At 54.9% G+C, this 69312-nt stretch overlaps 1 protein-coding gene across 6 annotated transcripts; it reads left to right on the top strand.

Moving 5' to 3' along the window:
* Positions 1-17407: 17407 nt before the first annotated feature.
* Positions 17408-67477, top strand: FOXP4 (forkhead box P4). 6 transcript variants are annotated; one of them, XM_058663336.1, is made up of 18 exons: positions 17410-17891; positions 34969-35068; positions 38273-38505; positions 50068-50163; positions 54807-54929; positions 55365-55451; positions 56723-56870; positions 57002-57215; positions 57403-57507; positions 58280-58367; positions 59124-59207; positions 59338-59509; positions 59641-59717; positions 60722-60823; positions 63980-64101; positions 64833-64899; positions 65304-65473; positions 65719-67477. In XM_058663336.1, the coding sequence occupies exons 3-18, from the start codon at positions 38290-38292 to the stop codon at positions 65864-65866; spliced, it is 2019 nt and encodes a 672-aa protein (XP_058519319.1). In that variant the 5' UTR covers positions 17410-17891; positions 34969-35068; positions 38273-38289; the 3' UTR covers positions 65867-67477. The 6 variants fall into 6 exon arrangements, with proteins under 6 accessions (XP_058519326.1, XP_058519319.1, XP_058519312.1 ...); XM_058663351.1 differs by lacking the exons at positions 17410-17891; positions 34969-35068; positions 38273-38505 and adding exons at positions 42866-42882; positions 43130-43320; positions 43469-43533; XM_058663343.1 differs by lacking the exon at positions 34969-35068 and having other exon boundaries at positions 17408-17891; positions 57005-57215.
* The last annotated feature ends 1835 nt before the right edge of the window (positions 67478-69312 follow it).

Here is a 69312-nt window from a genome sequence, read left to right as displayed (position 1 = left end):
CTGCCCTCCAGCAAGGCCTGCGCTCCCTGGGGGCCGCGGGGGAGGGGGCTGCTGCGGGTGGAGGTGTGTGAGAGGGGTGGGGGAAAGTGGCACAACGCAGTGCTGTGGGCCTGGCCAGTGCTGTGGGAAGGCCTTGCTTACCCAGGGGGTGCCAGGCTGGGAGACTGCCTGTACCCAGGGAGCTCAGGATGGTGCTGCTCCTGGCTTAGGAGGGAAACCAGGGGGTCTCTATAGGCCGGGGCGAGGTAGGGACAGTGCTTAGGGTATATAAGATAAAGTATGCAGAGCAACAATGAAGATGCCTCATGTCAGAGTGCCCAGGTTCGAGTCCCAGTGCTGCTGCCCTTCCAGCTTCCTGCTAATGTGCATCCACATGGAGTTCTCTACTCCAGGCTTCAGCCTGGCCCAGCCCCAGCTACTGTGGGCATTTGGGAAGTGAACCAACAGATGGAAGACCTTGGTCTTTCTCTAATAAGTAAAAATTTAAAACTGAAGTTAAAAAAAAATGTATAAACCCTTGTCAGGAGGCTTCCTGAGCACCTGCTAGGAGTGGGGTTGAAGGTGGGCACAATATGTAAGTTCACACTTGACTCTGCCTAGCAGTGAAAGCCACTTGGCTTTTCTGAGCCCATTCTTTCTCAGCTCCACGGTTAGGGTAGGGATGATAACAAAGGCTCCTTTGTAGAACCAAAGTGGAGCACACAGACCACATGTTCAAACACCTGGGATTGGAGTGATCCTTACTGTCTAGTTGGACATGCCGTTTGGGAGCAGGGTCTGGGTTTTCAAGAGGGCCTTGTGTGTTAATGCACAGGGTCCCTCCAGGGGTCTGGGCAGGGTCCTGTAAAACTGCCTTGAATCCCTGTGATGGAAAAATAGCTCAGCCCCGCCATCCCCACACACCTACCCTGCCTAGGCAGAGCAGGGCTGTTTACACCCTTCTCTGAGATCCCTCTCCAGCCACCTTCTCAGAGCCACAGCGCTTTCGCTTTCGCAGAAAACAAGCACCTAAGCCCCCTGCTCAGCTTCCTGGGAGACAGCTCGCAGGCAAGTTCATGGCTCCCACAGAGGTACAGCAACAGCGCTGCCTCCTCACCCACCTCTCTAGGAGGGAGTCCTGGAGAGCTGGCTGCTTGTCCGGGCCTACAGGCAGAATTTCCTCCTAAGCAGAACTCCTCCCTGAAGCACTGAAAAGAGCACCAGCTTTCCTGTATGGAGGACTTCCACCGCCTGGCGGTCTCTGACAAATCACTAGACCTCTCAGAGCCTCGGCATCCTCGTCAATAAAATGCCATGTTACTGCCTACCAATGTGTGGTGTTCCCTGTAAGGATCCCTGAGGCCATGGGACAGGTTTCTGCACCTGCACTTCCAGCTCAGCATGCCTGTGTCTCACTCTAGTCCACCTGCACCCTACCCCACTATACCCATACCTCCACCCAATTACATCTGCAGCTCCACCCCGTTATACCTGTACCTCACTCCAGTACACCTTCACCCCCACCTATTACACTTTCGCCCTATCCTGGTACACCTGCTCCTCCCTCCTAGTACATCTTTACCTCCACCCCATTAAACTTTCACCTTCATCCAGTACACCTGTAGCCCCCCCTCCGAAATTTACCAAGGATGTGCACCTGGGAAAAGGAAGGTGAGGGCAGAGGACAAGGATTTCTCTGGAAACGGATCCATGAATCTGAAGTCCCGACTCCTCACCCACCAGCTGAGCAGAAGGTGGCAAGCCTCTTCCAGGTTCCACCTGAGAAGCAGCCAATAGACCTGGTGAGGGCTTGGAGAGACTCCAGACACCAAAGTACTATGCGAACACTGAGTGTGGGTCTTTCCGTTTTTATTTTATGGAAGGAATCCTTTTGCATCCTCATCGCTAACAGGTGCAAGCTACCTAGGAAGCTCCTTGTTCAACTGCCTGTTCTCAGGGAGCCTAGCCTCCGGCTGTCTGGCTCCTACAACCGGCCCATCTGTTTGGGAGGATCTAGAGGCAGCTGGGAGGGCTCCCCCCGAACCCCCCCCCCCCACCACCACCATCACCATCCAGCTCCTTCCAAATTGGTGGAGTGAAAGAACCCTGTTCAGTGGCTGCCTCGAGCCGTGATGTCTGTCTGCCCTGGTCGAGAGGGTAGGTATCAGAGAGGCCCCCCGCGGAGGCAGGGGAGAGCAAGATTCTGAGAGCTAGATCCCAGAACTCCCATGGGTGAGAGACCAGAAACCTGAACACCCCCTCCCCACCTCCTAAAGCCACCGTTCGGAAAAATAAACTATTTCCTGCAACCATCTCCGAAACAAAGTCTGTGAGTGCGCTATGACACATGTTACATAAATAGAAGCCACAGAGGGGAAAAGCCTGTTTTCTCTTTCATTATTTATCACTCTCTAACCATCTCCAGCTGGGTGAGTAAACAGGCGCATTGGCCCATAATGAGGAACAGGCTGCTGCTGTGGGGCTGCCGAGGGGGTGTGTGCAATGAGAGTGCGTGCGCGTCTGTCTAGCCGTCTGTCTGCCCCTGAAAGGAGAGGGGACAGAAGCTTATGGGGGGTGGGAAATCCAGCTCCAGCGGGTGTGGGGGTAGCCACTGGGTGCCATGCTGGGGTGGCACAGAGCAGCCAGACTACCAGCTCCTCCCAGCGAGGCGAGGTTGGGGGATCAGACATGTGAGCTGGAGGGAGGAGACAGAGCAGCGGAGGGGAGGCCCTGTGTGGGTGGGAGGGGATGTGAGCCCCAGAGCGAGAGAGAGAGAGAGAGAGAGAGAGAGAGAGAGAGAGAGAGCGAGCGAGCGAGAGAGAGAGAAAGGTTGCAAACGTGCTGTGGCTCTGGGCCTGACCTTGGCAGGGTGGCCTCCAAGTGTGGCCACTGCGGAGCAGGTCAGAGGATAGAGGGATAGAGGCAGGGGCAATGGAAAGGGCTATGTGTAAGACTAGGCGCCCAAGGGAGAATGTGACTGTGAGACTGTGGGAGTGCATCCTCCCGGAGGTCCAGAGAGCTACTGGGGATTTCCTGATCATGGGAATGTGTGTGTGTGTATAAACCTGTGTGAGAGTGTGAATGTGGCAGGTGTGTGTGAAATGGTCCTGGATGGTATTAGAGGTTTGCTGATGTCCTAACACCCAGCGACTCAGAACATGATCTTACTTGGAAATAAGGCCCCTGCAGAAGTAATTGGTTGAGATGGGATTGCGTAGAGTAGGGTTGCCCCTCATGCATTAGATGGCGCAGGTAAAGACAAAATAGTGTGTACCATGACCGGGGCAGAAACTAGAGAAGTGCACCCACAAGTCAGGGAACACCTGGAACTGCCAGGAGTCAGTGAAAGGAAAGGAGAGATCTTGTCCTGCCAGTAGAAGAAGGGGTCTTGACTTTGGACTTTCAGCTTGCAAAACTCAGACAATAAACTTGACTTGTTCTCGGCTGCCTAGCATAGGTACTCAGGGCAGGTCCAGGAAACAAATTTCAATGTATGAGAACATGTATGTACAAACGTGTTGTAGTGCCCTGAAAATGTGCAAGTGTGAGATTCCAGGAGTGGAGATGGGTGTGAATTTGAAGCTGTGTAGCCATCTCTGTGTGCTCAGCATCATCCTGTGTGTCTACACATCATCCTGGGGAGATCCCAGCATCCATCCGTCAGCTGTGGCTGCTTCTGTCCATTTCCAGAACCCCTTCCTGGCCTCAGGCAGCCCTGAAGGAGGCCTGTCCACATCCTGGCCATCAGGACAGCAGAATGCTCACCAGGGACCCAGATGGCCAGAGGCAGTGAAATGAAACATCTATCAGTCTCCTTGTTTGTGGTCCTGAGCACTCCTTAAAAAAAAAAAAAAAAAAAAAAAAAAAAAGGTAAAAAGATTATTTATTTGAATGGCAAGGGAGGAGTTAGGAGGGAGAGAGAAATTCTCATCTAGCAGTTCACTCCCCAAATGGTTACAACAGCCTGGACTGGGCCAGGCTGAAAGCCAGGAGCCAGAAATAACATGCAGGTCTCCTATGTGAAGTGCTTGAATCAAGGTCCACAGCTCCCCACAGGTGCATTAGTAGGGAGACACATTGGAAGCAGAGTAGCCAGGACTCAAAGCTACACTCTGATCTAGGGAGCAGGTGTCTCAAGCAGCAGCAGCTTAATGCACTGTGCCATGAGCCAACCCTGGGCATTCCTCTACGGTCTTATCTGAAGCCCGACTTCTTTCCAGCTTAGGTTCCTGTGCTGACGACACCTGCTCTGCACCATGCATTCGAAGGGAGACAGGCAGCATTGCATTCCTGAGCACCTGTGTGGACCAGCACCAGCCCTATAGAGTCCTCACGGCACAGGAGACCCCACCTCCTACACTGTGGTCAGCCCAGTTTCTTCTCTCTCAACATTGTTCAATGACTCAACAAAGGGAAGCCCTGGTGTGACAGCTCGGACAGGCACCTCTCTGTGAACCTAGTTTCCCATCAGAAAAGGGCACACTCACCTTGCACTGCCTGCTTCACAGGGATGTTGCCAGGGGGCCGAAGGACACACAAATATCTGGTGAAGCAATCCTTATAAATTGCCCTTGCCCCACTGCACCACCTTGCAGCAGGCACGTCACAAAGGTAGTTCATATGTGTCAATGTCATCTCCCGTCAGAGTGGCCTTCCATTTCCTTTTCCTGTCTTCTAGTTTCATTCCTGCTCAGGTTTGAATGTCCCCTGAAGACCCATGTATTAAAAGTTTGATCCCCCCAGATCTTATGTTAATGGATTAATGGATCAAGGGCAGAAATGTAATCCAATTGTGATATCTGAAGGTGGGCTTTGAGGATGTGATTAGACTGGATTAAGTCATTGCGGTGGAGCCCCATGATCAAATCGTGGAGACTTTAAGCCTCATCCACAGGTACACAGGCGAAAAGTAGGCTCCCTGTCTTGACTTCCAGGCTGGTCATGTGATCTTACGCATATGTTCCACCATGGCAATCCTTTAGCCTCCAGACCCCAAAACCAGAAAGTCCTGCTCCATTGTGGACAAAGAACTTCCAAAGCTATGGGGCAGAATAAACCTCCTTCCTTCATAAGCAGCCTGTTTCAAGCACTAAGTTATAGTGTCAGAAAGCTGCCTAGCATATTATATTTCTCTAATGGTTGATTTAACTCAGATATTAGAATTGTGGCCTGGAGACCAAGTCCTGTGTGTTTTAGATGAACATTTCCTATTGATATCACAGTGGGGAACATTCAGCTTTGAACCCCAATGAAGCACAATTTTCTCCCCTAAAATTTCACTCTTATAACAGACCTGCATGACAAAAACATTGTTCTCAATTTTTTTCCAATTGTAATTTTATCAATGAAAATGTTGTGCAGATTCATTTTTCTCATTACCCTGATCCCTGTGCAATATTCTTTTTGCCTCTTGGCCTGAAAAACCTATAATATTTACCATCTGTCCTTTTATAGAGAAGCTTGCCAGTCCCTGCCTCTGCCACTCAACTCTGCCATCACAGCATACAAACAGCCACAGATGACACACAAACAAATGAATATGTCTGTGTCCTGACACACCCTTGTTTACAGAAACCCGTGGTGGGCAGGATCTGGCCAACTTGCCAAACCCTTCTGAAGCAGGACACTGCGAGCATGGGCCACTTGGGTTGGTTTGGAGAGGAACAAGTCAACCCTTAGTTGGGAGCCGCTAAGCCAGTGTGTGCTAGAACCATTCGTCAGTTGGCCTGGGCAGCACACACGTGAGTCAGGAATAGTGGGCTCCCTCCAAAGACTGAGAGCATGAAGCCCTCCCTAAGAAAGGCAACATGGAGAATCCAGGGGCATCAACTTAATTGCCTGAATTACGCCTCATCTCCAGCAAGCTCTTCTCGGCTTTTTCAGTTTTAGGAGCCAACTTACTCCCATTGTTATCTAAGCCCATTTGAAGCAGATTTTGTGATGTTCACACGATACCACAGCACAAAAGAAGAGTGTCTAATCCAGCCTGAGGCATTCAGGGAAGACTTCCAAGAGGAGGTGTTATTGGAGCCGGGTCTTAGAAAAAGAAGGTACTCCAAGCAGCAGGTGTGGCATGAGCGGAAGCTCATATATGCCATGAGTCCATGAGGGCAGGAGTGGTCAGGGATGGAATCAGAGGTTCAAAAAAAAAAAAAAAGTCACTTTGTTCCTTGTGTACCAGGCCAAGGTGCTTAAGTTAGGAATGGTCTTGAGCAGGGCATGGCAGGTTCAGGTTGGTGCTTTAGATAGAACCTCTTGGCCACTGTGGGGGATGCATTGGAGTGAGGTTGGGGAAAAGTGTCAGGCTGGAAGAGCAAAGCCCATTGGGAGGTTGCCTGTATGCAGCAGGTAGAAAGTGATGAAGAGTTCTAGCCAACGGCACTGAGGGTGATAGGGAGGGAACACTTCTGGCAATGCTATGGAAACCATATGCACAGAACATGGGCATGAAGAGGAAGACACAGGGACGATCAAGGGACAAGTCCACTTCCAGGGCAACTGAATGGACCCTGGTACCACCAAAAGGATGAGAATGCAGAAAGAGGGGTGTGCCCTGCAGAAAGAAGATGATTCAGGTGCAAGGCAGGTTGCATATGCACTGCTGGAGGCCCCCAGTCATGGGCACAGGTTCAAGGTCCAAGTCAGAGTGAGATCTGGGAGCCTCCAGCTCACAGGTGGGGGAGCTAAAGCAGACAGGCATGCCCATGAGGGTAGAGAGCTTGAGAGTAAAGAGTGCTGACAGAAACCTGAAGGGCAGTAAGGCACAAGCAGGGACAGTGAATGATGCGATGACCTCACCCAGGCACATGGCAGGGAAAAATCAAGGAGACAGGAAGGCGGAGTGTAGCGGGCACTGGCACCCTGCCAGTGTCTCTCACCATTGGCATCTAAGTCTCAAGGCCACCCCCGCCAACACCTGCTCTTTGTCTAAGGCTGGTTTTCTGGCTGTGTGAACACCCTTGGCTCCAGGCCAGAACAAGCCAGAAGTACTACAGAGAGAGTCCCTGGGTCCGGAAGCAGGTCTCAAGCAGCGATAAGGGGGCACTAGTAGAGAGGATTCCCCCTTTCCCATCCTGGGAGGTAACGCACACAATGTCACACCTGCCAGCGTCCTCTGGTGGGATGGTGTTCTTGTTCATACTGGTAAGAAATAAGCAATCATGCATCAATTTGAAAACTTGTGGAACCCAATAAATTTTTTTTGTCCCTTTTTTTCCCCAATGAACTCTTGGAAGCAACCTCATGTTTCTCAGATCACCTTCCAAAGAAAGTGTCTATACTTGAACCCTTGTCTCAGCACCTGCTTCTGGGCACCCCTGAACTACACAAAGGTGCACCGTGAACCCAAAGAAGTGGTAGATGTTCAAGATGATCAAGCCATCTCTGCCTGCCAGGTGCCCACCCTCACAGTCATAAAAAAGGCAGGTCAGCTGCTCCCTTGGTTCCCAGGTGGTCAGCAGAGGACTTCTACCTTCAACGTCAAGCGAGCCTATGCTGTCCTCTTTCCTCCTGCTTGTGCAGAATGCAAAGCCCCAGGCTCGAGCCTGAGCCCTCTTGCACCCTTAGCTCAGTCTGTTTTTCCAGCACTCCCAGTGACCTTGACTTCCTTTCCTTTGTCACATCGGCAGTCCTGAAGGTGTTCATGCCCATAATGCAGGGACTGGCCCTGACTTCTGGCTATGGCCCAGAGAGAGGCAGTGAGGGCCAATTGGCCTGGGAATCCTCTCCACCTCCAGTCATCGCTCTCTTGACCCACCCTGCCCCTCACCTCCTACCTCTCAAAGCAGGAAGCCAGGAGAATGACTTCGAACCAGACTTCTTGAGGGGGGAATGGAAGCCATATGGCAGTTCCCTGAAGACATCTGGTGTGTAACAAACCAGTCTGCGGACTCAGGCAATCCCTTTGCCTAATTGGGGAACCATGTGAGATGATCAGTTTTACAGGTGCTTCAAAATATCGATGAAAATTTAATGGGAAGGTAAATTTATTTTGGTGCAAAATTTTTTTGTGGAATTTTTGAAATCCGTGCATGCAGCAAGATGCAGTGGGTGGGGGGGATCCTTTAAAAGCTTAAAGAAGAGTCTGGCATTGTGGTGCAGCAAATTAAGCTACTGCCTGTGATGCTGGCATCCCATAGGACTGCCAGTTTGAGTCCACACTGCCCACTTCCAACCCAGCTCCCTGTTAGCATGCTTGGGAAAGCAGCTGAGTGCTTGGGCCCCTGTGACCCACACGAAAGAACCAGATGAACTTCCAGGCTCCTGGTCATGGCCTAGTCCAGCCCTGGCTATTGCAACCATTAAGGGAATGAACTAGAAGATGGAAGAGCTCACTGTCTCTTCCTCTCTCTCTGCAGTCCTGACTTTAAAATAAATAAATAAATGCAAATTTTAAAAAACCATTGTGCATGGATTTTAAAATTTGTATCAGAATAAAGTTATATAATTGTTTCCACAAACTTTTTTTAAGATTTATTTTATTTTTATTGAAAGTCAGATATACAGAGAAGAGAGACAAAGAAGAAGATGTTCCATCTGTTGATCCACCCCCCGAGTGGCCGCAGCCAGAGCCTCTTCCAGGGCTCCCACACGAATGCAGGGTCCCAAAGCTTTGGGCCATTCTTGACTGCCCTCCCAGGCCACAAGCAGGGAGTTGGAAAGCAGGACTTCTAGGATTAGAACCAGCATCCATATGGGATCCTGGCATGTGCAAGGTGAAGACTTTAGCCACCAGGCTACTGCTCTGCACCCTCCACAAACTTTCTTTTAAAGAAAAATATTATTTCTATTTGGAAAGTAGACTTATAGAAAAGGAGAAACAGAGAGATCTTCTATCTGCTAGTTCACTTCCCAAATGGCCACAATGACCAGAACTGAGCTAATCTGAAACCAGGAACCAGGAGCTTCTTCTGGGTCTCCCATGTGGGTGCTGGGGCCTAAGGTCTTTTGCCATCTTTTGCTGTTTTTCTAGCAGGGAACTGGATCAGAAGTGGAGCACTAAGGACTTGAACTGGCACCCCTACAGCCTGAGGTATAGCATCTTTTTTTTTTTTTTTTTTTTTAAGATTTATTCGTTTTATTACAGCCAGATATACAGAGAGGAGGAGAGACAGAGAGGAAGATCTTCCGTCCGATGATTCACTCCCCAAGTGAGCCGCAACGGGCCGTGCGCGCCGATCCGATGCCGGGAACCAGGAACCTCTTCCAGGTCTCCCACGCGGGTGCAGGGTCCCAATGCATTGGGCCGTCCTCTCCTGCTTTCCCAGGCCACAAGCAGGGAGCTGGATGGGAAGTGGAGCTGCTGGGATTAGAACCGGCGGCCCATATGGGATCCCGGGGCTTTCAAGGTGAGGACTTTAGCCGCTAGGCCACGGCCGCCGGGCCCTGAGGTATAGCATCTTATGCCACAGTGCTGACCCCTCCACAAACTTTTTGAACTCCTCACACCCTCGTAAAAAGTACCTGTTTGGCCAGCATTGCGGCATAATGACTTAAACTGCAGTCTGCAATGCCAGCATCCCATATGGGTGCTCATTCAAGTCTTGGTTGCCCAAACCAGCCCAGGTCATTTTGACCATTTGGATATGAACAGGCAGATGGAAGGCTCTCTCTGCAACTCTATCTTTCAAAAAAATGAAAAATCTTTTTTAAAAAGAACTAAAGAAAAAGCACCTGATGAACAGCAGGTGCTCAGTAGGTGGCGGTTATTCCCAGAGTGGCTACAGGCTTTGGCGTTTGGCTTTCCTCCTGTCACCTCAGCCACCAGTGCCCAGAAGCTGAAATCCCAAACCCCAGCCTGCCAGGTTCCACTGGGAAGCAATGCTTCCTGACTAAGCACAGACCTCTGAAAGTACCTGCAGCAGACAAGCAGAAGCTGAAGAAGGGAGCATAAATAGCCCTCTGGGAGAAAGAAATGGCTTGGTTCCCAGGGAGTGGAGGCACCACTTGGTTCCACTTTTTACCCAAGGACCCCTTCATCCCCTGTGCTTTCCTGGCAATTAGTGCAGACACAGCTATTGCCCACATTCTATACCCCCAGCAGATACCTGCAGGGTGCCAACTTGCCCTAAGACTTCAGGCTATTTTTATTTTCTGAAAGATTTATTTTATAGGGGTCAGCATGGTGGTATAGCAAATTAATTCTCTGTCTGCAGCACTGATACCAGCTGGGTGCTGATGCAGTCCAGTTGTTCCACTTCCAATCCATCTCCCTGCTAATGGGTAAGCAGCGGTACCCACATGGGAGACCTGGAGGAAGCCCCTGGCTCCTGGTTTCAGATTGGCTCAACTCTGGTCAATGCAGCCATTTAAGGAGTGAGCCAGCAAATGCAAGACCTTTCTCTCTGTGTTTCTACTTTCCTCTCTGTAAAATCTGTCTTCCAAATAAAAATAAATGAGTGTTTTAAATCACACACACATACAAATACATACACACACACACATATGTGTATATTTAAAAGGCAGAGTGACAGGGAGTTGTCAATTTGCTGGTTCACTTCCCAGATGTCTACTCCAGCTGGAGTTGGAGTATACGAAGCCAGGAGTTCAGAACTCCATTCAGAACTTCCACATGGGTTTCAGGGACCCAGGTACACTTGCAGGGAACTAAATCAGAGGCAGAGCAGCGGGGACTCTAACCAGTGCTCAGATAGGGAATGCTGGCCTCAAAAGCAGCTGCTTAGCCTGCTGCACCACAATGTTGATTCTTACTTAATCAAACCGAATCAAAAGCAAAAACAAAACCTTTGCTCTAGAATATCAAATCAAATCAGCATGCAATAGATGCATTTACCTGCTCATTTGCTATGCAAAAGATACCAAGCTGGGTGCAATTTTTGGCAAGTCCCTGGCCTCAAGTTGGAAAAATGAGACTTAAAAGGGCAACAGTTAGAGCCTGCACTATGGCGTAACAAGCTAAACCTCCATTTGTTGCGTAAGCTTCCATATGGGCCCCAGCTGCTCCACTTCCACTCCAGCTCCCTGCTAATGCACCTGAAAAAGCAGTAGAAGACAGTCCAAGTGCTTGGTCCCCTGCACCTTCATGGGACACCTGGAAGAAGTACCTGGATCCTGGTTTCAGACTGGCCTGGCTTCAAACCAGCCCAGTTAAGACCATCTGAGGAGTGAACCAGTGGATGGAAGATCTTTCTCTCTATATATATAGGTCTGCCTGTCAAATAAATAAATAAATCTTTGGGAGGGGTGGAAATAGTTAAAAGTTAAAGAATAATGCAATGTGTTACAAGTTACAAGGTGCTTAGGACATAAAAAGCTGGGCAAGGAAACATTGTAACATCAATGAGTCCAGTTCTAAAGAGAAAGGGAAAGAGGGCTGTGTGGCCTGGGGTGACCAAAGGATCCTAGCAGCAGTCACACAGCCTCTCCAGGACCTATGTAGAAAAGAACGCTCTAGAACCCTTACTTATTCCTATTGACCTTTCTCTCCATCCTGTAGATGAAGGACCCGAAGTCCAGCTCCTTGCTTCAGGATTTCAGAAGTGGAAGTGACAGAAATAGGATTTAAACCTGAGTCTTCACATGGGAAGGCAGATATGGACTCACGGTTAAAGAGTGAAAGGGCTGTTCTGGTTGGCTCCCTTCCTGCACCAAGGGGACTTACCACGTCCAAAGATGCTATGTTCTAATGAGTGGAAAGTTGCCCACTGCTCTCATGTTGTGATTCATTACCTGATCTTTAATGAACCATTTTAACCAGCCTCCAGGCCCTTGCCCACCATCCCTCAGAAAAGGCCTGAGTCAAACTGAGTTTCTGAAAGTGACTACAAGGGGCAGACAACGGCTTCGAGCATTTGCCAGGGCCAAAGCACCTAAGCCAGCCTGGTCTTCAGAGCCCAGCCCTGATAGTCCTGGGAGCTCTCCACAGCACCTGCATTCTCCAAGCTCCCCACATTAGTATGGTCCTCTACTAGGGGCAATATGGTAAGCTGTGGACAGAAGTTGTGGGGGGGAGCCTGAAGGGTGACTTGAAGGCTCCCACAGAGTTCATTAAGCTATCAACCCCTAATGAAACATTTCTTTGTTTAAGTCCTCATTTGTCTTGGAGTATGGGGCCTTGGCAGAGAAGGCAACGTGTGCCCCTCCTCCCTCCCTCCTGCATCTCCCACCGTGGGTCTCCCTGGGTCACCAAGACCAGGAAGCCCGGTGAGAAGATTCCAGAATGAAGGAGGCACTGGGCGAAGGGAAGCAACTTGCCTGAGCAGGAGGCAAGCCCACTGCAGGGGAAGCCATGTGGGCCACTCATCCAATATAGCCTCCCTGTGCCCCCAGGACAGCTGGGAAAGAGACAGAGGAGCACCAACTTGGACTTGGACTTGGCAGGGTGCTCTCCAGGAACCTGGGAAACAAGTGGCAAGAGAGACAAAGCAGAATGTGTAGCAGGGACACAATTGAGTTAAAACCAACCACCACCACCACCCTGGAGCACAGTGCACCTTGCATTCCTGCTGTTGAGATAGAGCAGAAATCCTGGCTGTAGCTTCCGGACACCAACCACTGCTGGCAAGGGAAGCACAGGGCAGGTGGAGCAGGTGGACGGTAGATGAGCAGCAATTTGCCTGCTTTTAATTTTTGAATATAAAGATATATAAAGCTTAGGGGCATGTACATCTCCATTAAATCTCAGTGCACACATCCATGTAACCAAATCACCCATTAAAACGAGACCCTTCCCAAAGCCTCCATCCGTGTCCCACCTGTACTAGGGACATCCTTGAGTTCCAACACCATCAATTAATTCAACTGACTTTAGAATCTCCAATCAGTGTGATCACACTGTTCTTCCCCTTTTATGTCTGGCCTTTCTGGCCAACAGCATGTCTGTGCAATTCCTCCCCTCTTGTTACATATGGCAATAGAGCCCTCATTCTCACTGCCAAGTTCTAGCCCACAGACGAGAATGTGATTTGTTTACCTGTTCCTCTCTTGAGAGCTATTGTGAACAGTTGGCATACATGAGTAGATGGCTCAGGTGTATGGCTTTAGTGAACACACAGAAGTCTATGTATGAGGAAACTCCAAAAAATTGGTGGAAAATGGAATTAGATGGTAAGCTTATATTGGCACCAAACATTCTAAAGTCTACACATTTGAGGGATAGTCCAGGGGTTCATAGAAAATGTACAATACAAACACTGGATTCCAAAACTTTTAGCACCAACATAAGCGTCTTTTTTTAATATGTTATTTATTTTTTTACTTTTCTGGAAAGTGAAAAAAAATCAGTGAGACAGGCTCTTCCATCCACTGATTGATTCCCCAAATGCCCACAACGGCCAGAGCCTGGCTAGACTGAAACCAGGAGCCCCAAACTCCATGCTGCCTTCCAGGGTGTGCATTGGCAGGAAGTGGAACTGGAAGCGAAATTGGAATTCCGAACATGGGTACTCTGCCCCAGTATGCCAGCCAGCAGCCTCTTCACTGCTGTGGCCCTCAGCTGCTCTTCAAACTCCATTTCTTCCTGGGCCCAGCAGCGTGGCCTAGTGGCTGGAGTCCTTACCTTGAACGCCCCGGGATCCCATATGGGCGCCGGTTCTGGTCCCGGCGGCTCCACTTCCCATCCAGCTCCCTGCTTGTGGCCTGGGAGGGCAGTCGAGGACGGCCCAGGGCCTTGGGACCCTGCACCCGCGTGGGAGACCCGGAGGAGGTTCCTGGTTCCCGGCTTCGGATCGGCGCGCACCAGCCGTTGCGGCTCACTTGGGGAGTGAATCATCGGAAGGAGGATCTTCCTCTCTGTCTCTCCTCCTCTCTGTATATCTGACTTTGTAATAAAAATAAATCTTTAAAAAAAAAAAACAAAAAAAAAAACAAAAAAAACTCCATTTCTTCCTGATGTTTTGAAGCACCCTTTACTTAGGAGAATTACAATTTTATGAGAATCAAGTTTTGTACCTTAATATTAAAAGTTTTTTTGAGGAAAAAAGTTAAGATCCAGGCAGGCATTTGGCCTGGAGGTTAAGATCCTGACAGCTCCCGTCAGAGGGTCTGCTATCTGTGTGTTTAGTGAAGATTTTTTTTTTTTAAAGACATGCCAATAGAAAGAGAAATCTTTCATTTGTTGTTTCACTTCTCACTTGCTGCTTCACTTCTCCAGTGGCCACAGGTCCAGGAACCTGGAACTCTATCCACATATCCCTCCTGGCTGGCAGTGGCCCAAGCACGTGGCCATCATCGCATGCCCTCCCAGGTACATAACAGGGAGCTGGATTGGAAGTAGAGCAGCTGGAACTAGACCTGGGCTGCAGGCAACGCAAGCAATGCAAGAGGCAACTTCATCCATTGTGCTGCAACCCCGGCCTCCAGTGTGTTTGGGTTTGAGTAAGTAAGGGTCCCACTTGCCACTGCAGCAATCTCATAATGCATATCCTACTGAAGGCACTCGGGGAGTGAGCCAACAGATCAGATCAGCTTTTACTCTGTCTTTTCCCCTAAAAAAAAAAAAAAAGAAAGAAATATGGAATACCTGAGCTCACCTGTATTGGCACTGTGGGAATAAGAAGATAAATGTTTCTGGGCACACAGTCCAACACCCCCACACCTGAACATCAGGCCAAGTGCTATTAGTCCACTTCATCCCCCACAAAAACAGCACACAAGTTGACCTGGGAAAGGGCATCCACTTATTATACAGCGGGAAGAGCTAGGAGCCAGTTCTTGCTGTACCACATCCCAGCTATGTGCCCTGGGGCAAGTGACCTGTAAAGTGGGGAGCAGAGCCACCTCTTGCAGGCAATGAGGCAGGCAGTTATTTAGTAAGGGTAACTCAGGGTTTCCAGCCTTCCCTCATTTCAGGGAGGGGCTTACAAGAAGGAACACGAACATTTTTGGAAGGCACAGGCTGGACATTCTATCCTGGCTCTTCCACACTGTCCTGCTGACCCCTGGAGGTGCCAGGCTCCCAGGCCCATCCCTTGTCCAGGTTAAACACCAGCAAGTGACAGAGCCTAAAGTTCTATGCAAGGCTACCTGACTCCAGGTCCCCTGCTCTGAGCCAAGGTCTTGCTTCCTGTCCGGAATCCCTGGAAGAAGCAAGGACCAGAAGGAGACTGTCCTGGTCATACCTGGTCCCTCAAAGAATCCCACTATGCCAAAGTCTCCTTTAAATATCCCAGGTCCCTAATTCTCACCCTACACCGCAGCAAGGGAGTGGAGATGCGTGGTCATCAGGTAGCTGGCCTGACCCCAGCAGCTTGGTCCAGGACTGTCCGCACACCCAGACCTTCATCCAACTTACTCTCCCCAGAACATGAATTGGATCATTCCTCCAAGGCCTGCCTTGCTTCCGACACATTCTCCTCCTCCTCCTCCTCCTCCTGATGGCCTGCAGTAGGCAGTGTTACACGAAGAACCCTGTGAGCCACTTGCCACTTCACTGTGTTCAACCCATGTGGCCCTGGCTGGATTCATGCTCCCTCATTTATTAGCTGTGGATACTTGGGCAAGTAACGTGCTTATTTTGTGCCTCAGTTTCCTCTTCTGCAAAATGCAGATCATAGAACTACCTATCCCATAGGGTTACTGTGCCAATTAAATGGGCCAGCCAATAAGCCTGGCATGGAGTCCTCCTCAAACACTAGCTGTTACTGTATGCCTCTTGCCACTGCTATTGCTACACAGAAAAGCACACTGTAATATCCAATAAGTGGCTCTTAAGAGTCCTCCCCCCCCCATTCCTTTTTTTTAAAGTATTTTTTGAAATAAATTATTTATTTTTATTGGAAAGTCAGAATTACAGAGAGAAGGAGAGACAGATTTCCCATACACTGTAGGTGGAACAACCAACCGAAGCCAGGAGCCAGGAGCTTCTTCTGGGTCCCCCATCTAGGTGCAGGGTCCCAAGGCTTTGGGCCATCTTCTACTGCTATCCCAGGTCACAAGTAGGGATCTAATGGGAACTGGAGCAGCTGGGACCTGAACCGGCACCCATGCGGAATCCCAGTGAATACAAGGTGAGGATTTAGCCACTAGGCTATCTGGTCCAGGGCCTGTCTCCCAACAATTTCAGACCTAGAAAGCAGAAAGGTTCCAAATTAGGACCTAGGCAGGTGTCAATAACAGTACAACTACTTCTGGCTGCTGCAACCTCAGAAAGGGCACTGGGGCCTCACGGACCCTTGTCGATTTCCATGAAGTAACTGGGGCCAGGAAAGAGCCCTGGGTTCAATCCCCAGCTCCTGCTCCTGGGAACTGGAACCCTGGGATGCCTCCGCGGTTAGGTCCCTGCCACCCACCTGGGAGACTTGGATTAAGCTCCAGTCTCCTGTTTTGGCCCCTTGGCTGGTACCCCAGGTAATGGAGGTCTCTTTCTGCCTTTCAAATAAATAAATTTAATTTATTCTGAAAGGCGGGGGAATTGCCTTCCTGCCCTTATTTGCACGTCAGGGCCCCTCCCTTGGTTAGGGAGTCCCGGTATCTCCGGGCGGGGGGTGGAGGAGCGCTCTTTGGAGAGCCGCGCTGCTCGGCCGGCCCAGCTCAGCACTCCCAGACCGACGGGGCGGAGGATCTAGTCAGATTTCTCCGGCCGGCCGGGCGTCAGCTACTACTAGAGCCCGCCCCGCCCCCTTGGATACAGGGCCTTTCCCCCTCCCGACCCAGACACACACACCAGCGCCGCCGCCCCTCCAATCCCCGGAGCAGAAGCAGTATTCCGAGACGCCGAATTCTGTTTACAATCTCATTTGTCCGAATAATTGCTTCAACTTTGCACTTCGCCGGGTCCGCGTGGATCCGGGCATGGGCCCCTTCTTCTCTGGTTCCGGGAAAGTCCCCTTCAGAGGAGGAAGGTGGCCCGCTGAGGGAGGGTGGTTTGCAAATTCCCGCTCCCAGCCCAGTTCAGAAGGCCCACCCGCAGCCCCCAGGCCGTGGGAGCGCCGGGGAGGTAGGGTAGGCCCCTGCCCAACGGCGGCCGCGAGTTCGGACCCCCCCTCCGGCCCCCGGGCCACTCCCCGCGTCGTGCGCAGCCCGCCGAGAACCAGTGAACCGTGTGGGAGCAGGACGGGGCCGTTCCTCCAAGCTGCAGCGAGAGGCCAGCTTTTACAAAGCGCCCCCAACCCCCAGCCTGAGTCCGAGAACAAGGTGAAGCCCCGGGGTTCTCCCCGCCTGCCCTTCTCTTTCCGATCCGGAGCCCGGCGCCTTCTTCCCCTCCACCACCACGGCCCCACTCTTCTCTCCCCTAAAGTTCGGTCCACGTGGTCACCTCTGGCTCGCGGCAGGCGGCCTCGCCGGGTGAAAGCGCCTGCACCTGCTTTAGGCGAATTATGGTAGCGCTAGAAGTTGGTCGGCCCTCCCCGCGTCGCTCGCCGCTCCCTCCTCCTCCTCCCTCGCTCTCGGCGCGCTCCCTCCTTCCCCTCCGCCCGCCTCCCGCGTCCCCGCCCGCCCCGCCCGCGCGCCGCCCGCTCGCAGCCACTCGCAGCCCCGGCGCAGTCGCAGCCCCTCGGAGTCTGGAGCCGGCCACCCCTGCGGATCGGACGGTGCGGCCGGCGGCCGGGACGGAGCCCCCCACGGCCCGCGGAGAGGGCGCGGCGCAGGCGGTGGCGGCGGTGGCGGCGGCGGCGCGGCGGGGAGGAGCCCGGGGCCGGAACCAGGGCTGGGCCGGGGGCGGGGACGCCGGGGTCCTGGAGCCCAGGAGCCGGAGCGAGCTAGCGAGCGTCGCGGGAGGACCGGGAAGGAGGAGAAGCAGCACCCGGAGCGAGCCGAGCTGCTCACAAAGTGCGATGCCCCGGCGGGGCTGAAGCGCGCGGCGGCGGGGAGGACGCCCGAGAGCGGCGCGGCGCGGGCCGGCGCGGAGGGGCAGCCCCGGCGGGCGGCGGCGGCGGGCCCGGCTGCGCCCCGAGCGAGCCCCATGCCCGGCGCCGACTGACGGGCCGGAGCCCGCACGGAGCGACCGGGCGGGACAGGTAGGTGGCGGGTCGGGCCGGCACCGAGTGGGGGCTGGGCCGGAGCCCAGACCAACTCCCTCACTCGCGCGCACTCTCTCGCCTGCTTCTGGCTCACTTTGTGTTTGCAAACTGCCCGCCGCAGCCGCGCCGGGCGCCGGGAGGAGCCGGGCCCCGGCCGGCGCACTTTGTTCCAACTAGGGCCAGCCCCGGCGCACTGACCCCACGCAGCCGCGACACTCCGCCCCCCGGCCGGGCCCCCGCGGGCAGGAGCTCCGCAGGGAACAGGTGGGGGCCGCGGCGCGGCGATCGGGAAGGGGGGAGGGGGTAACCCGGAGGCCGGCGTAGTGGTGGTGGTGGGGGGGCGGTTGGAGGGAGCCACTGAAAGCCGGCCTCCCCCCAACTGCAGCGCCTCCGCCCCCTGCCTGGCCGCAGGGATGGGGTGTAGGAGGGCGCGACACCCCCTTGCCTCGAATCAGACAAAGACTGCTTCCCGGGCCGGACCGGCTGGGGCTGCGGAGGGAAGCGGGCTCCCCCCCCTCGCTGCCCAGCTCCAATCTGCGCGGGACACCCTGAGACGCACCACTAGCCGAGGGACCCAAGGCTTGCCCCGGGTTCCACCGAGGGCACCCCCCCTTGGAAGCGCCGGGAGCTTTCGTCCGCTTCTCCCCATTCTTCGCACGGCTCTGAGATCGAGTGGAAAAGTTCTTGGGGAGTTAGGAGCGTCTGGAAATGGTCCTTAGGACTTTGTGCGCCGCCAGAGAATGGGGCGGGGGGGGGCATTGGACTACTCGCCTCGTTTGGGGAGAGCTTCCACCCCACCTTGGAGGGGGTGGCCAGTGCCCGGAGGCCAGTGGGGAAGAATGTACCGGCGTAACCAAACTGGACCTCACCTTCCATCCCAGACCAGGGCCTCTGCTGTCCCCCACGGCGACCCCCATACTTTTCCCAGACCGATCCCTGCGACGCTCCCGCCTCGCGCGCCCGTCAACAGCAAACTTCCTTGAGTTGTGCCCGAGGAGAGAGCCTTTGGCGCTAGCATTCGGGGGTACCCCCGAATATCCTGGGCCATTGCATGTGTTAAATTTAATGATTTCGCGGGATGCGGATTCGGACAGAGGCCCCGATGGCGGCGAATCTGTCTTCTCCCGTCTAACTGGGGCCACCTGTGAACCGGCTGGCGCCCCAACCGCCACCGCCTTGGCTGGAGGGAAAGGATAGGGGTCTCAGAGCCGGAGCTTGGCCCGCACCTCCCGTCTCTGCCTCCCTCCTTTCCCGGTCTTTTGCCAGCGATCGCCAGGTGGATCCTTCCTCCGCTCTGTTGGCACCTGGGAGTTGGTATCCGGAGGTCAGTGCCCCGGCGCAGGCTCGCACGACCGCTGCCTTCAACACGAAGCTAGGGCAGGGGTGAGGGGACCCCCGAGGAGCAAACCTAGCCCTGAGGCAGCCCCTCAGGCAGTTTCGGTGGAAGCCCAGGTGTATTTTGGCCGATGCGGGTTTTCGTTTTCTTTCTTTTTTTTTTTAACGTGAACTTGAACATCTTCTTGTTTGTGTCCAAGTGCCCGCCTTGGCCCCCCGGGGACTGAACTGGACTGGGTCTGGAAGGAATTTGGGGTGGGGGGCGGTTTGTGGAGTAATGGCTGGGGTTTGCCCAGGTGCCCCGCAGGTGGTGAGTGCTGCTGGTGGCTGAGGAGGGTAGCATCCATTCCCATTGCCAGCCCTTTAGCTGACTGTCGGCAAAGGTTCTGCATCCAAGCAGCACTGGGTGCCCTAAGCTCCCCACGTTTAGCAGGTGAGCTTAGAGTTTGGCCTGGGGCCCTGCACCAGGATGCCCAAAGGGCTCACCTAGGACAACCTCTGTCCACCCCCTCAGGGAGGGCTGCAGGCTTACTTGCTTTTTTTTCTTTTTCTCTTTTTTTTCCTTTCAACTTGAGAAACTTTGTCTCCAGAGCTCTTTGTCGCCTGGTGGCAGGAGGGAGGAAGCCAGGACTGTACTGGGGGCCGGCTCCCCTGGCTGCCGACCTCCGAGTATCTACAGTCTGTGCTGGGGGGCTCCCCATCTGGTGTTGTTCCAGGCTCTTGGGCAACCAGGTGGAGGGGGAGGAGATGGTGCCGCTGCTGCTGCAGGGGGACCCCCTTTGGCCCCATACCAAGGCCCCCACCCCGTACCCTGCCACATCTAAGTCTTTCCTCATGGCCCCTCAGGGCCCGCTTTCTCCTGGTGCTGGCCTTGGCACCAAGTTGGGGAAACTTTCTCTCCTGGCACTAATGGTTGCCCCTCTCCCCCCACCCCAGCCTTCCCCTCCCCCCACCAGTGGGGCTTATGTCTTTCTCCCAGTCCTGGACAGGTTCCCTGGGATTGTGGGATTGGGGAACCCCTGAACCCTGGAAGAAAATGGCCAGATACCAAGGCTGGACAGTGGTGGAGACAGGGCCAACTGACTGGGCCTGCAGCTTTCTGTGTGGGTGCTTGTTAGGGCACCCCCTCACCTCCCCAGACACCCCATCCCCCTTCTGCCTTGGGCCAGAAACTTCCTTTCTGGCTTCAGGCAGGTAGGTCCCTTCTTGCCTGGAATGTGCACATCCTGCTGGGCCCCTACTCTAAACACGCTCTTCCTTGGTGGAGAGTGAGGGGAGGGAAGGGGAACATGGGGCACTTTCTTTTGATGCAGTAATTCCCTACACCTCTACTGAGCCCCCCATTCTGCCTGGGCAGGTTCCTAGGCTGGGTACTGGGGATGCCCAGGCCATGCAGGCTGGGGTGTGCTCCCTGGATCCCAGTTTGTTGGGGTTGGAGAGACCGCAAGACTTTCGCAGCAAAGAGAAGGGTGGGAGCTGGCTCTCAGTTTCAGACTAGAGGTATGAGTGGGGGAGGGGAGGGAAGAGGAGGAGAAGGGAGAGAAGAGGAGGAGAGGGGAGGGGAGGGGAGGAGAGGGGAGGGTCTCTTCCCCAGGGAGCTAGAAGCCTACCCTGCTGGTCCTATTCCCTCTGTCCCTGGACCTTAGCCCTGAAAGTTTCTTAGGGCCTCATCCCCAGTGCTAGCCCGGCACTTCCATCCCAAGCAGGTACAATGGCTTTGCTTCTTCTAATAGCTCCCACCATGTGAGAGAATTGTTTCTGCCACCCAGGGGCCCCTGGCAGTACTCCTTCTTTTCTCAGGTAGCACTGCTCCCGCTGGTCTCTCAGACTTTGGGGAAGCAGGTGTGATGTTTAACCGGACACTGAAGGCCTGCCAGCCGAGGGGAGAACACTGGGGCCCAGGGCAAGGAATCTGCGGGGGAGGGGCTCCCTAGCACAACAGTACTTCTGAGTAGAAAGGGCCTTGGAGCTTGGTGGTAGAGATGGTACTCAGGGGAGCTTAATTAAGCTCTTGGAACCTTAATTTTCTTGGGCTGTAAAGTAGGTCAGTACTTACTCCCCACTATCGAGAGGCTGGGAGCTGAAGGAGGGAACGAATGTGAAGTACCTTGCTTGATGCTTGGCTGGGGGAGTGCCAGTCTAGGGGTGACTTTTTGTGTGTGGTCATTTTTATTGTTGGTTGGCTAGCGTTGTCCCAGCTGGATGTTGGACTGTGTACTGCAAATACTGGACTCTTCACCTTCATTTTGTTGAGTTGGGGAAAAAGAAGCCCTGAGAGAGGAGGTGACTTGCCTATGATGACACTGTGATGACGCAGTAGCCGAGCTGGGACTGTAGCCGAGGCTCTGCCTCCCAGTGTAACCCTTAGGGCTCCAGTCACTGCTGCATGGAGGGGGTCCGGTTCCTCCCAGCCCTTTCCTCCTCCTCCTTCCCACAACCTGTGGAGGCTTCCTTCTCCTCCCTCTGGCATGAAGGCTCTATCTTGCCTTCCTCTGTGCTCTGTAAGGGAAGGTGTGGGCTCAGGAACCAGCCTTTCACAACCGGGAATGATCCTGGAGTGTCCCCCAGACCCTCCCAAAGTTGTCCGTGGAGACTAACATGGATCTGGGAGGAGGAAGCCGGAGCGAGCTCCCCCTCTCTTAAGAAGGAAGGTTTCTGGAGTTTGCAAGCTCTTAGCTACTTAGCTGTAGGGCAGGTGTAAGGCAGCAGGTCACCAGCCAGCCTGGGACCTCCTCCTGAATGGCTCATGTCTGAGAGGAAAAAACAAACTTCCCCGCAGCTTGAAGTACCGGCTCATCTTCAGCAGCAGGCGGCAGCTGCCGCCAGCGTTGCTTTGGGAAAGTGTGGAAACAGGCGCCCCACTCACAGCCACTTCTGCCATGCCGGGAAGCAAAGCAGGAACCCTCCCAGCTTTTTGGCATGCTCTGTGACTGTTCTGAGGATGGAGGGCTCGGTGAGGGAGAGAGAGCTCCTGGGTTCTTGCAGAGCCTTTACTGCAGACAGCAGCTCACATACATTAGAAGAAAGCAGTAGCAAAAGGTCCCTGTGTCCACAGAGTGTTGGGCTGTGGTGGCCACTGGGCCTCCGCCTGGCTGCTCTTGTCTGGTATACAGGATTACAATCTCCTGGCTCTTCTTCCAGCACAGGCCTGCTCACCTTTCTTTTTTTCTAGCCTGGTTAATAGTCCCACCTCCCTGGGCTGAATCCTCTACTCTCCCCCTCACTGCCCCACCCCACTTTCACCTTCTTCTCTCACCAAGCCTGAGGCTGGATGGGGTTAGTTGGTGGTGCAAGATGGCAATGGTATTTCCCACCCAGGGAGGTTCTGATGGCACCTGAACTGGTTGATGGGGGGAGGGGTCGGGGAACAGAATGGTGGATTTTCCTGGACTGTGCAAAGTCTGTAGAATCCAGACCTTCTGGCATTTGTTCAAGGGAGTCAGAGCTGATAGGAGTGGAAGTTATCCAGGATTCTGACTGGCAGGAAGGGAGGAAGGGCTGTGAAATGCTGGCCTAGGGAATGGAATTGTATCCATTCAGCACACGTGGAGGAGTACCTACTGTGTGCAGGGACGTGTAAGAGAAACCCAGGGAAGAGGTGATCTGAAAGATGCCTCCCTTGGTGGGCTCGGCAGTGTGGCCTAGTGGCTAAGGTCCTTGCCTTGGTCCCATATGGCCGCTGGTTCTAATCCCGGCAGCTCCACTTCCTCTCTATCTCTCCTCCTCTCAGTATATCTGACTTTGTAATAAAAATAAAATAAATCTTAAAAAAAAAAAAAAAGATGCCTCCCTTGCAGTTTGGAAAAATCTGAGCAGGTGCAGGAGTGCCTGTCTGCTGGTGGGTACTGGCTGGCTGTGGCAGGCTCTGGCCTGATGTCCGCTAGTAAGGTGGAATGTTGATACTGGCCTGAAGAGAGTCCTGAGCAGGACCTTGTGGCCTGAAGGCAAATTGAGGAGTGGGCAGCTGAGGCTGGAGGGCTGGAAGTAGTGAAGTGGGATTAGAGTTCTGGCTACCCGCTCCTAGGAGGAGGTTGGTTTCGTTTCATTTCATTTCGTTTTTCTTTTCTTTCTTTTCTTTTCTTTCTTTCCTCCTCCCTCCTCCCTCCCTACTTCCTTCCTTCCTTCTTTCCTTGATTTGCTTTTATTTGTATTGGAAAGTCAGATATACAGAGAGGAGGAGAGATAGGAAGATCTTCCATCTGTTGATTCACTCCTCAAGCGGCCAGAGCTGCCAGAGCAGAGCTGATCCGAAACCAGGAGCCCTGAGCCTCTTCTGGGTCTCCCACATGGGTGCAGGGCCTCAAGCCTTGGGTCCATTAGGAGGAGGTTTCTATACTTTTTTGAGTAGCTGGTGTTTCCAGGAGACCCAGACCTGGAGAAATTGGGCCAAGGGACGGTGGTAGTACATCCCCTGCTTCCCCCGCCCCTGCCCCTCCAAGGGTGGAAAGTTCTCCAGCACACGCAGCTCCTGTCCTGGAAGGAAAAAATGTGCTGGTGAGACTCTGAGCAAAAGAAGGAACCTCAGGTTGTCTGAAGGGCAGCAGCCGTAAGCACTCAGGCTGGATTCTGAAGGCTTTTGGCTCTCTAGAAGGGAGCTGCAGGTGCCTCTGAGAGGGGCTGTGTCCAGGGTACAGAGTCAGCCCCTCCTTTGGGAAGCCTCCAGGATCCTCACCTCCAACCCCTTCCCCGCCTGGCTACCCCTCCGCAGTTTAGCGTGCTTTGGGCTGATCTACCACCAAAGGAGTGTATAGCCACAGTGCTCCTGACAGTGGCTGTTGGTGGGGCAGCATGGAGATTTGAACTTGGGAATGTAGTGCCTCCTATTTGAGGTCCTCCCCTGGATGCGGAGAATAAATGCAGCACCAGGCAGCTCCAACTGGTGTCTGGGGTGCTAGGGCGGCGGCTCAGGCCTCCTGGCCTGTGTCTTTCAGAGTGGGCCACCCATGCTGTGTGCTATATTCCTGTGTGTTCAGGAAGATTCTGTGAGTCTGGGTGGTAAACAGGGTCTGGACCCTTCTTGGGTACACCATGAGGGGCCCCAGGAAGTGCCCAGTCATCACCTTCGTTTTAAAGATTTATTTTATTTTCATTGGAAAGTGAGATATATGGAGAGGAGGAGAAACAGGAAGATCTTCTGTCCATTGACTCACTCCCCAAGCGGCCGCAACGGCTGGAGCTGCCAGAAGCTGAGCCAATCTGAAGCCAGGAGTCAGGAGTTGAGCCTCCTCCAGGTCTCTCACTTGGGTGCAGGGTCCTAAGACTTTGGGCCATCCTCGACTGCTTTCCCAGTGAGCTGGATGGGAAGCAGGGCCGCTGAGATTAGAACCTGCGCCCATATGGGACCCCTGCCCATGCAAGAAGACTAACCGCTAGGCTACTGCACCGGTCCCCCAGCCATCAACTTCTTAAGCCAACTGGTCCTCTCTGGGTTTGCCTACAGACAATTGGGGGAGGGAGCACCTGTGGGCCCCTCTCATCACCCCCTCCTCTCCTTCCCGAAGCTGTGTGTTAGGAACCAGATGGAAGTGCCTTGGAGGGCCCCACACATTCCCTCTTTGTTCCAGCAGTGTCCCAAGCCTCCTGCCCAGTGGGTTTCACCCAAAAGGGGCACTGTGGAGCCCCAGGGCTGGGGACCTGGCAACCCCTGCCTGTCTCCTCTTTCCCAGTTAGGCACAGGAGCCTGATTAAAAGGGGTGCTGCCTATCCCCCTCCCACCTGATCCCCATCAGCGAGATTTCCCTTCATCAGAATCTCACATCCTCCAGAAATTAATTTGATGCCTCTTGTTATCAATTAATTGAATCTCGTAGGGAGAGAGAGAGAGCTCCATAAGGCAGGCAAGACAGGCTTTGGCTTGGCCCTGGTGCTTTGCCGTTACCCCTCCCCCTTCACACCGGGACAGCTTTCCCCTCCCCGCCATCTCTGTTCTCCTGCCTTGTTTTTAATTTTACATATTTCTTAAAACAAAACCACTGCTCTGAGACTCATACTTTTGGAGGCTGTGGGATGGAGGACCAAGGGAAATCCTCTGCCCTGCCTCCTCTCGTGATCTCTCTTCAAATAGACACAACCTCACCCTCAGAATTTGGCCCTGATCCTGACCTGGTATGCTGCAGGGGCTACTAGTGAGAAACTTGGGGAGAGTGGCGGTGGGGAGGGCACAGGTTGCACTCCAGTTGGAGGAAGCTGGCCACAGGACCAAGTGTGGGTGGGAGTTCTCCACTGGCTGTCTTAGTCTTTGCTCTGGTTCCACCTTTTCTAGAAGAGCTAGAGTTAAGAAGCAATGCCCCATACAGGGCTGACCCTTACAATGTAGGGCAGAGGGCACAGGTGTGTGGTACCTGCTGGCGAGTGCATACCCCACTTCCAGGGCAGGCATTTTCACAGGCATGTGGCAGTCCTGGGTTCTGTTCCCTGAATGTGAAAGCTGCGGTTTGGGAAGATGATTCTAGAAGGCTTTTCTCTTAGGAAATCTGGGAGGGAATCATGGCAGGTGGGAGGAGGTAGCCACCAGAGACACCCCAGAAGAGTTGTGCTTGTCCTCATCCTCACAGCGGCAGGTGGGGATCACTGTTACTGTCGCTTGAGAGACCCAGGCCCACACAGGTGATTGGATCCTGCCTCTGGGAAGGAAGTGCTGACTATGAGGGCCAAAGTCCCAAATGGACCGCCTTCACTGCATGACACACGCTGCCCGTTACTCTGGTGAACATCTTCAATGTGGCCACCGACTCTGAGCCGGCCTTTTTGCATGGCAAGGATGGACTGTGACGTGGTTACAGCCACTGCCCCTCTACCTCTTCCCTGGCCTCCCCGGGGACCAGCAGAGCCCTGAAGAGCATTTGTTAGGGTCACCCTCCCAGCCCCAGTGTTCTCCAAGGAAAACCTAGGAAGCCCTCCTCTGAAAGACGATAGGATAAGGTGCAATAAGAACTCTGAAGGCCTGTGAGGACCACCCTCCCCCCCCACCCAAATCAGATCCCCACTGTGCCACAGAGAACTGGTGCTATTGGGCAGCTGACCTGGGGGGAATACTGAAGCCTTGGGACTCCAGGAGCCTATTCCAGCTGAAGCCAAACCAACTCTGCCTGGTGAGCCCCCTCTGTGAAAACCATCAGTCTCCACTCCACCTTACTTTCTTTGTGCACTCTTTTTGCTGGGGGTGATAGCAACTTCCTGTCAAGGAGGGACGTGTGGAACAGGAGAGCCAGGGGAGGACCTTGCACCACTGCAGATTGTCCTGTGGCTGGGTTTTGGGCGCCTCTGAGTCATGCCCAAGAAGACCCGTTGGAATGCATTCCAGGGCCCAGGGAGGGCCAGGCCAATGGTCTATAGCAGCCTGGCTGGAGCTTTTTCTCTTGTGCCCATGGGAGTTCCTGATGCCAAGGGCACCCCTAGAACCAGGCTCCAGATGGTCATCCAGGCCCTGGGCAAGTTGCCCCTACCCCCTTCGCCGGCAGGCCCCCCACGGAAGACGTCACTATTTAATTAGCCATCTCTGATTAACCAAACTTGGCATTCGGCTTCTCTTGCCCTCATCTTTCCCAGCTCCGAATCAATGGCTTTGATATGCTAATTAGGGAGTAATTTAATTTCAAAAGGCCGCAATTAACAAGGGTGTTGTGGACATGCTGTAGTTAAGCGGAGTAATCTAATTTGCATTAGTAACAAGCAGGGACTAATTAGAAGCTTAATTAGACACTTAGATGGCTCTTATGTTTACTTTCTTAATGAGATGGAGTGGGATCTTTGGTTCCCGCTCGCTCTTTCCCCGTTGTGGTGAAGTCTTCCTTCTGGTAGGAAGGCGTGAGGAGGGACGCCCCTGTTCCAGGGCCTGGTAGAGGTGTTCTGGGGCCAAGGCAAGCCAAAGGTAAACTGGTGCGTAGTGGTGAGAGATGTGTGTGTTATATGAGGATTGCGGGGCGCATGCCTCTGGCCCGGCCGCCTCTAAGGCCAGGTGCAGGGGAAGAGCATTGGTTTGGAGGTCAGCAGGGCCACCTGGTTTGGGTTTGGCTCAGCCACTTTGCAGCCAAGTGACCTTGTCAAATCCCGGAGCAAATCCCTGGAGGTGTGATTCCTGCCTCTCTCAGTTCAGCACAGGCCTGTGGGAAGGGGATCTGAGGACTCTTAGAATCGAACAGGTTCGTGTCTGGTGTGCTGGAGCCCCTGGCAGGCTTTCCAGGGGCCTGCTCCCAGGCAGGTCACACCAACCTGCACTTGTTGTATAAGGGCAGAGTTTCTCAACCCTAACTACATTTGAGCTTCAGAACACTTGAGAAAGCTTTGCTTTTTTCACGTATCCAAGCCCAGGTCCAACTCCTTGTCAGATTTAGCAGATGAGCTACAATGGGGGCATTGTAGCATATATATATATATATATATATATTATATATATATGCATTGTAGTATGTGTGTGTGTGTGTATATATATATATATGCTTTAACATTCTCCCAGGTGAGTCTGTTGTGTTGGGCAACTTCAGAAAGTTTCTGGAAAGTAGAGTTAAAAGGCAAGTTTAACTTAAAATCCATGCACAGTTTACTTCTAATGTGCATTTCTTGAGCTTTTTGAAGGTGTGGATCTCAAAAATGTTTTGTGCTGTAATAAACTATTTTTAAGGTATTTTTTGCTTTATATTTGAAAGGCACATTACAGAGAGAGGAGAGACAAAGATCTTCCATCCCCTGCTTCAATCCCCAAAATGTTCTCCATGATCAGAGATGGGCAGATCCAAAGCTGGGAACCAGAAACTTCTGGTCTCCCACGAGGGTGCAGGGCCCCAAGTGTTTGGGCCATCCTCTATTACTTTACCAGGCCACCAGCAGGGAGCTGGATCCGAGAAGTGGAGCAGCTGGGACTTGAACTGGTACCTGTATCGGAAATTCAGTTTTCCAGGCTGCTGGCCCTATAGTAAACTTTTAAATTCAGTGTTTTTGTTTTGTTTCCCAACAGTGAACATGTTAGCAAAGTTTAATGAAGAGAATGCACTTGACAGACCAGGCAGGCATCTCAAATACAGAACTGAGAGCAAAAGCCTCCTTGTAGAAGCTATACTTACCTATCAGCATGCTTCTCGCCTGTGTGTCACTTTTTTCCTCTGTCCAGTCATGAGTCACCTAAGAGCAAGTAGTGTTTTATTCATCCACTGTTTGTCCAGGCCCTAGGACCCTGCGTGTTGAGAGTCAAGTGCAGGGAAAGGTCCCCAGGCCCAGCCATATGTCCAGTGTACTCACCCAGATTTGACTGAGTATGCCGAGTTGCCTTCTCAGTGTTCCCTGCGGGATCCAAGGACCATGCTGGAGAAAGCTGGGAAGAGTGGAGGGAAATGAGTAGGAAGGCCAGGGCATGTGGACCTTCCTGAGATGCAGGTGCACTGCTGTAGGTGAGGAAGACAGGTACCGGTTTTATAGACATCTGAGAATAAATGTATCAAAACCATCAATAATATGTTACACCTTTTAAACCTGTATCCTAGGCAAATGGTCAAAAACTGCACAGTATCCTCTTCCCAGAAAGGAATACCTGCAGAGTCATAGGAAAAAAAATTAGTAAGCAAATAAATAAGGTAATAGCCTAGATGTTATTCGAGGGGATAGGCTAAATAAGTTTTGGAACATGCAGCCCACCAAGCAACTGTATCACCATTAAATGCCGATGCTAAAATATTTGAAGTCATGTGGAAATGCTTGTGATAGTAAGTGGTGAGTGGAAAAGTCGGAACATTCAATCTGCACTCAGATTATGACCCCAGCCTCATTTTTTAAATGTTTACCAAATGAAAGCAAGAGGGGATTGACTGCAGGGAGAGATCACCAGAAGGCTAGAGCACTGCTTGCTAAGAGTGTAAGCACTCCTTGTATTTTTTTCCTCCTAAAATATTTTACTGAAATATTAATAACTTTTAAAATTAGAAAATGAAGTGGCGGGTATGGCACGATAACCCAGTGGCTAAAGTCCTCACCTAACATGTGCAGGACTCCATATGGGCACCAGTTCATGTTTGTCCTGACTGTTCCACTTCCCATCCAGCTCCCTGTTTGTGGCCTGGGAAAGCAGTTGAGGATGGCTCAAAGCCTTGGGACCCTGCACCTTCAGATTGGCTTAGCTCGGGCTGTTGTGGCCACATGGGGAGTGAACCAGCAGATGGAAGATCTTTCTCCTTCTCTCTGTGAATTTGACTTTCCAATAAAAGTGAATAAATCTTGAAAGAAAAGAAATTGAGGATTTTGGGGCCCAGCGCAATGGCTCAGTGGCTAAAATACTTGCCTTATAAGCACCAGATTTCCGTATGGGCACCGATTTATGTCCCAGCTGCTCTGCTTCAGTTCTGTTCTGCTTTTCCATTAAAAATAAATAAATAAATACGAAGTGGTTTGAAGTTCGGGAGAGAACCTGGAACAGACAGTGCCCAAATGGCAGCTTTCCCTCCCAGATGGAAGGCTTTGTAGTGGCCTTGCAGTTAGGGGTGTCCTGTTCCTGCCCCTTGTTCTAAGCTCCAAGAGCCCTCCAACCACCATGCTCAGGAGAGATCTTGAGTGGCCCCAATAGTTGGGGCAGATGGCTCCTAGGATCTTACAAGCCATTTAGGGAGATCCTCAGGCTTGGGCACGCAGGCAGAGATGGGAGTGAGGGTTGGGTGAGTTAATATATCAGCCTCTGACCCCTGCAAAGTGGATCCCCAAGTACAGGGAGGACAGGGATTCAGAGAAGGGTCAGGTAACTTCAGGAAGGAGGAGAATACATTTGACTAGGGAGAGAAGCTGCTGGCCTCAGCAGACAGCCCAGCAGCAGTGGTATTCACATCCCCAGAACTGGCTGGGAGCAGTAGCCACATTCTCACCCTTGAGTCCCCTTGACACTCCTCGAGGGGAGGCACAGGGTTGGAAGGGGGCATGGGATCAGTTTTGAAACCATAGCCTAGGGCCTGGTGCAGTGGCCTAGTGGCTAAAGTCCTGGCCTTGCATGTCCTCTGGGATCCCATATGGGCACAGGTTCTAATCTCAGCAGCCCTTCTTCCCATCCAGCTCCCTGTTTGTGGCCCGGGAAAGCAGTCAAGGATGGCCCAAAGCCTTGGGACCCTGCACCCGTGTGGGAGACCCGGAAGAGGCTCCTGGTTACAGGCTTCTGATTGGCTCAGCTCTGGCCGTTGAGGTCACTTGGGGAGTGAATCAACAGATGCAAGATCTTCCTCTCTGTCTCTCCTCTATGTATATCTGACTTTTCAATTAGAAAAAATTAAAAAGAAACCATAGCCCAGAATTAGGCTGAATTTTCAGACTACCAAGAGCAACTAATGTCTTCTTCATGCAGCTTTAAAATATATATATATTTGAAAGTGTGACAGGGAGAAAGAGAGAGATCTTGTACCTGCTGGTTCACTCCCCAAATGGATATAACAGCCAAGTATAGGCCACGCTGGAGTCAAGAGCCAGTAATTCCGTTCTTTCCCACATGGGTGGCAGGGACCCCAGCACTTGACCATCTTCCACTGTTTACCCAGGAGTGTTCACAAATGGCTGGAACTGAAGCAGGGTAGCTGGGAAGGACTTCAGCCAATGCTTGGATATAGGATGCTGATGCCACAAGTGCAAGCTTTCAGTTGCTACGCCACAGAGCGGGGCACCTGTGCAGCGTCTTGCTTCCCTCCAAGCAACCTTGAAGAAAAAACTTACTGGTATTAGGACCCTTGCTTCAGATAAGGAAAGCAAGACTCAGATTCAGAGACTCAAGACTCAGATAGGTGACCTCACACCTCAGTGTTACCAAGATAATCAGAGAAGGCCAGGGAATGGGGAAGCAGGTAGGATGGCACGAGAGTGGCAGGCGAAATAAGGTGGAGGACAAGGGGCTGCAGCCCATGGACCTTCCATGGGAACCCGTGGACCTCTGGGCCCAAGCTGACATGGGAGAGCAGTTCCTTGGCCTCTGTAGGGAGATGCAGCCTTCCAGTTGCAGGGAGGGTCACTGCTCATGGCTCTGAAAAGCTCTGTGCTTTCTGTTCCTTGACTTGAGTAAAAGCTGATAACAAGAAGACTAGAAAGGAAAGGAGAGAAGAGACAGGAGATGGGAATGGAAGGCATTCCTGCTCTGTCCTGTGTAGTATCCTATGAATCTTTATATTATCCAGAATTAGGTCCATTTCTGAGGCTCAGCTCTGCAAATCCTGAAACTCCTGGCTGCTTTTTCATAACTATGGACATTTGCACAATGCTGCTTCCCTTGTGTTCAGTGCACACTCTGCCTGGCCCACGCCTACTCACTCTGTATTTCTGTGCCTAACTGCAATTGGCTCAAAAGTGCATGCCTTCCTGGACCTTCTTCGGCTAAATGCTATCCCATTTATCTCCTGAACTCACATGTGATAGAACTTTTTTTTTTTTTTTTTTAAGCGAATTCATTCACTTGTGCCCTGATGTATCACTTGGCTCTTCTCTTGGGAATGTAAGCTCCACCAGAGCAGGGCCTGCACCCTGTGCTGTTCAGGTTAGCACACACACAGAATCAGGGGCACTGAGATATTCAAGTATTTGTTGAAGCCCTGAATGGTGGCAGGCTCTTTGCTGGTGATGGGTGCTCCCAGCCAGCCATTGGAGGAGAGAGGGGGATGAGTTTGTTCACGGGCAGACCTCCACTGGCACCTAAACTTTTCAAATAGACAAATGCCAAGATTGACCTAGAAAGAAGGAAGGTGAAAGGCTGGGCTGCATGACAGTTCTGCACGTCCAGCTCCTCAGTGCCCAGCTCAGGGATACCCTACACAGAGGTCAAAAGCTTCTGGAGAGGAATCAGGTGGTTGGGGCCACCAAGAAGCTTGTGACCAAAGTACAACATCGGCATCACCTAGAAACTGCTCATAAATACAGATTCTCAGGTCCAGTCTTGCAGTTACTCAGCCAGACTCTCTGGGGTTGGGATCCAGTGATGTGCGTGGGTGTGAGGGGGATTTTTTTTTTTTTTGGTGTGTTTGTTTATATGGTTTGTTGTGCCAGGACCCACTCAGGAGCCTGGAGTTTCATCTGGATGTCCCACGTGGATGCGGAAGCCCAAGAACTTGCACCGTGTCTTGCTGCTTCCCCAGGTGCGTTAGGGAGCTGAATTGAAGTGGAATAGCTGGGATTGAATCCAAACTGATGCCCATATGGGAAGCTGGTGTCACAGGTGGTGGCTTAACCCATGATGCCACAACACCTGTCCTGTGCTGTGTGTTTCAACAGCTTAAAGGTGAAATGAGCTCAAGCTTATGATCCCCTCACCCCGCCCCCCCATCTAAGTTTTTGCCCATTGTTCTCCCTTCCTATTCTGTTTTCAGAAGTTCTGTCTGGCCTTTATCACAATCTGCATCCTAATCTTTTTTGGAGATAGAAATTATATCCATGAGGATACTTCAGAAAGTCCATAGAAAATGTAATTTACAAAATAAGCTTATCTGGGTGCAAGAAATATTTTTTTAAAAAGATTTACTTATTTTTGTTGGAAAGGCAGGTTTACGGAAAGGAGAGACAGAAAGATCTTCCATCTGCTGGTTCACTCCCCAAATGGCCGCAATGGTCCGAGCTGAGCCATAAGCCTCTTCTGGGTCTCCATGTGAATGCAAGGTCCCCATCCTCTGCTGCTCTTCCAGGCTATGAGTAGGGAGTTAGATGAGAATTAGAGCAGCTAGGACATGAACCAGCGCCCATATAGGATGCCAAAATTTATAGGCAGAGGATTAGCCAATGGATCCGTCATGCCTGCTTCTACCCACCCCCAAGAATTCTTGAACTACACATAGGTTTTTCATAATGCACATTTTTTCCCCATAGATTTTAGAAAGACCCCCTCAGATGCATGGATTTTTTTTTTTTAAAGATTTATTCATTTTATTACAGCCAGATATATACAGAGGAGAGACAGAGAGGAAGATCTTCCGTCCGATGATTCACTCCCCAAGTGAGCCGCAACGGGCCGGTGCGCGCCGATCCGAAGCCGGGAACCTGGAACCTCTTCCAGGTCTCCCACGTGGGTGCAGTGTCCCAATGCATTGGGCTGTCCTCAACTGCTTTCCCAGGCCACAAGCAGGGAGCTGGATGGGAAGTGGAGCTGCCGGGATTAGAACCGGCGCCCATATGGGATCCCGGGGCTTTCAAGGCGAGGACTTTAGCCGCTAGGCCACGCCGCCGGGCCCAGATGCATGGATTTAAAACTATTTTGCACCAAAATAAGCTTATTGTTTGATGCCACTTTCCATAAACGTTTTGAAGTCCTCATGTGATAACTGCTTATAGTCCAGGTCTCATTATGGGAGGAGGAAAGGGCAGCCACCTTGTCCGGGGCGCAGACAAGCTTGTGCTGGAGGTTGGGGCTGGACTCCAGTGTATCAGCCTCTGGTATCAGGCTCCTGGCTCTGCTCCCTTCCAAACAGATCCTAGGTTTAACAGAGCTGGAAGCTGCTTGCTTCTTTGAATTGCAACTGCCACCACCATTCTGGGCACAGGCTACCTGTAGCCACTGCTGCTGAATGCATGGGAGTGCCCAGCGGGGGTGCATGTCCAGGAGCACACTGAGGGCTGCTCCCTCCCCTCCTTCTCTCCTTCCCTCACGGGTAAACTCCAGGCATCCATCAGTCTGTTAATTACACTAATTAGAGATCGTGGAGGTGTTAATTGGAAAACCCTGGTATTGTGCCTATTTGGGGAAGAAAACGTCAATAAAAATTAATTGATGAGTTGGCAGTGCCAGCGGCATGGGTTCGCGGCAAGGAGCAGGGTGTCGTGGCAAATGTTACAGCTCAGATTAAGTGATTGTTAATTAAATAGCTACGATAATTGGGCCCAGCGTGATAGCATAGTGGTTAAGGTCCTCGCCTTGCACGTGCTGGGATCCCATAGGGTCGCCGGTTCTAATCCCAGCGGCCCTGCTTCCCATCCAGCTCCCTGCTTGTGGCCTGGGAAAACAGTCAAGGATGACCCAAAGCCTTGGGACCTTGCACCCACGTGGGAGACCCAGAAGAACTCCTGGCTCCTGGTTTCGGATTGGCTCAGCTCCAGTCGTTGCAGTCACTTGGGGAGTGAGCCATCAGACAGAAGATCTTCCTCTCTGTCTCTCCTCTCTGTATATCTGCCTTTCCAATAAAAATAAATAAATCTTTAAAAAATTAGGCTACAGTAATTAATACTCGCTATACCATACCGGCCCGTGAAAAGGCACAAAGGGGTTCTCAGTGTGTGGGGTTCCTCTTATTGTCCCCTACCCGCAAGGCATCCTTACTATGCAGTTCCCCCGTTTTAGCTCCATAGTAGGTAGAGCTGGACACTTCGCACCAGGGTAGGGGGGCAGAGCTGGGTTAGCTCAGAGGGCATTCCCCCACCTTATATGAAGAACAGAGAGCCTTGGAGGCAGTAGGCACTCCCAGCAGCCCACAGGCACCCTCAGAGTGGAAGAGCAGCTGTGACTTTGACCCAGCTTCCTTCCTTAGCAGGGAGCCTGTGGGAGCCTCCTACATGCCCCAGCTCAGAATGGGAGACCAGGACCTGCCCAGGTGCTGGACCAGAGCTGCAGACAGAAATCCTGGAGCAGCCAGGGAAGGCTGCGTGGAGGAGGAGAGCAGTTTCAGTGAACCTGATTCCCCTGCTTTTCTACAAAAAGGAGCATCTAGCCCAAGGAGTGACTTGGGTTAGGAGCAGTGACTTGGCCAAGGTCACGCACCTGGGTCTTGAAACCAGACAATCTGATTCCTGGAGCTGCTTCCTTTCTCTCCAGGGTTGTGTTCCTGCTCCTTGCTGAGCCACCTAGGTGTCTATGGAAGGAGCTCTTGGAGCTGTACCCCAGGAACAGGGCAGGCAGCCCAGCACTCTAGCAGGTAAGGCCTTCTGGGAAAGGAACATCAGGTGTGACTCTGGAGGACTGACTGGTGGCTTCACGGCACAGGCTGGGCAGATGGCTGAACTGGCTGGAGCTGAGACCATCTCACTATATGGACAGAGGGGAACAGAGGTCCACAGGACAGTAAAGGACAGGGTTGCCACCACGCTGGTTTATGACTGAGCTCAGTGCCTACCTTCTCACGGACCCTACCTCTTGCCCTCAAAGGGACAGGGCACAGATACCTAGGCCTGCCTCCTGCAATCCTCCAACATTCTCTCCAGCTGGCTGGGCCCCAGACACTTACAGCCTGTGTACTCACAAAACAGGGAATAAAGGGGTGAGGTTGTGAAACTTGCCTGGGAGAGCTTGCCACCTTGGGCTCTTGAGGTGGAATGGGGGACTGTGGGTGGGCGGATAGGAGCAAGGAAAGAGGTGGACTCTGTGTGTGTGTGTGCGCGCGCGCGCGCGTGTGTAGGCTGAGGACCCCCGGGAGGGGACAGAGCGTGCCACATGGGAATTAATGCCATTCATACACCCTGCGGAAATGACTTTTCAAATGCATCTAATCTCAAGCATGCAAATGAGAGGCTTGCTTCACCCTGTTTAATATGAATGATCAGCCCTTGAATAGCTATTATTACACGCCACATTGCAGCAATTATGTTGTGCAGTGGGCGTCACTCCGGACCCCCTTCCCAAATAAAAAGACAGGAAAGAAAGGGACATGTCTGTGTGCATCCTGGGCCATCCTTTCTCTGCATTTCCCCAAACTTGCTGCCCCCATCAAGTGTAACTTTGTGGCATTCCTGCAAATGTTGGAAGGGACACACTCCCTCCCCAACCCTCTCGACAGGGAAAGCGGCTGGCCAGTCTTGTCCCTTTCTCCTGTGCTTGCAGTAACCCCTTGAGACTCTGGTCTTTGTCCCCTGGGGCCCAGGAATTCTCAGATCTCAGAGTGGCTCCCCTTGGAATCACACCTCCTCCTCCTCCTCCCCCCATAGCTGCTATCCTGCTGTCCAACCCCCACACCATTCCCCTCGCAGAGTTGCTATCCAGACCCCAGTTGAGAGGGGGTGTGGGAATTTGCAGGGGAGGGGGCTGGAACCTTGGGCTCTGGTGGGAGGAGCATGGTGTCCACCTCATCCATCATTGGGAAGCCACTAGCCCTTAGGCTGACATGGCTATTAAGGCCGAAGACCGAGTGCTCAATCTCTTCCGAACTGTCAACCCCATCGTCGGTCGCCTGCACCCCTGGCCCTGTTCCTCCTATGAACCCAGGAGTGGTAGTGAGATAGTGGGAGGAAAGCCTGCCCCCCGGAGGCCACAGAGACGAGCTGGGACAGGAACACTCAAATCATAGCAGGCAAGGGGCTACCCTCACATTACCTGCCTCCCTGCAGCTAGAAGGGACCAGAACAAGTGGCCCAGGAGGTTGGACAAAGAGTTCATGGGGAGTAAGCAGAGAGACTATGGGGATAGCTTGAGGGGAGGGCAGCACAGCAGTTTTCCTCCTGTGGTATCTAATCTGCCACCCCACCAGTTCAGGGAAACCCTGTGGTTCTGGACCTGCCTGGGCTGGACAGGGTCACAAGGGTAGGAAGGACCACTGGCAGACTCACTGGGCCTTGCTGCTGCAGGGCCTGGTTGGCCTTGGCCCCTGATGTCTCTGTGCAACCTGGGCCAGGTGAGCACTGTCCCCCCACCCCACTTGTCCCAGGCCTTCACCTTCTAGTTGGTGAAGCTGGAGAAAGGGGCTGGTCTGGGTCGGGGGAGACACAGTACACTGGCCAGGTGTACTGCTGTCTTATGGATTGACGTTAAAGGACTCTCGAGAGGTGGGGATTGGGGCCTGGTGCAGTAGCCTAATGACTAAAGTCCTCGCCTTGCATGCTCCGGGATCCCATATGGGCACCATTTCTAATCCCAGTAGCCATGCTTCCCATCCAGCTTCCTGCTTGTGGTCTGAGAAAGCAGTTGAGGATGGCCCAAAGCCTTGGGCCCCTGCACCCACGTGGGAGACCTAAAAGAGGCTCCAGGCTCCTGGCTTCAGATCAGCGCAGTTCCTTGGAAAGCAGCCGAGGACTGCCCAAAGACTTGGGATTCTGCACCCGCGTGGGAGACCCAGAAGAGGCTCTGGGCTCTTGGCTTCAGATCAGCACACCTCCAACCATTGCAGCCACTTACTTGGGGAGTGAATCAATGTATAGAAGATCTTTCTCTCTAGCTCTTCTCCTTTCTGTATATGTGACTTTCCAATGAAAATAAAATCATTTTTTTTTAAGAGGTGAGGGTTGAGTGATTTGACAGACAAGGCTCCTGAGGTTAGGGCAGTTTTTAGATGTGTGAAAGTCAGTGGTGGCTGTAAAACCACATGCTGTTTCACCAAAATCCACGGTGTTCCCCTCCGGGGGATGTGGCGCCGGGGCTTACCCGTGAGCCGCCTCACTGCCCTTGACCTTCTCAGGCATAACCTGTTTCTGGGGGGTGTTTCTGCTGCTGCTGCTTGAATAGCATTTCCTGTATGATGGGGGATCAGCTCTAACTCAGATACCCTGTCTCTAGACCCTCACATTTTCCATCTGTAAGACCGACATTGAGCTGCTGCTTTGGGCCAGGAGCCTCAGGCTTAGGTTCTTCAGAATGGGTGGTGGGAAGTGGGGTGGGAGGCTGTAGCGGATAAGCCTGGCCAGGCTGGGTGCCTGGGTCCCAGGAGGGACTAGCAAGGGGGCTCTCAGTGTCCTGGGGGCCTCCCTTATCATGATGGAGACCCGTTACAAGTGGGGTTGGGAGGTACTTACCTGCTTCTGCCCCACCAACTCCCAGCTGATGCTGGTTCCCCTTCACACTCTGACCTGGACGGCTAGATGGAGACACCCCAACAGGCTAAGGATGCAGTCCCTACCATGCTCTGCTCTCCTGGAAGCCAAGGGAGTGGGAATGTGGGGAAGGGGTGCATGGGGAGGCTCCAGTCTGGAGTTGCCCCTCGCCAGGCTTTAGGGGGATATTACACCCTACATAGGGTCCCCAGGAGCTGCCTCAACAAAGCTGAAGAGCAGCCAGCACTCCAGAATGCAAGTAGGCTGTGAGGTAGTGCTTGTATTGTGAGGGGCTTTGATTGGTACACTGGGTAGAACCTCTCTCACTTGCCCACCTGCCCGTCCATCCAGCCTCAGCCTCTTCCTTACCTTGTCCCCTCCAGGTCCCGCTTAGAGCGACATGATGGTGGAATCTGCCTCGGAGACAATCAGGTCGGCACCATCCGGTCAGAACGGTGTGGGCAGCCTCTCTGGGCAGGCCGATGGTGGTGGTGGCACAGGGGCTGGGACCGCGGGGACGGCTGGAGGCAGCACCGGCAGGGACGCAGCCCCTGGCGGTGCAGACAGCAATGGTGAGATGAGCCCAGCGGAACTGCTGCACTTCCAACAACAACAGGTAGGAGCAGATGCCTCTCCTGGCTGGCCTTGGGGCAGGAGGGGGCACACCAGGCTACATCCCACTTCCTCACAGCCGCACTCCCGTTTTAGTGGCCACTTTGAGCCTGGGAGCCTGGGGGGGTGGGTGCTGAGATGATATAACTTGGAACAGTCCCAGTGTGCCATAAGGATGGACAGATGCCTGGCCATCAGGCTAAAGCACCTGTGTGTCAGGTGGCCGACACCCCACTCTTGCTCTGTGCACTGACTGCCACTCTTGCTCTGTGCACTGACTGGAATGACTTGATGGGAGGAGGGGGTGCTGTGCACACAGGGGCACCTTTATTTGTGGTGTAAAACACTCCCCGCCCCCTAACCACCCCCTCTCAAATCCCCTCCATCCAAGCAGTGAGGAGATTACATGTCCAGGCACCAGGGGTCAGAACAACTGAGGCAAAGCATACAAAGAGGGGCCTCTGTTTTGGGGATTCAGTCTGGGAACCCCTGTCTGTGTGACCCCCTGCCCCATATCATCCCTGAAGGGAAGAGTTCAGGAGTTGAAGCCCAGCCTCTCCGAGGATTGAGAGGCATGGGGTGGGGAGTTGGTTGGGTGATGACACAACAGGGGCCCCAGGTCCTGGCTCCACCCCTGGGGGAGAACGGGGAATCATGCTTGGCAGGTTCAGGAGAACCAGCCCAGCCTGGCCTGGGATTCCCCTCCTCTCCTGTGAGGCTGCCTCTGAAATTGCTCCATCGTCGATGCCCTGGCCACGAGGGGCTCTGCTAGGAATGGAGAAGCAGGACCCTGCACACCACTCCCATCCCTATACCCACACCCCAGCCACAGGCATGCACAGATGCACATACCTGCTGTGTCCCCCACCCACTTGATTCTGTAACCAATGGAGGGCCCTGGCCTTGAACCTGGCTGTCATTCTGGAAGTGGGACTGCCAGCCAGTTGCAGAAAACCAGGGTTAAATCCCTGCCAGCAGGGTGACTTGGGTTGCATCTCCAGCCTCCCCAAGCTCCAGCCGCTTGAACTCCGGGGTAGTCAGGTTCAGGTGCGGCTTGGAAGTGACACCCTCTCCCTACGCCCTGACTTGTGCCTGTCGTTAGAATGGAGGACTTTAAAGTTTCTTCCTCTTGCCAACAGTGGAGGCTGGGTCAGAGAGGATCTTAAGGGTCCTTGGAGCTCACTGGCCTTTCCCAAGTCTTCCTTCACCACACTCCCTTGGGGAGGAGATCCCCCCAGAGCCAGTGCTTTCTGTTGGGAGACAGAAGGCCGAAGGACAAACTTTTTTTTTTCTTTATGTTTGACAATCTTTACATAGTTAATTAGGGCTAAAAGGTTCAAAGGGCTACGGAAAGTGGGTAAGACTATTATTTCTACATTGTTTTTTTCTGTGTCTGGGGTAAATGGGGAGATAAAGGGAGAAGCCCCATCCAGTCTCCCACCCATCCCAGGTCCCTGATGTAGGGCATTCTCCAAGGGTCTTGCTCAAGTGGTTTTGATAGTTCAACAGTTATGAATTGCTGCCAATCTTGTCATTCCAAGCACAGTGAAGTTGCTGCAGAATCCACTGATTGTTATAGTCCACCTTAGAGTCTCTGCCCAGTTTTTCACTGCCAACATATGGCTGGGGTAGTTGATTGATTTGTTCTGTCCTCTGTTGTAATGCCAGGTATCCTCTGCAGGTTTCAATACATTGCCATATCCTCCATGTGCACCTGGTTATGCTCTCCACTGCTCAGTCTGACCCTCTGAGGTGGCTCAACTCTGGCATTTGCACTTCATGGCAGACCATGGGTTCTGAATCCGGCAGTTCAATTGGAGAGATCCCAAAAGAAACTGTCTGAGGTGATCCCAAACCAGATTCTTGTGTGTACTTGCAGGTACAGGGCCCACTACAGTCCATTGCCCCAATCAGCTGGTGGTTGCAATTGCTGGATCGGTTCTGTTTCCAGCCCTGTCTTCCACTGGAACCAATGGGTGTTGCAGTCCAGCCTGATTCTGCCCAGCACACACTCGGCCCTCACAGAAACCAGTGGGAGCTGCAGCCTAGTCAGAGCAACCCACAATAACCCCCACCAGGCCTGCCCTCTGCCCTGGTTCCCATGCTTGCCAATATGTGCAGCGACTAGTCCAGTCTGTTCCACATCCCATTCAGCGCTCATGCAGGCGAAGGACAAACTTTCATCAAAGCAGTCAGCTCCACCAGGAGCTGAGAAGGCCAGCTCCTCCTCTCCCCGCCTGTGTATGGCGCTGCAGGAGCTAGGAAGAACTTGGAGTGGAACTGAGGAGGTTGGGATGGAGACCGGAGCTGGAAGGTTTCTTTTAGGCAAATGAGTTAAGGGAAAAGTGAGAGGGGTGCTGTTGGGGTGGGGAGGGACAGGGCTGCCTGTACCCTGCAGGCTTTCTGGGGCTGCCGTGCACACACCAGCCATGTCGCACCATCTGTAGTCTGCATTCCAGTTATTCCTGTTTGTTTTGGGGACTATCCCAAAGCCCTGGAAAATCCTATATCTGTTTCACAAATAAACTGGGGTGGGGAACTTGGAGGCAGGCAGAGGGCTGTTTTATCCATTTGGGCTCACGATGGGCATAGTGCCCGGGGCCAAGGAAAATATTTGAGACTTAGAAAAAAAAAAAAAAGATTTTGTTGGCTCCAAACCATGAAAAGATCCCTGCGAAATTAAAACGACGAGCTTTTCTCAGCTTTTCCAGGAGAAGGGAGCTGCCTGGGGGCCCTGCCCCCCCCACCCCACATCAGGAGGGGGCTGTTGAGTGACACCTCCTTTGGGTGTCCCAGCAGCCACAGGTCCTGTCTGTGGGGTGAGCAGTTGTGGGAAGGAAAGCCTGGCCCTTGGGGTTTCCTCGTCCTCCCTCAATCCCTGCCAGGAAGTCCTTAGAGGACAAGCAGATGCCTTCGTCTGGGGTCTTGGGTCTCCATGTGGCAGCACCCTTGTCCCTAGGAGGTCCCTGTCCCCTTTGTACCAATCATACAGGGGAGGCAGTGAGAGGGAGACCCCGATCTGTGCACCTGATGAAAAGGCTGCAGCTGCACCTCAGCTTCCCAGTTCCCAGATTAGGACTCAGCACATCTTCCTGTGGCTCCTACCCCAGCCACTGTGGGCCTGGAGCACAGTAGGCGCTAAATCAATGTCTGTGGGTGAGTAAGTGAGACCGCGTCATTTTCAGTCTCAGCAGACTGCAAAGCAATCACAAAGCAGCCCTGCCCACTGGCCCAGCTCTGTGACCGTGGCGTTCGGTGGGCGTGGGGCTGTGTGTTCACCTTGCTGTGTGCTGTGCTGGCCCTCCAGGTGCCTCTGCTTTGTGTGTCGGTCTCTATTTCTGTGCTCTGAGCAGAGCGGTGCTGGGCTTTGAGTGTGATGAGCTGGCTGAGGCGATATAGACGGCGAGTCACAAGTCAGGCCGGCCACTGCTCTCTAGGCTGAGACAAATAGTGCCGAAGAGGGTTCCACGTCACTGCAGAACAAGAACTGGCGCTGGTTTCCATGCAACCATCCAGCCGGGAGTTTGTTTAAACACAGGCTGAGGGGTGACCTGGACTGCCAGGCCCACTCCAACCAGGGTCCCTCCCTGACTGGCTGCCCTAGCTCAGTGTTCAAGGCCCCAGCGTCCAGCTTCCTTGTTGGTGAGTGTGGCAGAGCACATGCATCTTGGCTCTGTCTTGGGCCTTTCATCAAGGCTGTGGTCTGCCCTGTCCCCGCCCCCTCCCCAACCCCTCCGGGAATCTTCCCTGAGAAGGTAGCACAAGGGCCTGCAAAAGCCCATAGTGACCACTTGGCAGACACACATGGAACCTGCTTCAGGACCTGCTGGAGTTGGTGACTTCCAGACAGATACAGGTGTCAGTCCTGCTTCCATCCCCTCCATGGAGGCAGCGGCTGCATGCTCGTATGGTCACCATCCACCACCACAGTGGTGATCTTTGAAAACTGCCTCTGCAACTTAACCTTGCCTAGGTGTCACCTGTCTGAGAAGGTTCCCAGCATGGGGTGCTTCCCCCAGTCTCCCCACAAGCACCCTTTTGAGTTCTCTTGTGGAGGCCTATGAGGGCAGAGGGGAAGGATGAGTCTGGATTTGGGGAGGTGGAGTGCCTGGGGATGGAAGGGGGGGTGTCTGGTCTTAGGTCTAGTGGGTTCACTGGCCAGCCTGCCTGGGAGGAGGGGGTGGTGGGCAGAGCTGCTGGCGGCCACTCTGAAAAGCGTCAGGCGGGCGGGGCGGGGGGGCCTCCAGGGCACGCACTGCCATTGTCCATGGGTTGCAGGGGTGACAGGTCAGTGAGGGTCAGCGGAGGGTTGCCTAGCGTCAGGGAACTCCCACTGCAGTTGCTGTGGCAACAGGGCCAAATCCCACCCTGTTCACATCCTGTGAGGAGATTCAAAAGGGTTGGGGGGGCTCTGCACATTAATGGGCTCTTAGCTCCCCCTCCCCACCAACTCCCAAAGAGATGGTGGGGGGGGAGTGGTCAGGGAGGTGGGGGAGGGGAGCAGAAGAATGGAAGAAACTTTGCTTCCCCTTCCCTTCTCTGCCCAGCTCAGGGGGAGGGTCTGGTGGTGGTCGGTGGGCCCCGCCCCCACTCACACTTCTCTCCCACACCCTGCCCTTTCATCTCAGGGTCCAGTCTTTCTGGATTCTTCTCTTCCTTCTGGAGAAGCAGTCAGTCCCCAGCCCAAGAGATGCCAGGCGTGGGGGAAAATGGACTGACCTCTCTAGAGAGGAGATGCGGCTTCACACCAGCCCATGCCAGTTCACACCAGCTCTGTCCTCTCCTCCACCTGAATGGGAGTGGGATTATAGGAGACCAGGTCTGGGCCAGAGCTTCCCACAGCAACCCCCACCTTCCCCCCCCCCCCCATTTCTGGGTGGGAGATACTCCTAGGGAGGGAATCCCTGGATGTGGGGAGGGTCTCCATGGACCGTCCCCTCCCCTCCCTCACTCCCTTTCCCCCACAGAAGGCTTGTCCCTGCTCATCAGACATTTGGGGACCAAGTCCATGCAGAATTTCTCTTCTGAGGAAGTGAGTTTTTAGGCAGGTCGGGCCGCAGCCCCCAGGGCAGGGCTTGGCCTTAGAAGCCTGGGTGGGTGACCTGGTTTTTGTCCTTGGGGAGCTGACGCCTTGATTCAGAAAAGACCAGCAGGATTCTCCTGGAAAGGAACTTGATGCCCCCTCCATGTCCCCACCCTAGATCTGGGCCTACTGTTCTGCAGAAGTGGCTTGACTCCTCCATCCTGTCCCTTACCCCGGACCCGTCCCTTACCACAGGACTTGAGATTGCAGCTCAGGAGTAAAGGAAGTCCCCCCGAGGAGCCGCCCACCTCTGTCCCTGAACCCCCAGCCCCTGTGATTTCTGCTCCCCGACATTGTCGATGGCAGGTCCTCGTCTCCTGTGGCCAGTTCCTTGCAGAGTGCAGGCACTGGCAAGATACGTGGCAGGGAAGCACCCAGAACCCAGGACTGTACCCAGGATGTGTCTCCCACCCACATGGGCCCGCCTGTGTTCGTGCATTGCTGGTTTTCATTTTAATGGTTCTAATTTGAGAATGTGCCGATGTCGTTTTTACGAGGTTGGTGTAAAAAAAATTTACAGCCTTTTCCAAAAAACTTCTTTTTCCCCCCTGCAAGGAGAAAAAAAAAATGTGGAATCAGTTCGGGAGTTTTTATGGTCTCCTCTCCTCTCCCCTCTCCTTATCCCCCTTCCCTGTGTCATTTCGTGTTTATTTCTCTTTGCTGAGGACAAAGTCTGTCTGGTCAAGAACTTGTTTCTCCCCAGGTCAATTCCTCTGGTGGTCAGGGCTGGCTGACCTCTGACCTTGTCCTCCACTCTGTGGTCCCTGTAGAGTTACCATGTTGAAAGGTGGCTAAAGAGTTGGTTTCTGCTTAATTGAAATCAATGAGCACTTATTAGGCACCTACTATTTATTAGCAGTGAGTCAGGTGTCTACCCTTGGCAATTTTATCACTTCCTGTTCAGGAGTCTTCAATGATTCTTCCTCAAGTGTAAAGTGAAATTTTAAAAAAAGTTATTCCTATACGCTGTGGTTCTCACACCCGCTCTGAGCCTCTGTCCCTGGCCACTCTGCTGGTCTCTCCAGTTTATTCATATACCCATATATTCACCTATAATGCACCAGCTGTTTCCTTTACCTTGAAAATGCCTCTTGGAAAAGTCATCTCCTTTTGATGTTTAGCATCCCCCACAAGAGGCTTTTCCTGGCCACCTGGAAGGTGCAGGCAGCCCACTGGCTGGGCTGCCCGCCCTGCATGCTGTGTTACCCATCTGCCTGCTGCCTGTTTCAGCCGGTCAGCCTGAGGCCCCCACGAAGACTGCCTGGCCAGCAACCAGCACCTTGCGTGTGCCTCACACGCTACTGGTCAGTCATTGGAGATACAGGTGTTGGGCCCCGGGCGTGTGCCTCAGGTTTGGGATGGAGTCAAGTGGGCAAGTCCCCTCCAGCACTCTTACAGGCTCCACTGCAGCCAACACTGGTGAACATCAGTTATTAAGACAAGTTGGGGATGGGAGGGATGTGATATGTGGAGGAGGTTCATCCTCTGCCTGAGGTGCTAGTGTCCATCCTGGCTGCTCCTACTCAAGGCCTTTGGCCTCTGCACCCACATGGAGACCTGGAAGAAGCTCCTGGCTCCTGGCTCCTAGCCTCCGGTCAGCCCAGCTCCAGACTTAGTGCCTATGTGGGGAGTGATCCAGCAGATAGATGAAAGGTCTCTGTAACTTCAACTTCCAAGTAAAAATAAGTAAGTTTGAAAAAGAGGAAGAAATGGAAAGAGAGAGAGACAAGTTAAACCCAGCTCTTCCAGAACTCACCAGAGGCAACCAGAAGAGGCGTTATGTATAGGAGCTGCCTCACACCACCATCCCAGTAGTGGCACAGTCTGTGGTGCCTCCTCTGTGCTGGTAAGTATCCGTCGCCTCTCCACACAGGATGCAGGCTTTGCCTGTCACCACCGCTGTCTTGTCTCCCGGAGACCCCTGTCCTCATGTGTAACATAACTGGAACAGTAAAAGTACCAGTGTGTGTGTGTGTGAAGTCCTGCCTTTGGAACTGCTACACTATCATGACATGCTGTGGGATCATGGCCAGCCAGGTGGCGACCTTGAACAAGTCCCCTCTCACTCCTAGCTCACCCCCTAAGCTACACAGGGCACGAGGAGACACCTTTCAGGTGAAGGGACTGCTGAGGAACCCAGCATATGCCTTTTTTAGGAATATACCCCCATTACCAGTCCCTACCCCCAAATTCTCAAAACAGGAGGTAAGGAACCCTTTATTCTTAAGACTTGTTTTTTTCTTCTCTTTTCCTTCCTTCCTTCCTTCCTTCTTTCCTTCCTTCTTTCCTTCTTTCCTTTTCTGTCTTTTGAAAGGCAGAGTTATAGACAGAGGGGGAGAAGAAAACCCTTCCGTACAGTTCATACACTCATTGGCTGCAATGGCTGTAGCTGGGCCAGTCCTAAACCAGGAGCCAGGAGCTTCTTCCAGGTTTCCCACGCGGATGCAGGAGGCCAAATCAGGACTTGAGCCATCTTCTACTTTCCCAGGCACATTAGCAGGGAGCTGGATCAGAACTGGAACAGCTGGGGTGCCCATATGGGGTACCAGCATTGCAGATGTCAGCCTAACTTGCTACACCATCGCACCAGCCCCTTATTTTCCTTTTGATAGCAGCTCCCCATTGCTCTCAGCTACAGCTTCGTTCCCCTCCTTGCTGGTTGCCCTCGTCCGTCCGTCCGTTCGTCCGTTATAAGCCATTGGTGCCTAATTGTGGAGATCCTACTAATGACTTCAGAATGGAGAATGGGTGGGAATGCTTTCGGCTTCATTAGCGAGCCTGAGGGGGGGAGGAAGAGGGTGTAGAAGAGGCTTTGGTGAGCAAGGCCTTCCAGTGGCGCTGGGCACAGGAGCTGTCTGAGGAAGGCTTCATAAGGACAGTACTGAGTGTCCTTCCAGGTTCAAGCGGGAGTGGATATTGCAAGGGGGGCTTCCATGCACACTGTGTGAGCTAATGGTGTCGTGGCTTGCAGAGAAAGAATCAAAGGCTCACCAAAAGGGAAGTGACTTACTCAAGATCGCATTGTGTGTGTGATAGAGCTAAGGCCTTCCAGCTCTGCCTCCCTGGAGGAAGCAAGACCATAACCCTGGAGCTCAGGGCTGGATGTTTGATATCAGTCTGAGGGGAGAAATGAGATCAAAGAGGTTACGGGACTCCCGGTTTGCCACCTTGTCCTTGCTGGGCTGCCCTTGGTAACACGAGGCTCTTGGGGCAGGAAGTGGCAGGGGGCTGACAGCAGAGGTGTCCAGACTCTTTTTCCACTTGCTGGCCATGGGGCCGTGGGCTTCAGTGACCTTGCTTGTAAGGTGGACATGTGATAGCAGCTCTGCGTCTTTGTGTTGTGAAGCTTCGACAAATGCTTGAAGATATCAAGGTTCTATGCAAATACAAGCTCTTTAGAAAAAAAATTTTTGATGGTGATATGGTCCAACAGGCTAATCCTCCACCTGCAAACACCAGCCTCCATCTGGGTACCAGTTTGAGTCCTGGCTGCTCCACTTCCCATCCAGTTCTCTGCTGTGATCTGGAAAAGCAATAGGGGATGGGCCAGGATCTTGGGATCCCTGCACCCACAGGAGAGACCCAGAAAGAGCTCCAGGCTCCTGGTTTCAGATCGACTCAGCTCTGGCTGTTGCAGCCACTTGAGAAGTAAACCAGTAGACAGAAGATCTTTTTGTCTGTCCTCTCTGTACAGCTGCCTTTCCAATAAGATAAACTAAATCTTTTCTTAAAAAAAAAAAAAAACAACTTTTTTGAAAGGCAGTGCAACAGAGAATGGGAGAGACAAGCTGCCATCTCCCACAGGAGTGGCAGACGCCCAGGTACTTGTGCCATTCTCTACTGCTTTCCCAGGTACCTTAGCAGGGAGCGGGATCAGAAGTGGAGCAGTCAGGACTGATGTGGAAATGCTTGTGTCACAAGCACCTTAACTCCGTCACTACCCTGGCCCCAGGTGTCGGCTCTCAGATTCGGTGTGAGCCTGTGCCTGCTTCCCATTTTCCACCTAAAATAAATGGGTAGCATAGGTGCTTCAGAGAGTTCATGGAATAATGGAATGTGAAATCAGTTTATTTTTGTGCAGAGAATTTTGAAGTTCCTGCCGTCATTTCTGGAACATGGGTTCTCCGTGAACTTTTGTTTTGTTTTTTGAGATTCCTCATGTGTATGGGTTTCAGAATGTTTGGACCAAAACAAGTTGAACTCTGTTTTTCCAGCAACTTCCTGAAGTCCCTAGGTGTGGCAGTGTGCTATGTCGGCTGCTGGTGGCAGCTGGAGCCGGGTGGGGGCTGTGATTTCCATCTCTCTGGGGGAGGGTATTCCTGTGATTCCTTAGTCCCCTCTGCCTGCCCTGCAATGATGTTGTGACCCACGTAGGACTCCAGGAGGTTTCAGACTACTCTAGAGGAGGCCTCTGTCCAGCTAGGGGGACAGTGGGTACATGGAAGATGAGGGCAATAGAGAGTAGTGGAAGTTATAACATGCTGAGCAGCCAGAGACATGTCCAGGCTACTTGGGGAGGGGATTTAGATTCAGAATCTGCCCCAAATCCCCACCCTAGGCATATCCAGGGTGGTCTTTTGGGTGCAGCCAGGTCCCGTGTTGAGTCAGGGCTGGGTTGAAAGCAAACTATGCAGAATGCCTGCAGGCACAGGAGGGTGTAAGCAAGGTGATGGTGAAGGTGAGTGAACCCAGGAGCGTGAGTGTGCCCGTGTGTCTGGAACGCAGACTCCTGACACTAGAACCCCTCCGCCGTCACTCCATGCACAGTGCAGTGTTCTGCTCTGGGCCATGCCCTACTTGCACAGCGCCTCCCTCTTTGGGGGACCTGCAGCTGTCAGTAAGAGACAGGCAGGGGCTGTCATGACACCTGCATCTGTCATGACACCTGCAGCTAGTCAGTAAGAGACAGGCAGGGGCTCCCTCCTGACACCTCCTGGCCGCCTCCCTGCTGCTCCTGTCCCCACCCGCCACTAAATCCTTTCATCCAGGAGAAGGGCTGGGGGAGGAACGTGCCAGTGTGAAGTCCAGGTCTGCTGGGGGTGAGGGGGCGGTACGTCGCATGTTCCCAGAGATACCCCTTGTGTGTGCATAGACGCCAGCCTAAGGTAAATTAGACCTGGGCCCCAGGGGAGGCTGGCCATTCAGTCAGTGACTAGGGCTGTGGGCGTGCGTGTGTGTCTATATGCTTGGTACACAGCGGGCCCTTGCAAGTGTTTGCCGAGTGGCGGGTGCATTTGACCCAGCCAAATCCTGCAGTGAAAGATTTTCCCTCGAAGGTGCATGTGGTAGGATAGGGTAATGAAAGTGTGAGAAAGTATCAGTCGGAGTGTGGACAGGTTTGAGAGGGCGCCCTGAGCAGGCACCTTCCACCCCAGGAGTGCTAGAAAAAGGCCGGAGGTGGTGACGTGGAGAGGTGGAGAGCCGTTGAGAGAGGGAGATTAATGAGAAAGGGAGGGAGGGAACACTCCCTGAATGCCAACGAGGTGCCAAGCACAGGCCCTTTAATCCCCCGAGTAATTCGGAGATGGGTGGGGTCCCGGTTCTGCAGATAAGCCACGGAATGACTTGTCCAAGGTCATGGCTGGCCAATGGGCAGAGCTGGGATTCAGCTGCTGTCCTGGCTCCCAAGGGGTCTGTGTGGGGACAGGCAGGTTTTGTGTTCATGGATTGTGAATGCTGCTCCACTTCTGACCCTGTGTGAGGGAGTCCGTGGGTTTAGGGGGCTTAGCCTTTTATCCTGTGCCCCGCCAGCTCTCCAGTCCCACCTCCTTGACCCCCGGAGTCTCCATATTCTTCCTGCTTCTGGGACCTCTGTGGCTCAGAGTCCTGTCCAGGCCTCCCCCGCTCAGAGGCCCAGATCCCCTGCTCCCTGCTAGCAGGTCACACACACCCTGCAGGACATGATCTCATTTGCCACCCCACCTCTTCAGCTTACAGAGCCACACCAGGGCTCGCACCCCATTGCCCCTTAACCCCTAGACCATGGCCCTGTGTCTCGCCAAGCTGTGTCCTCTGACAGCCAAACCCCCAGAGCAGCCACCCAGAGGCTGACAGAGGCCCTTGGAATGAGGCTGATCCTGGGCCCTCCCGCTGCCTCTGATACCACCTTCCCCTCAAGCTGTATGATTGTAGAGCAAGTTGCAGCCTCCTGGACACTCATATCCCTACCTCACATCCCTGGAGGGGAAGATCCAGACAAATGTGATTTTGTCTGGAAAATGCCTGAAGCATAATAGATGCTCAGCTAACAGCACCTGCTGTTATGTTAGTTCCCTGAGCCCACCCTGGAGTCCTTGTGGTCCACTGGCCATTCCAATTGCAATACTGGCAGATCCTGAGTCCCAGGAGCGTGTCTCCACTGCTTCTGCTGCCTGAACCCTGACAGTTGGCCTGCCCCTCTCCCCCATTGGACCCTCCACTTAGCCTGCCTGCTAGCTCTGGCTGGCTGCGCCGGCCCTGATTGACTTAGCCCTTGTCTGGCAGGCTCTCCAGGTGGCCCGGCAGTTCCTGCTGCAGCAGGCCTCGGGCCTGGGCTCCCCGGGCAGCAACGACAGCAAGCAGTCCGCCTCTGCCATGCAGGTGAGGAGGGGGGTGGGGCTGCGTCTTGGAGGAGGAGGGTGGGCTTGGCACACGGGGCCTCCGGGACCCACTGGGAGAATTGCTCTTGCTAGCCACCAAGGCCAAAATGTGGGCAGCTTTCCAGAAGGAACAACCTTCAGGGGCAGGGCAAAAAAAAAAAACTCCCACTTTCTCTCTGGGCTCCCCTGATCAGCCAGGCAGGGCCTGCCTGGTCCCGGCCTCTGGCTACAGCTCTCCTGTCAACCCAAGCCACTTCTGTGGTTCTGTTTGTCCCTCTCTTTGCCCCTACCCCCTAGCCAGTCCTTCTCTGGGTCTCCCCATCCCCCTACCCAAAGCCCCCTTCACCCGCCCCCACTTCTTAGGCTGTCAGCATTTCCTGTCTCTGTAAGTCTCTCTTCTCTTCTCTCTCTGTCTCTTTTGTTTTTCTTTACACAATCTGCCCTTTTCCCCCTCTCCTGCCCCTTCCCCCAAGCTTGCTGGCCCATCTGGCTGGTGGGGGGAGGGGACACTCGGGAGGGGGAGGAAAGGGGGGGAGCCAGGCCTTCTGTTTACCTTTTGTGTCACAAAGAACTTGGGAAATTGCTGTCTGGGTCCAGGGTGGGTCACCACTGGGATAGTCTACTCCCCTCCCCCTACCCAAGCCCAGCAGGCTTGCCCTTCCTTTCCCTCCCGAAGAAGCAACTGCTGCACCGGCAATGGGCAGGGGGGCTTGGAATTGGGGAGAGGATTAACAGGCTTTGAAAGGAAGTTTATCTAAAGGGAGGAAGGGTGAGCCCGCTCCGGAGCTGATCTGCAGCCTAGCTGGCTGTGGTGGGGAGGGATGCTGGGTGCTGGAAGGAAGCCCCGGGCCCAAGCTTGCTCCTGGAGGACCTGATGCAGGATCAGCGTTTTGTAGACATGAGCATATGTTTATCAAGTTTGCCCAAGGTGCAGGACAAATGTGCAGCCCTAGCAGTAGCCCTGGGAGGAGTCCACCTTCAAAAGGGGTGGTGCTGGGCAGAGAGGGGGCGTGGCCTGAGGTGGAGGTTGGGAGGGCTAGAAAGTGAAGGGAGGAAGAGAAAGTTCCCACACCCCTGTGGTGTCCTACCCTGGGTCTGATTGAATTAGGGACCCCCACCTATGCTGCTCTTTGGGTCTTATGGGGCCCCTCTGGCCTCTGCTGAACCCTCCCCTTGCTCAGCCTGGTTTAGTACTTAAGGCAAAGGTGGAGAAGAAAGTCAGAAAGGATCTGCTGCTTCCCACCCCGACTCAGGTGGGCAGGAGGGAAGAGCTCAGTGGTAGCTGGAGGAACAGTGGCCAGGCACCAAGAGGGACCTGCCCAGCTGGACTGGAGTAGTGGGCTCCAACGTAGGAGACCCCCTTGGAAATGCGAGGAGTGAGAGAGGCAGACACCAAGGCCACTTTCTTGGGCCTCTCCAAGCCTCCTAACAACCCATTCCTTCAACTCACAGTCACTCACCAAGTTGGCCCTGAATCAGCAGCTGCTGTTTATTAAGGAGCACTTAGCCATGAAGCCTGCCTCAGGCACTTCACCAGGGTCCTGCCTTTCACATGTTGCGTATGCAAAACATGGGGCCCAGAGAGACTAAGTGGCCTGCCCACAGTCACACAGCGGGCATAGCCTGCATGCAAACCCCAATAACTGGGTCCACAACTTCCCTGCCCCGTGAGACCTCCCTGGGCTTGGTGCTCTGTGAGCACCATCACCAGTGTCTGGGCACAGAAGCCTGGTGGCCCATCCCTCTCATTCTGTTCCTACCCCCCAGTCCTTCCTTTGCCTCCCAGCCCCACTGCTGAGGTCACAGACCCCAGAAGGAACAGGATAACCAGGGCTGGGCTCTACTCCTTGGGGAAAAGGTGAAACTTAAGCAACATGGGTGATGAGATCAGTAGCAGCCATGTCCACCCAAGAGGCCCTTAGGACACTGGTCCCCAGAAGGCCTGCCTGCCCACTCCCGTCTGAGCCACAGCCAACACCTCCCAAAATGTCCTTAGGTCTCTGGCTGCAGCCTAGCAAGACTGCCTGCCCATGGCTAAGCCTGGGGTTCTGACAAGGAGGGAGTGTCACAGAAGGCAGCACAGGTAGTCGGGAGGTGAGCCTGGGTTGGGAAATGGCTGGAGTCAGAGCCTCTGGCTCTGTCTGCCTCCTGTTGGACATTTCTGGACGTTGCTCTTGATGTCCCACTGCTAGGTTTGTTGTTGTGCCTCCAGCCCAGAATTAACTGGAGGGTTTCCTTCCTGTCTTGCAGGGGAGTTGAACCCCAGCTGAGCTCTGACCATGTTGCTCCCCACTCCCTCAGGAACCCGAGACTCCATACTTGGGTGGCTGAGTTTGGGTCCTTGACTCCAGCACTACATCACATCTATTCCCAGCCCTTAGCCCTCAAGAAGCATCCTGTATGCTGGGCAAGATTCTGCACCTGCTGGTCAGGCCTGCGACCCAACATAGCATGTACTCAGATGAAAGTCTCAGGGGCCTGAGCAGTGATCCTCCTGACCCGTCATCCTGTAATCCCAGTCACTGGAGGTAGCTGCCAGCGTTTGGCCCAGGGCTTACACCGCCAGGGTGTAAAGAGGCATCTCTCTGCCCTGGCCACTCTCCAGAATGATGACTCATGGGCTCGCTGAGCACTTGCTGGAGGGTGCCCAGCCTGACGCATCCAGCCCAGTGACAGGTCAGGGGGGACATCCAGGAAGTTCAGCCCGGTTCTTTGCTTGGCTCCCCTGGGCCACCTTGAGGCAAGCACACATCAGGTGGTGGCTGCAGCCCCATAGGCAGGGATGGCAAGGGCCAGGGTAACCTCTCCCATTCCCCAGCCTCTAAGGGAGGACATGCCACCTCCATTCTGTGTGCTACTCTTGGCAGCTCACAGTCCTGGTGCCTGCGAAGAGCTGGATGTCTGGTCCAGTCTGTTTCTGTGGCCTGTGATAAGGAGGAGCGGCCCCTAGAGGTTTTGGTGCTAAATGACCTTTGCCAGGCAATGCAGCTTCTTGAAGCACTGTGGGCCTCAGCCTTCTGATCTGTGAAATGGGAAATGATGATAACATCCCCTACTCTACACTCCCCCTCCTAGGGGACACAATGAGGATGCCACAATTCACACAAAGATCTGCATCAAGCACCTGCTCTCACAGGCTGTCGACAGTCTATGTCACTCCTATGCAGCCAAGTGGGGTGAGGAGGGCAGACGGGGGAGGAGGCTTGGTGATTTCAGAGAGTCGATAGGGACACATGGGCAGAACTGGGCCAGGGTTAGGAGGTGAATCCAGGACTGGGTGAGAAGGGGCTGCCTCTGGGACTTTCCAGGGTTCCAGGGTTCAGTGAATCTCCTTGCTTGCTCCTCTACCTGGGGACCTCTGTACCTGTGGCTTAAGGGAATGCCTCGTGGCTGAATCTTGGTCCTGCCAGGTACAGGAAGAAACCCCCACCCTGCCAGGGACAGGAAGGGGCCCCACGGGTGGGGTTGGGGCTGGGGGAGGACTCCCCTGGGGGACCTAGCCTGTCCCTGTGCAAAGCAAGTTGCTGCATGACACTCCTCCCTGGCTGGTCTGGCTGCACCCCTCCCTCCTGCCCCAGGGCTGTCTGCCTGCTGGGACAGGTGAGTCAGCACAGGGGAAGCAAGCACTGAATGCCTACTGTGTGCTCTGGCACTCTGCCAGGGCTTGGTAGTAGGAAAGGAGGGGAGAGACAACAGGTAGAGGTGGCAGATGGTCTGCTGAAACGGAGTCAGGACAGTAGAATGGCTTGGACCTCCCTAACCATGACTGCGCAAGCCTGGGAGTCTCAGGTGAGATGAAGTTGGGGAAAAAAGTGGTATCTTTGCTTTTTCTCCAAACTTTTTCTCTGCCTTTGGATCCCTGGAGCCTCCTGTGGAAGCCTCCCCTTGGGTGAGGGGCAGAAAAGCTGCCACTGGACTTTGAGAATCCAGGAAGGAATCCTCTTCCGTGGTTCAGTCCCTGCCTTATGTGTGGGAGGACTCGGACGTCACAGAGGGCAGGTGACTTCCTCAAGGTGGATTGCAGAGCCTGGGACAGAAGCCTGTCCCCCTCCTTCCCCACCTGCTGTACTTTCTGCTGCACAGCTGGCATCATTACACACTCCCTGGGCTGCAGCACCGGGCCACCATGAGGGACGCCCGACAGGTGTGCTGGAGTGTGTGACATGTGTGAACACAGTCCACATCTAGCGCCTCATGCCATGTGGGCCACTCTTTGACTCCTCCTCCTCATGGCTGCAAACTGCCCTCTTAACCAGGAACCCTTGCAGGTGCTGGTCTCAGAAGAGACTGAGTGCAACTTTGGTGTCCCAGCATTCCATGGACAGTGCCACCTACCATAATAGCCCGTGGCCTACTCTTACAAGCGCTTGCTATGCACCAGGCTCTGTCCTAAGAGTGAATGTGTTAGTCCTCCTGGGGGGCTCAGATAGGCACTGTTGCCATTTGTATTTTAGCAACAAGAGAGCAGGAGGTCAGTCAATCATCTGAGAAACACAGCCAGAGCAGAGCCATAATTTGAACCTAAGGGTTGTGTCCCTGGGAGCTGCTTTACCATCGTGTGTGTGTGTGTGTGTGTTTGTGTGTGTGTGTGTTGCCCCCATGTGCGGGGCCAAGTGGAGCCTACTAACTTGGTGACTCTCGTAGGTGCCCGTGTCGGTGGCCATGATGTCGCCACAGATGCTCACCCCCCAGCAGATGCAGCAGATCCTGTCGCCCCCGCAGCTGCAGGCCCTGCTCCAGCAGCAACAGGCACTCATGCTGCAGCAGGTAAATCGGGCTCCCAGTCTGCCAGGTCCCTCCTGAGGCAGCCCCTGGCCTCTGGCCTGCTGTCCTATTTGCTGCCAGCACCACCCAGAGCCAGGGTTATCACACAAACCAGAGAGACCGCTGGCTCGGGCTAGACTGGTCTGCATTCCTCCGAGGCAGCTGGGAGAGGTCAAAGGTCATAGCTCAGCAGACCCTCCCCTCCCCTTCCTCCTCATCCTCACCCTTGCCCCCACCCTTGCATTCTCCCTCCAGCATTCAGGCCCTACTACTCTCCCCTCCTCACCAGGCCCTGCTCAGTAACACCACCACCCCTTTCCCGCAGTCCCCCAACCCTCCTCTCCCAGGCAGTAGAGGGCAGGGCTGGGGTTGTGTGTGGGGCAGGCATCAGGTAATGGGATAGTAACCGTCCCTGCCGTCCCCTGGTCCCTGCCCCAGCTGCAGGAATATTATAAGAAGCAGCAAGAGCAGCTCCATCTACAGCTCCTCACCCAGCAGCAGGCTGGGAAACAGCAACCCAAAGAGGTAAGAGGCTGCCTCGGCCCCCACCACGATGTGTGAGCCCCCGAGAGCACCCTCCCAGCTCCCCCTGGCTGGCCAGAGGAGTGGCTCCTGGGAGGACTGGGGAAAGCCACTCACTGCCTTCCGTGTCTCACATCATCACATTGTCCCCATGCACAGATGTGGAGGGTGTGAGACGCTGGTTCTCCAGTGTCCTGGTTGTTGCTGTCTTCAGTCCGGCAGCAAGCCATGCCACCCACCTCTGCCTGCCCAGTTTCTGTTGTCCTCATTCTGTCTCACTCAACCCCCTCCAGCAACCTCTTTCCTTCCCATACTTTATGGGTTTGCTCCCAGAACTCCCCTGCACCCCATGTGGGCCACAGAGTTCTGCCCCCATCCATCAGTCCTGAGTCATCTCCTCCCAGAAGACTGCCCTGAAACCCCAACTGTTCTCTGACACCCATCCCCTCACCCCCGGCAATGATAGCCTTGTAATTGCAATGGGATGTGCCTGCAAATCTCCAGTCACTAGGCTGGCTAAGTTTCAAGATCTCCCTACTGAACCCTTCCCTCCCACCCGCCAGCCCACTCAGGACGGGAAGACAGAGCGGGCCCTGCCTAGCAAACCCCCCAGGACACATTGGCTCCTAGGGTTCAGCAAAGTCTTGTTTGGTGCCTGTGTGAAGAACTGAATGTGTGTGTGTGTGTTGGGGGTTGAGGAGGGGCAGGGACGCAGGTAGGTGGAGGAGCCAGGCACCCAATGCAGTCACCGGGGCTGTGGGGCTGTCACTGCCATGATCCTAGATCCCATTGACCAGCAGGTGCAGATCTTGTTCAGTTCCAATGTCTGAAAAGCAAGCTCTCCCTCTGCAAAGCAGAAGGGGGGCTCCGCAGGCGTGTGGGGAGGGTGCCCTGTGGGCAGGAGGAGCCCCGGGAAGCATGACAGGCTCATCGATCACAGCCACGAGCCCCCCCACCCAGGGGCACACAGCTGCTGCTGCGCGGGAGCCGAGGCAACGGAGGGAGGGGGCAGGCTGGCGTCGTGCTGCGGGTCTGGCAATGTGCGCGTGCGTGTGTGCGTGCGTGCGTGCATGCGTGTGTTGACTGTAGGCAGCATGCAGCCCTATGGAAGCTGGGCTGGGAGCAGAGAAGCCGCGGCAGCAGCGGCAGACACCACCACGACAGCCCCGGGAGCTGACAGGCCCTGGGAAGGGGTGGCTGCGGGCTGGGGGCCCAATGGCATGCCCGAGGCTGATGGAAGCCCTCTCTGCGTGCCCCCGCGGGCCCCCCACCAGGCACTGGGGAACAAGCAGCTGGCCTTCCAGCAGCAGCTCCTGCAAATGCAACAGCTGCAGCAACAGCACCTGCTCAACCTGCAGAGGCAGGGGCTGGTCAGCCTGCAGCCCAGCCAGGCTTCCGGGCCCCTGCAGACCCTCCCGCAAGGTGAGCCGCCTGCCACCCTCCCTGCACCCCAGAACTGGCAGCCCGTTTCTTGTGCCTAGCGGCCAAGTGGGAGGCTGTGTGGTTGTGGGATCCTGCCAGCTTCCCTCCCCCCACCCCCATTTCTCCTGCAGCAGCTGTGTGCCCGTCGGACCTGCCCCAGCTGTGGAAGGGCGAGGGTGCCTCTGGGCAGCCTGCCGAGGACAGCGTCAAGCAGGAGGGGCTGGATCTCACTGGCACGGCCGCCACCACTACCTCGTTCGCCGCCCCACCCAAGGTCTCACCTCCCCTCTCCCACCACACCCTGCCTAACGGACAGCCCACTGTGCTTGCGCCCCGGAGAGACAGGTACGGAAACTGGCCCCAGGGATGGCATTTGTTGTTGGGGAGGTGGTGGGGGGGTACCCGGACTTTCTAAGTTCTCTTCCAAGGCATCCTCTGTAAGGAACGGAGAAGTGCTGCCAGCAGGGGAACTGGCCCTGGGGCTGCTCAAGTCCTTTAGTCTCTGACCAGCATCTCCCTCCTGCCCTCCCAGCTCCTCCCACGAGGAGACCCCTGGCTCCCACCCCCTCTATGGACACGGAGAATGCAAGTGGCCAGGCTGTGAGACCCTGTGTGAAGATCTGGGCCAGTTTATCAAGTAGGTGTCACACCCCCGCCTTCCCTGCCACTCCCCCCGCCCCGCGCCACCCCCCAGCCCCGTCAATCCCTGCCTAGCCTGCTTCTCCCAGCAGCCTTTTCCCCCAAGAGTCCCACCCCTCCACTCCCCTGCCCTCAGCCTGCCACCCAGCTTGTCGCTTCTGGGGCCTTCTGTCACCAGCTGTCCCACTCTCCTTACTCTAGGGAGGCTCTCCCATCAACTCCCCCTACCTCCCCAACCCCCAACACAGGGACAGAGGATAGAAGGCAAGGAGAAGGGGCAGTGGGGCCAGCCCCTTCCCACTCAGCCACCAGAGTGACGGCTCCCGTGACGGGCTGAGGGCCGCTGAAGGCCGCTGAAGGCCGCTGGCAGGCAGGGTGGGAGGCGGACAGGCGGCTGGCAGCAGGCGGCCAGCTGCCACCGCCGTGCCAGGCTCTGTCACTGACTGATTAACTCCGCTGTCTCCCAGACCCTTGCAGCATCAGGGTCAAACAAATTGTTTTCACGCTTCGTCAGAGGTTTACTTAATTAGTTCATTTGCAATTAGATCTCTCTGTAGTGGGGATCTTAGCAAAGACATCAAACTGGGAGGCCGAGAGAAGGCTTCTGCCTCGCCTGTTTTCCCCCACCTCTCCCTCGTCTTTGTCTTTCTCCATGCTAGTTAGGCCACAGCCGGGCTGAGGGGCTGGGATGGGAGCCTGGCGGTGGTGGCAGCGAGAACAGCCCTGGCTGACACTGTATGTCTTGGTTCTTGCCTTTCCTGTCCCCTAAGACACCTCAACACCGAGCACGCCCTGGACGACCGGAGCACGGCCCAGTGCAGGGTTCAGATGCAGGTGGTGCAGCAGCTGGAGATCCAGGTGTGGCCTGCAGGATGTGGGGGCAGGGCATGGGCTGTCTTTGAGGGAGGACCTCACCCCCACCACCTTAGCTTCGTGTGGTGATTAAGATAGCCAGATGCTAGGGGGTAGGCCACAGCGACGGGAGTCCTCTTGCTTTAGGCTATGCTTGCTACCCCATTTGACAGATGGGGAATGTGGAGGCACAGAGGAAAAGTAGCTTGCCTGTGGCCTCTCAGAACTGGAGCCAGAACCCATGCAGTCTAGCTCCCGGGCTTGCCACAGGCACCCAAGAGGCCACTCGGATTGGCCCTGAGGCTGTTTCCCCATTTCCCTGTGCTGCCAGTGGAGTGGCCTGGCCTGGGAGGGTGGTGGCGGGAGAGCCCTGGAATTCATGAATGGGGGAGAGATGAATCATTCATCCCTCCCACATCTCCATTCAGGCGAGAACAGACCCCCCCTCCCCGCGCATACACGCCACAAGCTATTGTGCAGCTGCAGCCTGTGCCTCCACGGGGACACAGAGGATGGGGATGAGGTCAAGTTGAGAGAGAGAGGCCCCCAGGGAGGAGGAGAAGGAGCCAGGCACTGGCCAGAAAGAGGAATACCCCTTCCAGCAGCCTCCCCCAATCCCCCAGTGCTGGCCTCCAGGACATGGAGGGCCAGAAGGCAGAGCAGAGAGGCTAGGACGCTGATGTATGGAGGCAAGGCAGGGTGGGAGCAGGGGGTCCCTAAGAACCCCTACCTCCTGCCCACCCCCTGCCCCTCCATCCGCAGCTCGCCAAGGAGAGCGAGCGGCTACAGGCCATGATGGCCCATTTGCACATGCGGCCCTCGGAGCCCAAGGCCTTCAGCCAACCGGTGAGTGACTGCCCCTCGGGACACCTCACCCCTTCGGGCGCAGGTCTCAGCCTCCAACCCCACCCCCACCCCCTCACTCCGTTGCCCACAGCTGAACCCAGTCCCCGGCTCCTCCTCCTCGTTCTCCAAGGTGACCGTCTCTGCAACAGACTCCTTCCCTGATGGTCTTGTGCACCCCCCGACTTCAGCCGCTGCCCCTGTTACCCCCCTACGACCTCCAGGACTGGGTTCTGCTTCCCTGCACAGCGGGGGCCCCGCCCGCCGGAGAAGCAGCGACAAGTTCTGCTCCCCCATCTCCTCAGGTCAGGGCAGGGGGCCAGGAGCCTGGTGTAAGGAGGGAGGGGCAGCTTGTTGCTGGGCTGGGCCCACTCCCCCTACCTCCATTCCCCCCCTCCCCATCTCGCTGCCTCAACCTCCTCCTGTCTTCCCCCAGAGCTGGCCCAGAATCACGAGTTCTATAAGAATGCTGACGTCAGGCCACCTTTCACCTATGCTTCCCTCATCCGCCAGGTGAGTGCAAGAGGGATGGCCCTCTGGTGGTGCCCCTCTTTCTCATACCAGGTCCTGGCCCCTAAGAAGGTCATGGGACCTGGGGTATAGTCTCCCCACCACATTGTCTGGTCCTCTTTCTCTTGCACCTGCCTCCATTCTCAGCATCACATTTCAGCACATGTGTGCGTGTCCCTGTTTGTTTATTAATCTCTTTTATTGGAAAGGCAGGGTTATGGAGTGAGCAGGCAGAGGGAGAGAGAAATCTTCCATTCTCTGATTTCACTTCCCAAGTGGCCACAATGGCCAGAGCTGGGTCAGGCCAGAACCAGGATCCAGGAGCTAATCCAGGACCCCCATATGGGTCCAGGGGCCCAAGCGCTTGGGCATCCTCTGCTCTTTTGTTAGGCATATTGGCAGCGAGCAGGATCAGAATGGAGTAACCGGACTCCAGCCAGTATCCGTATAGAATGCCAGCACACAGACAGTGGCTTACGCTACAGTCCTGCCCCTGTGACTGTTTTTCACGACTCACAATCTACTATGTGCTCATTTCTGTGCACTTGTACTTCAATGAACTGATTCAAGTCTCCGTTCTCATACCACCCACATTCTCTCTCTCCCCTCTGTTTCCTCCCCCTGTCTCACACATGAACATCTGTTCACACATATGTCCTTTCTGGTACCCACAGACACACACAACCTGTCTCATGTTTCAGATGTCCTTGGCCAAGGTCAGCCTGTGTCCTGTGGCGACAGCTCTCTTCCAGGCATCTGCTTATAGCCGCAGCCCAGGGGCTGAAGGGCTCTCAGAGGCATTCCCCTCCAGAGGAGGCTCCCATGCTCGGCGCTCAGCTCCCAGCCTCTGCAGGGCCTCCCTCCCTTCTCATTTCTGCAGTGGGGTCTCTGCTCCCAGCGAGGCAGAGGGAGGCAGAGGGGAGAGCTCCCTAGCTGGGAGTGGGGAGCTGGGGAGAACGGTGAGAACACACACCTGGAGTGCGGACTTGGTTGCTTTTTGCCCACAGGCCATTCTGGAAACCCCCGACAGGCAGCTGACCCTGAACGAGATCTACAACTGGTTCACCAGGATGTTTGCCTACTTTCGCAGGAACACTGCCACCTGGAAGGTGAGCTTGGCCCCTTGGCCCTGGCCCTGGCCCCAGGCAGCCCTGCGTACCAACTCACCTCCTAAACGGTTAGCTCTAGAGAAGCAGGCCATGGCTCTGGGGGACCTCGTGCTGCCCCTCTCCCGTCCCCCACCTGAGCAGGTACTCCAGAGTGTCTATAATGGCCTTTCCACGACACCTGCTCTCCTGCCATGAGACGCTTGCTCCCCTCTGCCCCTAAAGGCTCTAGCCCCATGAAGGGGCTGCCCCAGGGTCAGGGGGATACCACATAGGAGGTATGGGCTTCATGCAGAGACCCCAAGGCTCTTGTGGCCAAGGGTGTGTGTTCCAAAGCCTGTGGCGGCTGTAGGGGATGTGTGGGGGTGGACACATGGACAGACTGAAGGGACCCCCCGCACAGAGTCCCACACACGGGTACGCGCAGGTTTGCCCTGGCTTGCTATCAGTGACGGGAAAGATAATTGTCTCTATCCAATTAGTCATTTCAGCACCTTCAGCCATAAAGCATTTTCCTGGGAGACTACACAGGCAGGAAGGGGGGGGACCCCAGGAAAGTGGGACACAGGCAAATGGGCTGGGAAACTGAGCCGTGTATCTTTGCATAGCTGAGCTGGGTTACACATGTGCATGCGTGCGGCAAGATGGGAAGGTGATATCTAAATTGGGAAAGGGATAGGAGAAAGGAGGGGGGAGTGTTGGCCCTAGTGGGAAGGTTAGACATAAGGAAGGGGTCCCTATTAGAAACTTGATTGGATCTCTGGCTCTCGAGTCCCCCTACTGGCCAGTATGGAAACTGCCGTTCAAAGGGCCGACCGCTTCCATCAGATTTCAACAAGTGGCGCTGAGTGCCACTCCCCGCCAGCGCCCAGGACTGGATAGGGTCCCCACGGGGCCCGGTGTTTTCTGCTTGGGCTGTGTGCTGAATGCAAGAGGAGGGATGCTTCCATGACCTTCTGTATCCTCATGGTCATTCACCAAAACTTGGCAGAGAGACCCTGTGAGGCTAGAACAGCTGTTCTGATTGGCTGTGAGTGATGTCACTTCCTGCCAAGCACAGCTCTGCCCCTTTGCTGAGCCTGCAAGGCCGATCTGTGGCCACCTGGCCATGTCTCCCACCTCCTGGACTGAATTTTCTAACTGATAATTAAGAATCTGTGCAAGCCTAAGGGATTGTTGCTATTACAGCAAGAAGTCTGACTTTGCAGATACACCCTGGCCTTAAGGGGTGGCGGTGCAGAACTTCCCTTCTGTGGGAACCGAGCACCCTGTGCCCCCCTGCCCACCGTGCTATAGCCTCCTACCTCTTCTCTCTCTGGGTCATCCTTAAACCGCTCCACTGTATCCCTCCCTCCAGACCTTGGTCATTTATGCCTTTCCCTCCCAATTGTTGAGTTCCATCTCCCTCTCCTAGTCTGGGTCCAAGGAAGAAGCTGGTGGGGCTGGGGGAGAGTGGGTTAGTGGGTGTGTGACCTTGTCCATGAACGGATCTTTGCTGCCTGCCATCTCCACCGTCTGAAGCCGAGGCACAATCTGTCTTGACTTGAGGGCCACTTGGACCTTTGGAATGTTTTTATGCTTCTTACTGTTTCTGCCCTGTCTCCATCTAACACTTTTCTACGAGCTGCACCTCCCATCCCGAGTTCGCTGGATCACAGTTGGCTTCTGTCCTGTCCCACCTCCCACTAGGAGACGCCAGTACCAGCGCACTGGTCTGGGACAGAAGGGCCGAGAGTGGGTGTGGGTGGGCCAGGCCAGCTGCCGCTCATCCGGGGACAGCACTGCCATCTGCCAAGCCGATGGTCCTCGCTGGCCCTCCCCCTGTGTCCGTCCCCTCCCAGGGCCTGTGTTGTGGGCCTGTCCTTTTGTTTACGCGGCCCCAGCCAGACCCCTTAAATTGCCGTTAATGTTTCAGCGTAACGAATTAGTCTCTCATCACGAATCAGGCTTCGAAACGAGGGAAAAAAGCCCCGGTGAGGCCATCTTCGGAAATTGGGGTCATTCTCATTTGCAAAGCGGAGGATCGGAGCCCCGTAATGCGGGCAAATTTATTCCGAGGCAGGAGCCCCGGCGTGATTAGGCCCTTTGTAATTATCGCTCCAAGAGATTCCACTCCAGCCGCCCGCCTCCCTCGTGGATTAGCAAGCGAGTCGGAAAAATACACAGGATTTAATTAGAGGCAAATTAAAATTGGTAATGAAATCGGGCCAGTTGCAAGTGGCAAGAGTCGGAAGGGAGAGAGGGAGAGGGGATCTCCAGGGGCACGGGCTGCCCGCCCTGGCCGCTTTCTTTCCCGTTTAGAAATGTAAAGAGGAGGCGAGGATGAGGACAGGGTGGGGGGGACAGGGGAGGCTGAGGCAGGACAGGTAAGACGGACAGGGACTGAGGCAGCTGGGGCCAGCAGGGAGGGCAGAACCAGGAAACGGAGAGAGGAGCGGACAGGGCCAGGACGTGGCTAAGGACTCACTTAGGGCCCCTGCTAGGCTCCCATGGGTGGGTGGGGCCAAGCTCCCCGCCCTCACCCAGTGTCCTACAAACCAGCCGACCTCAATTCCTGATGCTCCCCTGCTGGGAGGAGGGAGAATGACAAGGTGACTCGGTTTCTCTCTCTCTCTCTTCCTCTGTCTTCTCCTTTCTTCCAGGTTATGTGTTGTAGCAGATAGATATTATGGCTCTGCCATCCTCCCTCCCCCAACTCAGAGCATCTCGCTGTCTGCTCTAAGCCAATGTCAGAATGCCCCGGGGTTGGAGAAGATGGCCATGGGGGCTGTGAACTTGGAGAAGTGGGAATATGCCCAGGCTGCATGTCCTGCTTGTGACCCTAAGCCCAACAGAAGCCCGGCCTCATAGCTGCTTATAGCCTTGATATGTGATGATGGGGAAGCCAGTGGTCACCAACCCCATGGTGTTTCATTGATGGGCTGTTTCCCTGAGGGTGTCGGCGCCAGCCAGAGGCGCAGAGTCAAGTGGGCATGCAGGAGGCCAACAGCCCCTGACTCCCAGGGCCCGGGGGGGCGTGGTCTCCCCCTCAGTTCGGCCCTGGGTAGGGACAAGGCCAATGTACTTGCTGCCCAGGAAATGGGACTGGACAGAGACATGCCTGGGCGCAGAGAGGGGCCCCAGCCACTGCCTCTGAGCCTGCCTCCATTGCATCCCCAGAATGCTGTGCGCCACAACCTCAGCCTGCACAAGTGCTTCGTCCGTGTGGAAAACGTCAAGGGTGCTGTGTGGACCGTGGACGAGCGAGAGTATCAGAAGCGGAGACCACCAAAGATGACAGGGTACGCAGGTCCAGACCTGGGGGAGGGGGTGGGTACACACCCCTACCCTGTCCATCCCCTCAGCGTGAGAGTTATGGCCTGGCCCATAGCTCTGCTGGGTGCTGGGTGCCACCCACCAGTCCCTTCCCAGGAGGAGCCTCAGGGGACAGGAACCCAGTTCTCGGAGTCAGGTTTCTGTCCTCCTTGCTGACTGAGAGAAGGAGCTGAGAGAGACCCAGAAGCAGAGAGGGACAGATGCCAGAGTTACAGGGGGCTGGGGAGTAGGCCCAAGGAGGGCGGGTGACTGGTGGGATGCCACATAGCAGGTGGGTGGAGTAGAGCCAGATCTGTGGCTTCGATGCCCTGCCCTGCCACATAGCATTTTAAACAGAACACAAGAGGGACGAAACATCCCTGCCAGCTTCTCTTGTCATCTCAGCAGAGACCTTACTGCACACAGGAAATGCTAGACCAGAGAGCACGAAGGTTCTCCCAGCTGTCCCCACCCCCAATCCAGCAGGAAGACAGAGTGGGCAGGATCCCGCTCCCTCCATCCTGACCTGAGGCTTGGGGCCAGCCGCGAGGCTCAGCACCCTTTCCTGGGAAGGGGCTGTTGCACCTGCTGGACGACATCACGGCTCTACGGACCTCTTCCCCTCCAACCCAGATCAACAAAGTCCCCAACACAGGCCAGGGGTGAGCTTAGGAGACAGGAACGGGTGAGAGAGCCAGAGTGCCCCATCTTTCCCCAGGAGTCCCACCCTGGTGAAGAACATGCTGTCAGGCCTCAGCTATGGAGCACTTAATGCCAGCTACCAGGTGACTGCACTCCCAGAGCTCCCCCCCCCCCGGCCCCTGTGGGAGGGGAGCATGAAGGGAGGGCGGGAGAGACCCCTCTGGGTATCCAGACCCCCAACCTATCCCTGGTTAAAGGCTGGTTTAGGTCGGGGTGGGCACAACTAGGAGTGCCACTTCCATGGCTGCTCGAGATGGTATCAGCCAGGGCCTAGTCCTCCAGGGCAGAGGGGAGGGACAAGGACGGTGCTTAGGATTCAGCATTCTAACCTTGGGAGGGGTGAAGGGGTGCCACATCCAAAAGGCTGGGTCTGGGACCCAGCGGAGGCCACCCAGGGATGGGACTAGGGACACAGTGGCACCCGGTGTACCCATCCCATATGGGGCCTGCTGACAGAGGGGCGGTGTGCCAATCCTGTGCCCCACAGGCCGCCCTGGCCGAGAGCAGCTTCCCCCTCCTGAACAGCCCAGGTGTGCTGAACCCCGGCTCGGCCAGCAGCCTCTTGCCCCTCAGCCACGAGGACATGGGTGCCCCAGTGGAGCCGCTGCCCAGCAATGGCAACAGCAGTCCCCCTCGCCTCTCCCCTCCCCAGTACAGGTGAGCACACCAGCACCCCCAGCCCTACAGGTCCTCCTCTTCCTGGTCCTTCCTGCCTCCCCGTCTCCCCTCTGCCCTCAATCCCTTTGCTGACCAATTCCTGTGCTGTGTCCTTGCTCCTTAGGATGGGGGCGGGGAGGCATGGGTGCTGGGCTCTGCCTAGAGGTATGGCCTACTCCAGGGGCTCACAGGGGGTGCAAGGAAGGCACCCGGGCACCAGGTCATCATCTTCCCTCTTGCCGCAGCCACCAGGTGCAGGTGAAGGAGGAGCCGGCCGAGGTGGAGGAGGACAGACGGCCTGGGCCCCCCCTCGTACCCCCCAACCCCAGTCCAGTGGGGCCTCCAGAAGACAGGGACCTGGAGGAGGAGCTGCCAGGAGAGGAGCTGTCCTAAGGGCCTGTCGTCGGGGATGGGCAGGGCAGGGGTGAGACCCTTCCCACCCGGGACCCAGGCCACCCACCCCCCACTCCACAGCCCCTTCCGAACCTCAAGGCACTTCCAGAACTGAGTTGGGGGAGATCCCGGCCAGGGTGTGACCTGACAGAGGAACACACTTGGGACAGGCATGACCCTGCCCAAACCCCCTGCCCCCGAGGGGACACCGAGGACACGGAGGGTCCAGAACCCCTCTCAGACCTTCCCCCATGTCTGATCCCTGCCCCCGCCCCCAACCACCAGCAGTAGCAGGGCCCTCCTCCCCCACCAGCTCTCCCCCAACAGGGCCCCTCAAGCGCCATGGAGACCCGCAGGCGGGGCTAAGTCACCCTCACACCCCAGCCCCTGGCACCTGGCTCCAGCAGTGCTTTCTGGCCAGAGGCCCCCCGACTTTCCTGATGTGTGCCCCCTTCCGCCACCTTTTCCGTACTGTGAAGAGAGAACTCTGCCCCCGGCGCTCCCAACTACTACCCCTGCCCGGCCTTGCAGCGGGATAGGGTGGAGAGTGGGGAGCCAGAAGGTACGGGAGATGGGGACTTCAGACCAGCTCTGGAAGAAATCAGCCCCATGGCTACTGGGGTAGGATTAGCTGTGTGCCCTGCAGACGTCTCCCCAACCTGAGATGGGACCCAGGCTGAGCTGGGCCACCCCCTCCTCACACCCCCATACGCTGGGCACCAAGGAGGCTCCATGCCCACCTTCTGCACAGAGAAACCCGTGCCAGGTGGACCAATGCCCTGGAGGCTGGGGTTGGGGCCAGGGCAGTGCCTGGATGGTGAGGATGCGCCCAGGGAAAGGGGGGCCAAGACCCAGCTTGGCTGCCCCAGCCTGCAGTTTCCTGGCGCCCTCCCTGTCCCCCAGTTAAACGGATGACCAAAGACCTTTCTTATGCCGGAAGCAAAAACCAAAACTTTCTGTTGGCTCTTTTCCTTTGTCGCCTCCCAGACTCCCCCCTCCCTGCCCAGACACCTGTCCCCCACCCCAGACATCCCCCCCCACCCCTTGCCCGCCGGCTGGAAGCCCTCCCTCCACTTAAGTTATTGTTTTAAACCAAAGTTTACAGTGTCTGTTGGTGGCAAGACCCTCTCCCTCCACCCTTCCTCCACCTGACCCAGGGACCCCCTGCAGGACTCAGTAGGGGTGGGGAGGCCTTGCTCCTCTGGGCTCTTGTCCAGCTTTGGGTGGGTTGGTTAAGGAAAAAAGAGGGTTGGGGTAGGGTGATCCCACACGCCCTGGACTGCTTCCCGAGGGGGCTCTCCAGGACCAAGTCCCCCATCGTGCTGGGAATGTGGATTCCAGCAGAAAGGGCTGGAAGAGGAAGTGAGTCTCCCCAGACCCCCTATGGGGGACCCCCGTTCCCTGACTTCAGGCCAAGACGGGGTGTATCAGGTGCTCGGAACACCCGGCCAGGCCCCTTGAACGAGAAGGCTCCTGGACACTGCCCGAGACCCTCCCCACCCCCATGCACCCCTCCCAAGAGGCGGGGCCTCCGCCCCACCCTGTGTACCCCCCCCCCACCTGTGTTCGTTTGACCAGCACAGAAATATTAAACATCCTCTATTCACCCGGCCCTGTGTCTCTCACCAGGGGCTTGGGCCCCAAAGCGCATGGCTCCCTCTTTCTGCTCTGAGCCAGGGCAGGGAACAGCCGGGTTCCTGTGGGGGTGGCTTTGGTGCATGCGTGGATACACTGAGTGGGCACCATAGATGCCAGGACTGTAGGTGCTATGCCCAAGACTGGGACTGGGTCTCCCTCCAATCGCTCCCTCCAGTCACTCTCCCCTCCACTCTTTTTTTATTTCCTTGATGGGCACAGTAACAGATCTTCCATCCACTGGTTCATATATGCCCAAATGCCCACATTAGCTGAGGTGAAACAGACACCATATGGGCCTCCCCACGTGGGACTGGCAGGAACACAGGTACTTAGGTCCCTAATCAGCTGCCTCCCAGGCACAAGATTCAGCATGTGGGTTGGAAGTGGAATAACCAGGACTAGAACCAGGCACTCCCAGGTATGAGGTGGGCATCCCCATGAGCCTGCTCACGTCCCTCCTCTTCCTCCACTGGTAAACCAGGTCCCTGTCATCCTATTTCTTCCGTGTGTCTCAGTCGCTCACCCCAAATCCTTCAGAGGGTTCAGATCTGGGTTGTTCACAGATGGAGTGAACACGTACGTACCTTGCCTGTGGCCCTGGGAGACACCTTCCCCCAAACCTGGGTGTGTATCATGCAAGTTGTCCTGGGAGGTACTTGGACAGAGAAGGGAGCGTGTGCCTGTGTACACAAATGGGGGTGGTATCCTAGCACGTGCACCAAGGCTATTCCTGGGTGCCTGTCACCCCTGGGCCGTGTGTGTGCTGCGACCCTGCTACCGACAGGCTCCATGTGCCGAGAGGATCTGGGGAAGGAAGGGAGGCAGCAGGCACTCGAGCCAGTAAACCAAAGATGAGCCTACCTACCCTTTCCTTAGCTGTGCACTGCCAGCCCACACGAGACCCACCCCGGGCACCCACCCTTGCTTTCCCGGACAGGGAACCCCCTAGCATCCACTCAGTGCTCATTTGTTCCCAGGCTTCCTTGGGGTAGATGCCAGGATGGAATGTGGCAGAGGCTGGTGGCAGGGAGCATGAGGTCGAGGGAAGAGTGCCAAAGTGCTGCAACTTTCCAAGGCCAGGATGTAGGGAGAGATGGGCAGGATCTGCACGTGGGATCCATGGCCTCAGGTTCTGACCCTTAGTAGCAGCGCTGACTTCCGCCCTCCCTGCCCAACCCTGTGGACACTCGTGCAGAACCCGGGGTGAGCAATCACCTGCAGGAGGTGAGTGTCCCCCACTTCCTGCCGCCAGCCTGACCCACCAGACGCTGTCCATCATCCTGTTCCCTTCTGGGCCTCTGGAAGCTGCTGGAGCCCCGAGCCCTGGAACCCTGCTGTTTGGCACTGTCACCCTCTACAGTACAATGACCCATGGTTCTGCTGCTCCCATCTTCCCAGCCCCTTAGAAGGGCCCAGAAAGTGCCAGGCTCCCTTGCTCCGCCCTCCTTCACACACCAGAGACCCAGAGAGGCCACGGTGGCCCCTCGCCTCACTCCAGGGACAGTCCTCCCAGCAGTTTTGCTCCAGTCTCTCTCATTGGGTAATGGCAAGTGTCTGCTCTGTGCATTTGTGGAGTTGAGTGATGGAGGATAGGGAGACAGTTGTGCCCATCTGTGCGTGTGCACTGGGCTCCCAGCAACATGGCTAATGTGCTTCCCAGTGTGACAGAGCCCGCCTGGGCCACCCTTCCCCTTCCCCCCATGGTGTAAGGAAGAATCAACTCCACCACCAACCCCCGCCCCAGCCCTGGACGCTCTGCGTTGGGCTGTCCTGCATGCTGTCTAACTTCTCCCCTGCCCACTTATACT

This window comes from Ochotona princeps, chromosome 1, assembly GCF_030435755.1.
Source record: "Ochotona princeps isolate mOchPri1 chromosome 1, mOchPri1.hap1, whole genome shotgun sequence".
Classification (NCBI taxonomy): domain Eukaryota; kingdom Metazoa; phylum Chordata; class Mammalia; order Lagomorpha; family Ochotonidae; genus Ochotona; species Ochotona princeps.
This window is presented reverse-complemented; position numbering and strand designations above follow the sequence as displayed.

What these genes read in the sequence shown, in the direction of transcription:
- FOXP4 (XM_058663309.1), top strand. Translation starts at nt 42,963, where the DNA reads ATGGTGGGGGGGGAGTGGTCAGGGAGGTGGGGGAGGGGAGCAGAAGAA. An exon ending in GGAAACAGCAACCCAAAGAG is followed by an intron (nt 55,452 to 56,722) that starts GTAAGAGGCTGC and finishes GCCCCCCACCAG; the next exon opens with GCACTGGGGAACAAGCAGCT. An exon ending in ATGCTTCCCTCATCCGCCAG is followed by an intron (nt 59,718 to 60,721) that starts GTGAGTGCAAGA and finishes TTTTGCCCACAG; the next exon opens with GCCATTCTGGAAACCCCCGA.